Consider the following 72,089-nt stretch of genomic DNA (forward strand, 5'->3'; position numbering starts at 1 on the left):
CAGGTGTGTGCTAACTATGTCTAGAGAAAGTGAATGTAGGAAATGGTACTTTCTGAGGCTCCTTCCAATCCTCCGTCACCTAGGGTAGAAAGGAAGGGACACATGTACAGCTGTGCACTAGTAATGTCTAAAGATGGTGAATGTTGGAAATGGTGCTTTCCGCAGCTCCTTACAGTCCTCCTTCACCTAGGGTAGAAAAGAAGGGAGACGTGTGCAGCTGTGCACTAGTAATGTCTACAGATTGTGAATGTTGGATATGGTGCTTTCTGAGGTTCCTTACAGTTCTTCTTCATCAAGCGTAGAAGGTAAGGGAGGCAATGTCAGACGTGTGCTAACTATGCCTAGAGATGGTGAATGTTGGAAATGATGCTTTCCGCAGCTCTTTACAGTCCTCCTTCACCTAGGGTAGAAAGGAAGGGAGGCATTACAGCTGTGTGCTAGTAATGTCTACATATGGTAAATGTTGGAAATGGTGCTTTCTGAGGCTCCTTACAGTCCTCCTTCACCTAGGGTAGAAAGGAAGGGACACATGTACAGCTGTGCGCTAGTAATGTCTACAGATTGTGAATGTTGGAAATGTTGCTTTCTGAGGCTCCTTACAGTCCTCCTTCACCTAGGGTAGAAAGGAAAGGTGACATGTACAGCTGTGCGCTACTAGTGTCTACAGATGGTGAATGTTGGAAATTGTGCCTTCTGAGGCTCCTTACAGTTCTTCTTCATCAAGCGTAGAATTTACGGGAGGCAATGTCAGGTGTGTGCTAACTATGTCTAAAGATGGTGAATGTTGGAAATGGTGCTTTCCGCTGCTCCTTACAGTCCTCCTTCACCTAGAGTAGAAAGGAAGAAAGACATGTACAGCTGTGCGCTAGTATTGTCTACAGATGGTGAATGTTAGAAATGGTGCTTTCAGAGGCTCCTTACAGTTCTTCTCCATCAAGCGTAGAGAGTAAGGGAGGTAAAGTCAGGTGTGCACTAACTATGTCTAGAGAAGGTGAATGTAGGAAATGGTGCTTTCTGAGGCTCTTTACAGTCCTCCTTCACCTAGGGTAGAAAGGAAGGGAGACATGTGCAGCTGTGCGCTAGTAATGTCCACTGATGGTGAATGTTGCATATGGTGCTTTCTGAGGATCCTTACAGTTCTACTTCATCAAGCGTAGAAAGTAATGGAGGCAAGGTCAGGTGTGCGCTAACTGTCTCCAGATGGTGAATGTAGGAAATCGTGCTTTCTAAGGCTCCCTATAGTTCTTCTTCATCAAGCGTAGAAAGTGAGGGAGGCAAGGTCAGGAATGCGCTAACTATGTCTAGAGAAGGTGAATGTAGAAAATATTGCTTTCTGAGGCTCCTTACAGTCGTCCTTCACCTAGGGTAGAAAGGAAGGGAGACATGTGCAGCTGTGCGCTAGTAAGGTCTACTGATGGTGAATGTTGAAAATTGTGCTTTCTGAGGCTCCTTACAGTTGATCTTCATCAAGTGTAGAAAGTAAGGGAGGCAAGGTCAGGTGTGCGCTAACTATGCCTAGAGAAGGTGAATGAGGGAAATGGTGCTTTCTGAGGCTCCTTACAGTCCTCCTTCACCTAGCGTAGAAAGGAAGGGAGACATGTAGAACTGTGTGCTAGTAATGTCTACTGATAGTGAATGTTGGAAATAGTGCTTTCTGAGGCTTCTTACAGTTCTTCTTCATCAAGCGTAGAAAGTAAGGGAGGCAAGGTCAGGTGTACGCTAACTATGTCTAGAGAAGGTAAATGTAGAAAATCGTGCTTTATGAGGCTCCTTACAGTTCTCCTTCACCTAGGGTAGAAACGAAGGGAGACATGTACAGCTGTGCGCTAGTAATGTCTACAGATGGTGAATTTTGGAAATGGTGCTTTCTGAGGCTCCTTCCTGTTCTTCTTCATCAAGCGTAGAAAGTAAGGGAGGCAATGTCAGGTGTGTGCTAACTGTGTCTAGAGATGGTGAATGTTGTAAATGGTGCTTTCTGAGGCTCCTTACAGTTCTTCTTCATCAAGCGTAGAAAGTAAGGGAGGCAAGGTCAGGTGTGTGCTAAGTATGTTTAGAGAAGGTGAATGTAGGAAATGGTGCTTTCAGAGGCTCCTTACAGTCCTCCTTCACCTAGGGTAGAAAGGAAGGGAGACATGTGCAGCTGTGCGCTAGTAAGGTCTACTGGTGGTGAATGTTGAAAATTGTGCTTTCTGAGGCTCCTTACAGTTGATCTTCATCAAGTGTAGAAAGTAAGGGAGGCAAGGTCAAGTGTGCGCTAACTATGCCTAGAGAAGGTGAATGAGGGAAATGGTGCTTTCTGAGGCTCCTTACAGTCCTCCTTCACCTAGGGTAGAAAGGAAGGGAGACATGTACAGCTGTGCGCTAGTAATGTCCACAGATGGTGAATGTTGGATATGGTGCTTTCTGAGGCTCCTTACTGTTCTACTTCATCAAGCGTAGAAAGTAATCGAGGCAGGGTCAGGTGTGCGCTAACTGTCTCCAGATGGTGAATGTAGGAAATCGTGCTTTCTAAGGCTCCTTATAGTTCTTCTTCATCAAGCGTAGAAAGTGAGGGAGGCAAGGTCAGGTGTGCGCTAACTATGTCTAGAGAAGGTGAATGTAGGAAACGTTGCTTTCTGAGGCTCCTTACAGTCGTCCTTCACCTAGGGTAGAAAGGAAGGGAGACATGTACAGCTGTGCGCTAGAACTGTCTACAGATGGTGAATGTTGGAAATGGTGCTTTCTGAGGCTCCTTACAGCTCTTCTTCATCAAGCGAAGAAAGTAAGGGAGGCAAGGCCAGGTGTGCGCTAACTATGTGTAGAGAAAGTGAATGTAGGAAATGGTGCTTTCTGAGGCTGAGCAAGGGAGACATGCACACCTGTGCGCTAGTAATGTCTACAGAAGGTGAATATTGGAAATGGTGCTTTCTGAGGCTCCTTACAGTTCTTCATCAAGCATAGTAAGAAAGGGACGCATGGTCAGGTGTGCGCTAACTATGTCTACAGATGGTGAATGTTGTAAATGGTGCTTTCTGCAGCTCCTTACAGTCCTCCTTCACCTAGGGTAAAAATGGAATGGAGACATGTACACCTGTGCGCTAGTAATGACTACAGATGGTGAATGTTGGAAATGGTGCTTTCTAAGGCTCCTTACAGTTCTTCTTCATCAAGTGTAGAAAGTAAGGGAGGCAAGGTCAGGTGGGCGTTAACTATGGCTAGAGAAGGTGAATGTTGGAAATGGTGCTTTCTGAGGCTCCTTACAGTCCTCCTACACCTAGGGTAGAAAGGAAGGGAGACATCTACAGCTGTGCGCTAGTAATGTCTACAGATGGTGAATATTGGAAAAGGTGCTTTCTGAGGCTCCTCATACTTTTTCTTCATCAAGCATAGAAAGTAAGGGAGGAGAGGACAGGTGTGCGCGAACTATGTCTAGGGAAGGTGAATGTAGGAAATGGTGTTTTCTGAGGCTTCTTACAATCCTCTTTCACGTAGGGTAGAATGGAAGGGAGACATCTACAGCTGTGCGCTAGTATTGTGTACAGATGGTGAATATTGGAAATGGTGCTTTCTGGGGCAACTTACAGGTCTTCTCCATCAAGCGTAGAAAGTAAGGGAGGCAATGTCATGTGTGCGCTAACTATGTCTACAGATGGTGAATGTTGGAAATGGTGCTTTTTGAGGCTCCTTACAGATCTTCTTCATCAAGCGTAGAAAGTAAGGGAGGCAATGTCAGGTGTGCACTATCTATGACTAGAGAAGGTGAATGTAGGAAATGGTATTTTCTGAGGCTCCTTACAGTCCTCCTTCACCTAGGGTAGAAAGGAAGGGAGACATGCATAGCTGTGCGCTAGTAATGTCTAAAGATGGTGGATGTTAAAAATGGTGCTTTCTGAGGCTCCTTACAGTTCCTTTTCATCAAGCGTAGAAAGTAAGGGAGGCAAGGTCAGGTGTGCGCTAACTATGTCTAGAGAAGGTGAATGTAGGAAATGGTATTTTCTGAGGCTCCTTACAGTCCTCCTTCACCTAGGGTAGAAAGGAAGGGAGACATGTATAGCTGTGCGCTAGTAATGTCTAAAGATGGTGGATGTTGGAAATGGTGCTTCCTGAGGCTCCTTACAGTTCCTTTTCATCAAGCGTAGAAAGTAAGGGAGGCAAGGTCAGGTGTGCGCTAACTATGTCTAGAGAAGGTGAATGTAGGAAATGGTGCTTCTGAGGCTCCTTACAGACCTCCTTCACCTAGGGTAGAAAGGAAGGGAGACATGTACAGCTGTGCGCTAGTAATGTCTACAGATGGTGAATGTTGGAAATGGTGCTTTCTGAGGCTCCTTACAGTCTTCCATCACCTAGGGTAGATAGGAAGGGAGACACATACAGCTGTGCGCTAGTAATGTCAACAGATGGTGAATGTTGGAAATGGTGCTTTCTGAGGCTCCTTACAGTTCTTCACATCAAGCGTAGAAAGTAAGGGAGGCAAGGTCAGGTGTGCGCTAACTATGTCTACAGATGGTGAATGTTGGAAAATGTGCTTTCCGCAGCTCCTTACAGTCCTCCTGCACCTAGGGTAGAAAGGAACTGAAAAATGCACAGCTGTGCGCTAGTAATGTCTACAGATTGTGAACGTTGGAAATGGTGCTTTCCGCAGCTCCTTACAGTCCTTCTTCACCTAGGGTAGGAAGGAAGGGAGACATGTAGTGCCGTGCGCTAGTATTGTGTACAGATGGTGAATGTTGGAAATGGTGCTTTCTAAGGCTCCTTACAGTTCTTCTTCATCAAGCGTAGAAAGTAAGGGAGGCAAGGTCAGGTGTGCGCTAACTATGTCTACAGATGGTGAATGCTGGAAATGGTGCTTTCTAAGGCTCCTTACAGTTCTTCTTCATCAAGCGTAGAAAGTAAGGGAGGCAAGGTCAGGTGTGCGCTAACTATCTCTAAAGAAGGTGAATGTTGGAAATGGTGCTTTCTGAGGCTCCTTACAGTCCTCCTTCACCTAGGGTAGAAAGGAAGTGAGACATCTACAGCTGTGCGCTAGTAATGTCTACAGATGGTGAATATTGGAAATGGTGCTTTCTGAGGCTCCTTACAGTTCTTCTTCATCAAGCGTAGAAAGTAAGGGAGGCAAGGGCAGCTGTGCGCTAACTATGTCTAGAGAAGGTGAATGTAGGAAATGGTGTTTTCTGAGGTTTCTTACAGTCCTCGTTCACCTAGGGTAGAAAGGAAGGGAGACATCTACAGCTGTGCGCTAGTATTGTCTACAGATGGTGTATATTGGAGATGGTGCATTCTGAGGCTCCTTACACTTCTTCTTCATCAAGCGTAGAAAGTAAGGGAGGCAAGGTCAGGTGTGCGCTAACTATGTCTACAGATGGTGAATGTTGGAAATGGTGCTTTCCGCAGCTCCTTTCAGTCCTCCTTCACCTAGGGTAGAAAGGAAGGGAGACATGTACAGCTGTGCGCTAGTAATGTCTACAGATGGTGAATGTTGGAAATGGTGCTTTCTGAGGCTCCTTACAGTCCTCTATCACCTAGGGTAGATAGGAAGGGAGACACATACAGCTGTGCGCTAGTAATGTCAACAGATGGTGAATGTTGGTAATGGTGCTTTCTGAGGCTCCTTACAGTTCTTCACATCAAGCGTAGAAAGTAAGGGAGGCAAGGTCAGGTGTGCGCTAACTATGTCTACAGATGGTGAATGTTGGAAAATGTGCTTTCCGCAGCTCCTTACAGTCCTCCTGCACCTAGGGTAGAAAGGAACTGAAAAATGCACAGCTGTGCGCTAGTAATGTCTACAGATGGTGAACGTTGGAAATGGTGCTTTCCGCAGCTCCTTACAGTCCTTCTTCACCTAGGGTAGGAAGGAAGGGAGACATGTAGTGCTGTGCGCTAGTATTGTGTACAGATGGTGAATGTTGGAAATGGTGCTTTCTAAGGCTCCTTACAGTTCTTCTTCGTGAAGCTTGAAAGTAAGGGAGGCAAGGTCACTTGTGCGCTAACTATGTCTAGAGAAGGTGAATGTTGGAAATGGTGCTTCTGAGTCTCCTTACAGTTCTTTTTTGCCTAGGATAGAAAGTAAAGGAGACATACTCGGCAGTGCAATGTTTATGTCTACAGATGGTGAATGTTTGTAAGAAAGTTTTCTGCAGCTCCATACAGTTCTTCTTCACCTAGGGTAGAAAGTAAGACAGACATGTACAACAGTGCGCTAACTATGTCTAGAGATAGTGAATGTTGGAAATGGTGCTTTTTGCAGCTCCTTACAGTTCTTCTTCACCTAGGGTAGAAAGTAATGGAGATATTTATACCTGTGTGCTAACTATGTCTACGGATGGTGAATGTTGGACAATGGTGCTTTCTTAGGCTCCTTACAGTTCTTATTCGCCTAGGATTGAAAGTAAATTAGACATACTCAGCAGTGCACTATTTGTGTCCACAGATGGTGAATGTTGGTAAGAATGCTATCTGCAGACCTTTACAGTTCTCCTGCATCTAAGGTGGAAAGAAAGGAAGAGATGTACAGCTGTGCACTATGTATGTCTACACATGGCGAATGTTGGAAATGGTGCTTCCTGCAGCTAATTACAGTTCTTCTTCACCTAGGGTAGAAAGTAAGGGAGACATGTACAGCTGTGCGGTATGTATACCCACAGATGGTGAATGTTGGTAAGAAAGCTTTGTGCAGTTCCTTACAGTTCTCCTGCATCTGGCGTAGAATGAAAGGTAGACATGTACAGCTGTGCGCTATGTATGTCTACAGATGGTGAATGTTGGAAATGGTGCTTTCTGCATCTCCTTATGGTTCTTCTCCATCGAGGGTAGAATGTAAGGGAGATATGTATAGATGAAAGCTAATTATGTCTACAGATGGAGAATGTTGGAGAGGGTGCTTTCTGCAGCTCCTTACAGTTCTTTTTCATCCAGCTTAGATAGTGAGGGAGACATGTACAGGTGTGCACTTACTATGTCTAGAGATGATGAATGTTGGAAATGGTGCTTTCTGAGGATCCCTACAGTTCTTCTTCATCAAGGGTAGAAAGAAAGGGAGACATGTACAGGTGTGCGCTAACTATGTCTACAGATGGTGAATGTTAGAAGTGGTGCTTTCTGCAGCTCCTTACAGTTTTTCTTCATCAGGGGTAGATAGTAATGGAAATAGAGTACTATCCTCGCCTCTCCTCGGACTACCAGGGAGGTGGTAACCCAGACATGCGATCTGACCTTCAGCACAGCCACTTCATCAGCTTCTGCTAAGACGAAGACCCAGAAGTCAGATGCATGGACCTTCAAGAAGGAACCGTCCCGTGCAGACTTCATACGTACTTCGACCTCCCAGCCTTCGACCGGTACTTCCACCAAACGTCCTTCCAAGAAGGCTCATAGGAAGCACAGTTGTCCTTCTTCGCCACGGCGCATTTCTTCTCCTGCGCCACCCAGCGGTTGCCGCCCCAGGCCGTCATCCGTTTCGCCTGGCCGCACCGCTGGTAGCCGAACATCTGGCCGTTCACCGGCGGAGGAAGCTCCCCCTCCCGACCATCCTCCCAAGATGGCCGATGAACCTATAGACCCAATGGACGATGACTGTCCGCCTACTGAAGGCGGCGGCGGTGCTCGCTCGAAGCCAGGCCCTCAGCGGCCTTCGAGGTGACCCCTTCTTTCATTTTCCTTTTTTCTTACGATGGCACTTATTCACTGGAATATTCGCAGCATTCGCTCCAACCGAGAGGACCTGAAGTTGCTGCTCCGCTTGCACCGTTCGCTAGTCGTAGCCCTCCAGAAATTGAAGCTACGCCCATGCGATCACATTGCCTTGGCACACAACACCTCTGTGCGTTTTGACCTACCCCCTGTGGTAGGTATCCCAGCTCATGGAGGGGTTATGTTGCTGGTCCGGGATGATATTTACTATGATCCCATCACGTTGCACACTGGCCTGCAGGCAGTTGCCATCCGCATTACTCTTCCCACTTTTACATTTTCCATTTGTACCGTTTGCACTCCATCGTCATCTGCCGTTACCAGGGCAGACATGATGCAACTTATTGCTCAGCTACCTGCACCATTTTTGTTAACTGGAGACTTCAATGCCCACCATCCCCTTTGGGGCTCTCAAGCATCTTGCCCGAGGGGCTCCCTGTTAGCAGACCTTTTCAACCAGCTCACTCTTGTCTGCCTCAATACTGGCGCCCCTACTTTTCTTTCGGACACATCTCACACCTATTCCCATTTAGACCTCTCTATATGTACTCCCCAACTTGCACTCCGGTTTGAGTGGTATGCACTTTCTGATACATATTCGAGCGACCACTTCCAGTGTGTTATCCATCTCCTGCAGCATACCCCCTCTCCGTGCTCCTCTAGTTGGACCATCTCCAAGGCTGACTGGGGGCTCTTCTCTTCCAGGGCGACCTTTCAGGATCAGCCCCCAGGGGCTCAGCATTCGTTTTCTGGGTACGGGCTTGGCGACCCCGGGGTTCCTGAGCTGGGGACTGGTAAGCGCCGCCAGTCCCCTGTCACCATAACCTCTAAGCATACTTCAACGACCACCGTGCGGCGCGGCGGTGTAATGTTGTGTGTCTCAGGGAATGGGGATCTTGGCTTGACCGCCCGGATCGCGAGGATGGAATAAACCTCTATAAAAAAAACCTCAATCTCAAGGTGTGCTGCCTGCTGATGAGATGCATGGCTGTTGAGGTGGAACAGTCGATAGCGGGCAACCTCTGGGGAACCTGCCGCACCTCAGTTGTATAAGGCTTACCTAGGCACGCGGGGCTCTGTCTAGGTGGACTTCTAGTTCCCTAGCTGCTCGTGGGACCGAGATGGATCCTTCGAAATTCTCTTTTCTTCCTCCCAGCGGAAAGGGTGGGCTGCTGGAAGGTTCTAACACCCAGTCTCTTAAGAGGGCCCGTGCAGTCAGTCCCCCTGACTCCGGCGCTTCTTTGAAAAGTCCTGTCTTAGGTAACAGAATGCATTCTGGTAATCCGAATGTGTTTCTCATTGTGAAACGGAAGGAGGGTAGTTTCGAGAAGGTTTCGCCCTTCTATATACAAAAGGGATTGGAGGGAATCTGTGGCTCCTTAAAATCGGTGAAGCGCTTACGTAATGGGACCTTGCTAGTGAAAACTTCCACTTCCCAGCAAGCAACTAACCTCCAATCTGCTAAATGCCTTGGAGAGTATGCCATAGACACCGAACTGCACAGCACCTTGAACTATAGCAAAGGTGTTGTGACATGCCGGTATCTAGCTGATATTCCCAAGGAAGTACTGCAACGTGAGTGGGCTCCGGAAGGTATCGTTGATGTCCAACACATCATGAAGAGGGTTGATGGCACTCTTGTCAAATCCGACTCCTTTATTCTGACCTTCAATAGCACAACACTTCCTGAACATGTTAAAGCTGGCTTCCTTCGCCTTAGTGTGAGGCCTTATTTCCCGGCCCCAATGCGCTGTTTCAAATGCCAGCGTTTTGGGCATACCACCTTAGGCTGTAAAGGCGATGCGACTTGTGGAAACTGTGGTCAGGCTGCTCATGAAGGAGTTGGTTGCTCGTCTCCGGCTAAATGTCTTAATTGCTCTGGGAACCACCCTGTTTGGAGTAGGGACTGCCGCAAATTTTTAGAGGAACGCAAGGTCCAGGAAATAGAAACAACCAAGCGTATCCCCTATGGTGAGGCCAAGAAGATTTATAAGTCGATGCAACCTCCCACATTTGCTACATCTTTTGCATCCCTGGTACAGAAGCCTACTCCAAAAGTCGATGCCTCAACGCAGACTGAGGTGGTGAGTGTTGGCACTAACACCTGTAGCTGTCAGTGCACTTGCAACGCAGCCAGTGTTCCAGAGCCAGTAGCCCCTACTCGAACGGCAGACAAAAGTACAGTGGCGGACTTGGTCCAGCCCCTCGCACCTCCAACAGCTGAGGTTGTCCCCAAGCCCAGTGCGCCACTTACCACTCCCACATCCGCTCCCCCAAAGTCCTCCAAGCCACAGAAAGCTACTGTGCAGCAGCAACAGCGGGTCAAATCCCGTGGTAAACCATCTGACCATGCGGATGTTGTTTTACGCGAGGCTTCATCTGACTCTTCCCCAGAGTTGATGGAGTACGATGTATGTGTGGGGCAATCATCTCGTCCCACGCCTGCCCCTCCACCTGCTGCGGTCTCCCCACCCCGTCGGAGAGACAGGATGAAGGTGCTACCCCCAACATAGATGTCTCCCATACTCCAGTGGAACTTGCAAGGGTTCAGGACGCATGTGGAGGAACTTCGTCTACTTTCTCAGGGTAGACCACTGTGTCTCTGTCTCCAGGAGACGTATTTCCATCCATCATACTCCCCTGAGATACGAGGCTATACACTCCACAAAAAGGACGACCTGCGTGGAGAGAGAGCTAGAGGAGGCGTAGGTATTTTCGTCAGGACGGACTACCATTCCTCGCCTCTCTCACTTACGACGACTCTACAGGCCGTCGCTGTGTCCGTGCACGTGCGTCATACATTGACTGTATGTTCACTTTACTTGCCCCCACATGATGCTCTTGATGAAGCGGCCCTCACCGACCTTCTTACACAGCTCCCCCAGCCATTCATTATTTGTGGTGATTTTAATGCCCACAATGTGCTTTGGGGCTCTGCAATTACCTGTCCCAGGGGTAGAGCAATTGAGAGGCTTCTCCTGTCATCCTGCGCCTACTTGCTCAATGGAGGACAGAGTACTCATTTCTGCACGGCGACTGGGTCGTTCTCTGCCATTGATCTCTCGCTTTGCTCTCCAGCTCTTGCCGCTAATGCTCACTGGGAAGTGGTCGCTGACTTGCACGGCAGTGATCATTTCCCAATCTGGATTCACCTACCAGATGGCGTGGGCCCCGAAAGGAGACCACCACGATGGGTACTCAGTGGAGCTGACTGGACACTTTATAGCCAGTTGGCCCAATTCGAACACTGTGCGAATGTTGAGGTGTGGGTGGATCATATTACCAAAACGGTCCACCATGCCGCTGCGGCATCCATTCCACAGTCCACAGGCCACCGGAAAAGGCCACCTGTGCCTTGGTGGAGTGACGAATGCCGCTCTGCAATCAGGACCAGGCGTGTGGCTCTGCGGTGGTTCAAGTGTCGGCCGACTGCTGAGAATCTTGCAGCCTTTCGGGTGGTGAGGGCGAGATGTCGCCGCATTATTCGTGAGAGCAAGAAGAGGTCGTGGCAAAAGTTCCTGAACACCATTAATCGTTCCACCAAAAGTTCCATTGTGTGGGAGACCATTAGGAGAATTTCTGGCAGAGGAGGGAGGTGCCCCATAGCTGCTGTAATGAATAACGGCACTCTCCACACAGATCCGCGAGACATTGCCCAGACTATGGCAGCATATTTTGCGACAGTTACTGCCACAACCAGTCAGGATCCAGGTTTCCAGCGCCATAGAGCGGTTGCTGAGAGGTGTAGTCTGAACTTCCAGCCCACCTCTCGTGAAGTTTACAACTGCCCTATTTCTATGTGGGAGCTGGATTCTGCATTGTCTGGAGTTAGTGACACTTCTCCTGGTCACGACAGGATCCATTACAGTATGCTATGGCACCTCACAATGCGCAACAAAGAAATCCTTCTCGCACTTTTTAATGCCATTTGGGCGTCGGGTCACTTTCCTGACGCGTGGCGTGAGGCAGTTTTAATCCCTTTTTTAAAACCTGGGAAAGACCGCTCGAGCCCAAGTAGCTACCGTAGTATTGTCCTCACTAGTTGCATAGGGAAGACCTTGGAGCGGATGGTCAACCGCCGCCTTGTCTGGATGTTAGAATCCCGGCAACTACTTAGTCGCTATCAGTGTGGTTTCAGGAGGTTTCGTTCCACCTTCGATAACCTTGCCCTCCTGGAGGCGGCTATCCAACAAGCTTTCCTACGCCGTCATCACCTTATAGGTGTATTTTTCGACATCGAGAAGGCCTACGATACCACTTGGCGGCGTCTCATCCTGGAGCAGCTTCACGAATGGGGTTTTCGTGGTTGTCTTCCTCTTTTTATTCAGTCTTTCCTCTCGCCACGATATTTTAGATACCGAATTGGTGACGTCCTTTCTGATCGCTTTGAGCAGGAGAACGGTGTCCCTCAGGGTAGCGGTTTAAGTGTGACTCTGTTTGCCATCGCTATTAATCGCATTACGTCCATGGTGAAAAGTCCTGTCCAGTGTTCTTTATTTGTGGATGATTTCTCTTTGTTCTGCTCTTCTTCAAGCCTTGCAACGACAACTCGTCAGTTGCAACTTACGATTAGGCGTTTGGATGACTGGGCGCTGAAGAGTGGATTTACGTTTTCCACCGAGAAGTCTGTATGTGTTCTTTTTAACCGTTCTCGTTCGATTTTCACCTTTTCTGAGTTGCGCTTGAGGGACACTATTCTTTCTTTTAAAGACACGGTGAGATTTCTGGGGCACATTTTTGACTCGAGGCTCACGTGGTTACCTCATCTTAAAGACCTGAAACGGCGGTCGCTTCAGGCTTTAAGCATTTTAAAATGTCTTAGCCACAGTACATGGGGAGCTGACAGGACTTGTCTGCTCCATTTTTACAGGGCGTTTGTGCGATCTCGGCTCGATTATGGGTGCACGGTGTATGGGTCTGCGAGGCCTTCGTACTTGAAGATTTTGGACGTTGTCCACCATGAAGGGCTGTGGTTGGCCACTGGGGCATTCCGAACTAGCCCCATACCAAGCCTCTGTGTAGAGGCTGGTGAACCGCCACTTCATATGCGGCGACGGCTACTTACGGTACGCCAGGCGTATAAAACTTTGTCCACACCGTACACACCTGCATACCATACCGTTGCTCAGCCTCCTCTGGCACGGTTATTTCATAACCGGCAACGTTCGACGCAGCCCTATGGGATTCGCGCACAGGATTGCCTCGCTGCAATGTCTATGGCTGGTCTTCGTGTTTTACGTCGCGGTTGGAGCAGATCTCCACCTTGGCTCCTCCGGAGACCCAAACTTATTTTAGATTTGACTCGTTTTAAGAAGGATGGCACGCCAGATTTTACATTCCAGTCACTTTTTTTTAACATTTTAGATGTGCATCACGGTTTCACTGTCGTTTACACTGATGGCTCCAAACAGGAGAATTTCCTTGGCTGTTCTGTGGTGTTCCCTGACCATGTTACCCGGATTCGCCTCCCTGCTGAATATACCGTTTTCGCAGCGGAGCTCCACGCGATCCTGACGGCACTGGAGCAGATGCATCGTGTTCAGGGCGATCGATTTCTTCTCTGCTCCGATTCTCTTAGTGCCTTACAATCGCTGCAGAACCTGTACCCGACTGAAGAGATGGTCCAGCTGATACATAGCCAACTGTACTTGCTCCAACAGCGGGGTAAAGAGGTATCCTTCTGCTGGGTGCCTGGTCATGTCGGCATCTGGGGCAATGAACAGGCTGATCGGGCTGCCAAGGAGGCCTGCAGAGAGCAGGATGTGGTCCAGTGTCCTATCCTCTTGCAGTCAGTCATCGCTGCACTCCACAGGAAGTGCATGGACTTGTGGGAGGACGAATGGCTGGCGGTGACGGCCAATAAACTGCGGTCGGTAAAGTCAACCACTCGGCCGTGGCGTTCCTCCTGTCGGTTGCTCAGGCGGGAAGAGGTGGCCCTCACACGTCTTCGGATCGGGCACTGTCCTCTGACGCATAGCTATTTATTACGGCGGGAGGATCCTCCGTTTTGTGATGCTTGTGGCGTGCACATCTCTGTCCGCCACATTTTAACAGACTGCATTTTATACCGTGATGCAAGGGCAGAAGCACAAGTTGATGGTGATCTGCCCTGTGTTTTGGCTAATGATGAGACGTGTGTGTCTAGGGTTTTCAAGTTTTGTGATGTGTCTGGACTCTGGCCTAAACTTTTAGGCTGGAGGTTTTAGTGTATTGCAGAGTGGCTGACTCCTCCCTTTTATTCCTTGCGGTCAGCCAGCCACTCCCTTCTGCTACATTGTTTTAGCCCCCTCTCTCGTTTTCTTCCTGTGTTGTCCATGTTTTACTGCTGACGCCCTGCTTCATCCCACGCTTCGGTGTGGGTGAGCACATCTTTTCCGATGATTGTTTCCCGTGTTTTATGTTCCGTTTTATGTAAATATTCTGAGCTTTTTTTTTCCTTGACACCCGTCTCACTATGATGCTGAACGGGCGCTGAAGACCTTGCTGTCGTGCGCCCACAAAACCCCTCTACTACTTTCAGGATCAAACCTTCACAAGCTGCGATCGTCAGGTCGCAAACCTCACGGATGTCATTCTCACTGCTGCTGAATATTCCATCCCTCACCCTACTTCTTCTCCACGTCGCATACCGGTCCCCTGGTGGACCGCAGCATGTAGAGACGCTTTACGTGCTCGTCGACGTGCTTTACGCACCTTTAAACGCCACCCTACAGTGGCGAATTGTATCAATTATAAACGATTATGTGCTCAGTGTCGTCGTATTATTAAAGAAAGCAAGAAAGCCAGCTGGGCTGCTTTCACAAGCACCTTCAACAGTTTTACTCCTTCTTCTGTTGTCTGGGGTAGCCTGCTTCGGCTATCTGGCACTAAGGTCCACTCACCAGTTTCTGGCTGGACGGTCGCGAATGACGCCCTTGTGGCCCCTGAGGATGTCTCCAATGCCTTCGGCCGCTTTTTCGCAGAGGTTTCGAGCTCCGCTCATTACCACCCTGCCTTCCTCCCCCGCAAACAGGCAGAGGAGGCTAGGCCACCTAACTTCCGCTCCTCGAATCGTGAAAGTTATAATGCCCCATTCACCATGCGGGAACTCGAAACCGCACTTGGCCGATCACGGTCCTCTGCTCCAGGGCCTGATTCTATTCATATTCAGATGCTGTAGAACCTTTCTCCTGCGGGTAAAGGTTTTCTTCTTCGTACATACAATCGCATCTGGATTGAGGGACATGTTCCCGCATGCTGGCGCGAGTCTATTGTTGTCCCGATTCCTAAGCCGGGGAAGGACAAGCACTTGCCTTCCAGTTATCGACCCATCTCGCTTACCAGCTGTGTCTGTAAAGTTATGGAGCGAATGGTTAACTCTCGATTGGTTGGCTGCTCGAGTCTCGACGCCTACTTACCAATGTACAATGTGGATTTCGTAGGCGCCACTCTGCTGTTGACCATCTGGTTACCTTGTCGAACTTCATTATGAATAACTTCTTGCGGAAGCGCCCGACCGCGGCTGTGTGATTTGGAGAAGGCTTACGACACCTGTTGGAGGGCGGGCATTCTCCGCACCATGCATACATGGGGCCTTCGCGGTCGCCTCCCTCTTTTTATTCGTTCCTTTTTAATGGATCGACAGTTCAGGGTACGTGTGGGTTCTGTCCTGTCCTGTCCTGTCCTGTCGGACACCTTTCGCCAGGAGAATGGGGTGCCACAGGGCTCAGTTTTGAGCGTCGCTCTCTTCGCCATCGCGATCAATCCAATAATGAATTGCCTCCCAGCTGATGTATCAGGCTCCTTTTCGCGGACGATTTTACCATCTATTGCAGCGTGCAGTGTACACGTGTCCTGGAGCGCTGTCTTCAGCATTCTCTTGACCGTCTTTACTCCTGGAGTGTCGCCAGTGGCTTCCGTTTTTCTGCCGAGAAGACGGTCTGTATTAACTTCTGGCACTACAAAGAGTTTCTCCCACCGTCCTTACGACTCGGTCCCGTTGCTCTCCCAATCGTGGAGACAACCAAATTTTTAGGCCTTACATTTGACAGGAAACTTAGCTGGTCTCCACATGTGTCATATTTGGCTGCCCGTTGTACCCATTCTTTAAATGTCCTCCGTGTTCTCAGTGGTATGTCGTGGGGAGCGGATCGAACCATCCTACTTTGTCTATATCGGTCGATCGTCCGCTCCAAGCTGGATTATGGGAGCTTCGTATACTCCTCTGCACGGCCATCCATCTTACGCCGCCTCAACTCCATACAACATCGGGGTTTATGACTTGCGATCGGAGCGTTTTATACTAGACCCGTAGAGAGTCTTCATGCTGACGCTGGCGAATTGCCACTCACCTACCGGCGCGATATACTGCTTTGTCGGTATGCCTGTTGGCTACTGTCAATGTCCGACCACCCGTCTTATTGTTCCTTTTTTGACGACTCTCTCGACCGTCAATACGGGTTGTATGTCTCTGCCCTGCTACCCGCTGGAGTTCGCTTTCGTCGCCTCCTTCAACACCTTAATTTTTCACTCCCTGCAACCTTTCGAGTGGGCGAGAGCCACACGCCACCTTGGCTCCAGGCTCAGGTTCGCGTTCACCTTGACCTCAGCTCGCTCCCAAAAGAGGTTACCCCCGGTTCGGTCTACCTCTCCCGTTTTGTGGAACTTCGTTCGAAGTTCATCAACATGACTTTCATTTATACAGATGGCTCTAAGACCAATGACGGGGTCGGGTGTTCCTTTACTGTAGGGGCACAAAGTTTCAAATACCGGCTCCATGGACATTGTTCGGTCTTCACAGCTGAGCTCTTTGCCCTCTACCAGGCTGTTCTTTACATCTGCTACCACCGACATCCTGCTTATGTCATCTGCTCCGATTCCCTGAGCGCCATCCAGAGCCTCAGTGATCCGTATCCAGTTCACCCTTTCACGCACCGGATCCAACGCTCTCTTCGGCAGCTGGTGGACGTCGGTTCTCCGGTTAGCTTTATGTGGGTCCCTGGCCATGTCGGTATCCCTGGGAACGAAGCTGCAGATGCCGCGGCCAAGGCTGTGGTCCTCCAGCCTCGGACAGCTTCTTGTTGTGTCTCTTCATCCGATTTTAGCAGGGTTATTTGTCGGCGCATTTTATCGCTGTGGCATGCCGATTGGGCTGCACTTACAGACAACAAGCCTCAGGCCTTAAAACCTCTTCCCGTGGCTTGGACGTCATCCTCCCGCCCTTCTCGGTGGGAGGAGGTAGTTTTGGCCCAGTTAAGAATTGGACACTGCCGGTTCAGCCATCGCCATCTGCTGACGGCTGCACCGGCGCCGTTCTGCCCATGTGGACAATTGCTGACGGTCCGCCACATTTTAATGTCCTGTCCGGATTTTAACACACTGCATCTAGATCTTAACCTGCCATGTACTTTAGATGCCATTTTAGCGGATGACCCACGAGCAGCTGCTCGTGTTCTTCGTTTTATCAATTTGACAAACCTCTCTCAGGATATTTGATGATGCTGTTTTTTAATCCTATGCCAGTCAGTCTGTCTTTTATCGTGTTTTCCATTTTAGTTGTTGTTTTAAACTTGTGCCTCGCGGTGCATTCTTAACGTAGCCAGGGCGCTAATGACCATTAAAGTTGTGCGCCCTAAAACCACAAAAAAAAAAAAAGAAGCTGTGCGTTAACTATTTCTACAGGTGGTGAATGTTGGTAAGGAAACTTTCTCAGTTCCTTCGAGTACTTATTCACATTGGCTAGGAAATAGAGGGGATATATAAAGTTGTGCAGTAACTATATCTGCATATTGTGAATGTTGGTAAGGAAGCTTTCTGCAGCTCCTACCAGTACTTCTTCACTTAGTGCAGAGCTGTATATATCTGCTTCATTTTCTTCTCTGAGTGTACCTCCAGATGTTGAATGTTGGTAAAGAAACTTTCTGTAGCTCATTCCATTATTTCTTCACCTATGGTAGAACATAAAAGTGACATATACAGCTGTGTGGTAACTATATCTGTAGATCGTGAATGTTTTTAAGGTATCTATCTTCAGTTCCTCTTAGTACTTCATGACCTTGAGGAGACACCCCCCCCCCCCCCCCACGGGGTTCACAACTCTTTTGTAGATACGTGTGTACCGAGGGCAGCAGTGCTAGCTAGTGTAGTCTTCCTTTCTTTCTGGGCTCTATACCTTCTTATTCCACATCCTTCTCCATCCCCCATCTCCCCCATCCCCCCCCCTCACATCTCACCATTGCACGCGCTCTCTCTCTCTCTCTCTCTCTCTCTCTCTCTCTCTCTCTCTCTCTCTCTCTCTCTCTCTCTCTCTCTCTCTCTCTCCACTTGGAGTACGTTAATTCCTACATATGGAGACAGATGCTCGAAACTGTGAAACAGTCTCTCTTTTTCGATTGCTCTACTGGCAAGTCTTTGTCCTCCTTCTGTTTTCCTCTTTTGCTCACCTCTTTTCTTTACTATTTTCTCTGCTGCAGCATTTGAGACCTCTCCTCTTTCCTTTCCTTTTCTTTGTTCCTCTTTTATCTTTTTTCCTCCCTGTGCATGTCTGAAGGCTGTCCCATGCATTCCCATGCTTTATTCTCTGCCCCAAGTAGACAACTAGCATATGTCCGTACCCCCTGGTAACTGCCATGCAATGGGAGATGTGATTACCCGAGCTGATGCCTTACGAAAGTTTCCTCAGTCTGTTACATGGAAGGTGTGACCTGAGGTGTGAACAGTCACCTAAGGCATGAGTGCACTCAGAGAGAGCCCCCACAAGGAAGGAACGTGCCATCAAAGATGCCGGTAATCATGGGGGGATACTTCTGCAATGGTTTCCTCATTATCTACTATGTCTGCTCATAAGTGAAAGTTAAATGAGTCTCGGCCACCGCTAATTCTTCCATCAGTGCCACTGTTCCTTGTTGTTTCTTGGTCAGATGAAGGTCAAGACTTCCCCCCCCCCCCCCCCAGTCTACCCTTTCATTATTCAGAAAGGTCTTGATGCAATTGCAGATCCTGTTAAGTCTTGTTCCCTATTACAAAATGGCATCTTGTTAGAAACAGTCGGTGCCCTCCAGGCACAAAAATTTCTGCCTACTTCACTGCTACACACTTTCCCTGTCCAGTTGGAAGTGCACTACGCTTTTAATTCATCATGTGCGGTCGTTTATATGCGCTCCCTCGACAGATTGTCTGATGAGGAAATTCAAAACTAACTGTCTGACCAGGGCATAACGGCTGTTCATTGAGTCATGAAAAGGGTTGACATGGTCTTTGTTCCAACCCGTACTGTCTTCTTGACATTTGACAGAGTTCAACTTCCATTGAACATACAAGAGAGCTACAAGATAATTTCTGTTCACCCTCACTTCCCAAACCCTACGCGTTACTATCGGTGTCAGCGGTTTAGTCATACCAGTCAGTCATGTTCCAATCTGGCCAAATGCGTTATGTGTGGCAAGAATGCCCTTGAGGATGCTTGTCTACCTCCATCCCCTTGTTGCATCATCTGTGTGGGTGACCATGCTGCTTCCTCTTGAGATTGTCCCATTTTTAAAGACAAACGGCTCATTCAGTAAATCAGCGTGAAGGAAAAGGTGTCGACATTTGCTGTTCAAAAGTTATTTGCCAGTCGAAACCCACTGTGCCTCACACAGGTAAATACAGCATTGGCCTTGCCTCTCCTCAGCCTACAAAGGAGGCAGCCATGCAGACTTGTGATCTCAGGTTTAATGCCACAGTTATCAGATCAGCCAGCGCAGAGGTCGTACGTTGAACCTCCCCACTCTCAGCTGCTCACTCTGTGGTGCAGTCTTCATCGGGTTCTGCTAAATCCCAAGCCCCAAAATCAGATTCCTGGACTTCCAAAAAAGAGCCTACTTGTGAAGATTTTTTACGTACGCCGACTTCACAACCACCGATTCCTCCTTAATCTCAACGTCCTGTTTTCAAGAAGACTAATAAGAAACCGAGTTCCTCTCCTTCTCTGCCATGGCATGTCTCATCTACAGCACGATCTGGTGGTAACCGCCCTCAGCTGTCTTCTGTGTTGCTGAGGCACACTGCAGGTGGCCGATCAACAGGCCGATCGCTGGTCGTAGGAGCTGCTACCACAACATATGGATCAGGATCTTCTGCGTTCAGCAGAATGCCATTCCACGCTGTCAACCGCGGGCTCTGAACAGTCGTTGAGTTGAGGGCAACCTTGGTCACATTCTTGCCTTTTCTGTCCACTCTATGTCCATTATCCATTGGAATATCAGCGGCATTTGAGCCAATTGGTATCAATTGCCTATCCTCTTATGATCCTACTGGCTGGTCATCTTCTGTCTTCAGGAACAAAGCTGTGTCCCCACAATCGCTTTGTTTTCCCCCATTTTCAGTCAGTGCAATTTGATCTCCCCTCTGTTGAAGACATTCCAGCACATGGGGGACTCACAATTCTTCTCCATGATACTCTCCATTATCACCCAATCCCCTTAAAAAGTTCCTTCCAAGCTGTCATTGCCACTGTCCGTCTTTCCCTTTCTGGATACACCTTCTCTCTTCGTACTGTATACATTTCATCGTCCACACCAATGGCAAGAGCTGATTTCCTTCATCTTCTTGGTCAGCTTCCACCCCCCCCCCCCCCCCCCACCACCCTATTTGCTGGTTGGGGACTTCAGTGCCCACCATCCACTTTGGGGATCTCTGTGACCTTGTCCACATGGCTCACTATTGATAGGCGTCTTCCATCAAGCAGATCTTGTTTGCCTCAACACTGGGGACCCTACATTTTTGTCTGCCTCTACAACAAATTTCTCTGATTTGGACCTTCTGGTCGGTTTTGTTCTGCTATCTCGGTGCTTCGAATGATTTGCTCTTGCTGTTACACACTTGAGTGACCACTTTCCATGTGTCCTTATATTGCAGCCACAACTGCCATATATGCACGTGAGATGCTGGAAGTTTGCCCAAACCAATTGGACACATTTTTTGTCTCTAGCAGCATTCGATGACCGTCACTTTCCTAGCGTCGATGATGAGGTCACTCATATTACAGAAGTTATTCTTACAGCTGTGGATCATTCAATACCTTGCACCTGCGATTTGCCCTGGCAGCCCCCAGTTCCTTGGTGGAATGAGGCATGCCTTGCACAAAGCGTAAGTGGCGATGTGCTCTTCGGGTTTTCCGACACCATCCTACTTGGGCAACTGTATCCGCTATAAGCATTTCCGTGCACGATGCCGTCACATCATTCGCGATAGCAAGAAGGCAAGCTGGGACTTCACTAGCTCATTTAACACCTTCACTCGCTTCTCGGAAGTTTGGAGTCAGATTCGAGGGTTATCTGGCGCACCTAGTTTCTCCCCGGTCTCTGGGCTCACTGTCGCACATGGTACATTAGTAGACCCCATTGCAATTTCTAACTCATTGGATCAACACTTTGCTGAGATTTCGAGCTCTTCATATTACCCGCCTGCTTTTCTCCTGAAGAAATGTGCAGTGTAAGTGCGACCTCTTGCTTTCTCCTCTCAAAATAGCAAAAGCTGTAATACTGTTTTCTCCATGTGGGAACTACAACAAGCACTCTCTTCTTCTCTCTTCTTCTCTCTTCTTCTCTCTCTTCTGCCCCAGGACCCGATGGCATCCATGTCCTAATGTTGCTGCATTTATCATACCCTAGTCTGCGTTACCACCTTCGCCTTTATAATCGAATTTGGACCGACAGTACTTTTCCCAGAAGATGGCAGGAAGGTATCATAGTTTCTGTTCTGAAACCTAGGAAGGACAAACATCTCTCCCCTAGCTATCACCCCATTTCTCTCATGAGTAGTGTATGTAAGGTTTTGGAGCATATGGTGAATTGCTGTCTAGCCTGTTGGCTGGAGTCCTGAAATATTTTAACACCTGCCCAATGCAATTTCCAAAAGCATCGTTCTGCAGTTGACCATGTTGTTGCTCTCTCCACTTACATCATGAACAATTTTATCAGGAAACGCCAAACAGTAGAAATATTTTTTGATCTGGAGAGAGCATACGATACCTGTAGGAGGACAGGTATCCTCCACTTACTGTTCTTTTGGGGCTTTCGAGGTCGACTGCCCGTTTTTATTCATGAATTTATGGCAGATCACACACTTAAAGTGTGGGTGAACATTACATTCTCTCATACTTTCTCTCAAGAAAACGCGGTAGCCCAGGGCTCTGTGCTAAGTGTTGTACTGTTTGCCATTGCCATAAATCCAATTATGGAGTGTCTCCTTCCTAATGTCTCAGACTCCCTCTTTGTGGACGATTTCGTGACCTACCATAGAGGTTTTGCACCCTAAAACCATAACAATAAACCTAGGGTAGAAAATAAGAGATATATACAGCTGTGCAGTAACTATATTTGCAGATGGTGTATATTGGCAAGGGAGCTTTCTGTAGCTCCTTCCAGTACCACATCACCTAGGATAGAAAATAAAGGTGATAAGTACAGTTGTGCAGTAACAATATCTGCAGATGGTAGATGTTTTTAAGGAAGCTCTCTGCTGCTCCTTCCAGTACTTCTTCACATAGAGTAGAAAATCAAGGCGATATGTACAGCTGTGCAGTAGCTATACCTGCAGATGGTGAATATTGGTAAGGCAGCTGTCTGCAGACTCTTCCATAACTTCTTCACCTAGGGTAGAAGATAAAGGTGATACATACAGCTGTGGAGTAACTGTATCTGCAGATTGTGAATGTCGGTAAGGAAGCTTTCCGCTCCTTCTTCCATAACTTCGTCATTTAGAGGTGAAAATCTAGGCGATATGTACAGTTAAGCAGTACATATATATTCATCTTGCAAATGCTGGTTGGAAGCTTTCTTCAGCTATTTCTATAAGTCTTTTGCGTAGGGTAGAGTTTCAAGGCGATGTGTACATCTGTGCATTAACTCTATCTACAGATAATGACTGGTGGTAAGAAAGCTTTCTGCAGCTTTTTTCATAAATATTTTCCTCTGGTTAAGAATCATTGGTGACACTACAGCTGTGTCACATCTATATCTTCAGATAGTGACTTATGGTAGAGAAGCATTCTCCAGTTTTTTTGTTTCATAAGTTTTTCAGCTAGGGTTAAGAATACAGGGCGATGTGTACAAGTAAACAGTTACTATATCTACAGGGAGTTGCAAGTCGGTAAGAAGCTTTTGCCAGCTTCTTTCATAAATTTTCACACAGGATTAAGAACCAAGTTCAATGTGTAGAACTGTGTGGTAATTATATCTACAGATTGTGAATGGTTGTGTGGAATGTTTCTGTACCTTCTTTCATAAATTTTTTACTCTGGTTAAGAATCATATTCAACATGTACAGCTCTGCCATAACTATACTTTCAGATAATGAACGATCATAAGGAACACTTCTGCGCCTTTTTCCAAAAATTTTTCGTCTGTTTAAGAATCAGTTGTGATGTGTTCAGCTGTGCTGTAACTCTATCTACATATAGTTACTGGTGGTAGATAAGCTTCCTGCAGCTTGTTTCATAAATTTTTTGCCTGGGGTAAGAATGTAGAGTGATGTTTACTGCTACACAGTAATTATATCTATAGATAGTGTCTGGTGGTAAGGAATCTGTCTGCAGCTTCTTTTATAATTTTTTTCCTCTCGTTAAGAAGCAAGTGTGACGTGTTGAGCTGTACTGTAACCATATGTACAGATAGTAACTGGTGGTAGAGGAGCTTCCTGCAGCCTCTTTCATAAATTTTGCACTTAAGGGAAAGAATCAAGGGAGATGTGTACGGCTGTGCAATAACTATATCTACAGGGAGTTGCAAATGGATATGAAGCATTCTGGAGCTCATTTCATAAATTTTTCATCTAGAGTGATGAACCAAGTTCAACATGTACAGGTGTTCAGTAACTATATCTACAGACAGTGAATGTTGGTAGAGAAGCTTTTTGCAGCTTCTTCCATAAATTTCTCACCTAGGGTTACAAATCTAGGATGATCTGTACTGTTGCGCAGTAACATCATCTACAGATAGTGACTGATGGCAAGGAAGATTCCTGCAGATTCATTCATAAATATTTTACTTACAAATATTGGCTAGGGGAATTAGTAAAGTAGTGCTGTAACTATATTTACGAAGAGTGGATAGTGTGTGGTTAGCTTCTTACAACTTCATTAATAATTTTTTTACTTATTTTTAAGGTGCAAGGGAGATGATTGAATTGGTCAATGAAGTATATCTACAATGACAGGCTAGTGTGTGAGAAACTTTCTGAAGCTTCTTTCATAAATTTTCCAGTTAGTAATAAGAGGTAAGGTATTGTAGTAACTACAGCTACAAAAAGCATCTACAGGGTGTGATGTTTTCTGCTACTGCTTTCACGTTGTGTTAAGAGGTAATGGAAGCAAGTGAGAGGTTGTAGTAACTGTATGAACCAAGTGTGTCTAGTGGGTGAGCACCTTTCTGAGACTTGTTTCATAAATTTTTCATTAGTTTCTAGATGCAAGGGAGATGAGTTGTGCATTATAGTAGCCAGTATCTACCAACAGTGGCTAGTCTGTGTGAAGCCTTCTGCAGCTTGTCTCATAGGTTCCCCCTTGTTCCACAGGGTGCTTGCCCATCTTTGGAAGGTTCGTGCTTGGCTACCACAGGGCCCTAGCCTTTGCAGAACCCTTTTCCCTTCTGTACTACATGTCTACCCTCTTAAAATATATATATATATATATATAAATCCCCCCCCCCCCCATCTATTGGGGATCGTGGGTGGCATGTCTGTAGCTGACATAAGAACAGTTTCACCACTGTTTCTCATTCCTTTTTCCTTTCTTTGTTCAACTTCTCACAGCCTTCCTCCACTTCAATGTTTGATGCACCTCTTACTTCTTCTTCTTCCTCAGTTTCCACCCGTCTACCATCATGTGGGCCAATCTGTGACGGCTCTCTGGGACCAAGATCCATTCCCTAATTACTGGCCTGGATCCATTCCCCACTTTCTGGCTGAACTGTGGCAGACCATGTCAGTGTGGACCCTATTGCTATCACCACCACTTTCTGTGAAAATTTCGAGCTCCTCTCACTATCACCCTGACTTCCTCCACCAGAAGCAAACAGAGGCGGCTCAGATGATATTCTTCCCTTCTCAGAATGGTGAGTGTTACTATGCTGCCTTTACTGTGATGGAGCTGGATCATGCTCGCTCTTCATCCTGATCCTCCACCCAGGGCCAGATGCTTGAGTAACTCTATCTACCAAGAGTGGCTATTGGTGAGAAGCAGTCGGCAGTTTCTTTCATAAATTTTACCCTTAGTTTTTTGATGCAAGGGAAACAAAGCATTGTAGTAAGTGTTTTTACTGAAAGTGGCTATCTGGTGAGAAGCTTTCTGCAGCTCATTCATAAATATTTCACTTAGTGTTAACCCTTGGACTGCTGTTGATGAGTTTACTCGACATGCTGCCTGCCGCTCCATGGGTGCTACAGAGTATAGTTGCGGGTGCTGGTTTACCCCTTAGTGCTGTTGATGAGTTCAGTCGCACCAGTTTGCTGGCCCCTGAGCACTTATGATGAGTACAGATGCACCGCTACCTGAGTGCTGATGATGAGGTAACTTGTACAGTCGACTTCCCGCCCCCTGCCTCAGTAGCCTCTCACAGTTCTGGCTAATAGCTTGTCATCAGAACCTCTGTCTGTTGTGGGCCTAGGCTTCAAACTACAGGTTTGTGTTCATCAGAATTTTCTTTAGTCCTTTTTTCCTATCATGTTTTACAAAGAAAGTGGCAGACGTGGTTGGTGCACTGAGGAAGAAATCATGGAGATTCTTACAAGGAGCAACAGTGAGGATGAACTGTATGATTTTGACGAAAGTTTCAGCTCTTCCACAGAATTGGAAAGCTGTAGTGATAAACCTTCCACGTCAACAAGTGTTTCAATGCAGTCTGGTGTTTCAACAAGACATGTTAGTATTTCTGAATCTGAAGACTCAGAAAGTGATGGTGAAATACCTATGAAGAAATCATGTCTTAATGATGAATTTGACTTCAATGAAAATGATGTCATGGGACAGTTTTTTGTTACTTACGAGAATGTTAAATTTCAGTGACAACTCTGCCAATACTGGAGGAGATTAATTATTTAAAATGAGGAACACTGATGACAGAGTTTGTACAGCTTTCCATTGTGCAATTAATCCACATAAGAAACTCTGCAATGATGAAAGTTTGTTATTATTTAAAGGACGCTTATCTTTCACACAATTCATTCCATTGAAACAAGAGTATATTCAGACGAAAAACATTTGTGTTATGTGATTGTAAGACTGTCTGTCTTAGATTTCATTTTTCTACAGGGACATCAACAGAAACTAAGTTCCACAATTTGAGGAAAAGTAGTGATGTAGTGGCGACACTAATAAAACTGTTTTTAGAACGTGGACAATACCCACTACCTCGATAATTGGTACTTAAGCGCAGAAATTTTCCTGGCTTCACACTCATGGGACAAACGCATGTGGCGCTATCCATAAGAACAGATGCAACATGCTGAAAGTTCTGCAGAAACTGAAATGGAAAGACATTAAATTTATTTGCGCTAACAAATAAAGTGGTGTGACAAAAGGGAAGTGTGGACATTGACCACATGTAACACCACAGAAATTGTTGACAGGAATATTAGAGAGAAAATTAAGAAACCACAAATCATTGTAGAATATCACTTGAATTTGGTATCAGTTGACCATTCTGATAGGCTGCTTAGCTCTGACAGATGTATACGAAAAACAATGAACTGGTATAAGGAGTTCGTTTTGCACATTCTTGATCTGTGTGTTTTAAATGCTCATGTTGTTCACAGGTCACTAACAGGTAGTATGCTTCTGATAGAGTTCATCGGTCGCTGGTAAGGGAACTTCCAGAAATGTATGCATCAGAGTGCAGAAAAGCTGGCAGGGGAAGGTATTCTGATGATAATCCTCAAAGGTTTTTGGGAAGGGATTTTCCAAACAGTATAACAAGTGAGCATTCTTAGTAAAGTAGGCTACTGTCTAGATGCATTGTTTGCTGGAAACAGAAAGTGCATTAAAAAAGCAAGTACGAATGTAAAACTTGCAAGGTGTGTGTCATTCCCAGTTTTGAAAATTACCACACAGAAACAAATTGCCAATTGCAGCACAGAACGAATACAACAATGCTATCAGACAAAAACTTAGAAATTGAAAAAAATATAAAAAAGCAAAAGACAACATAAAGATGTATTTTTAACTTTGCCAGTGCTGGTCCAAAGCCCAGATCAAAAAGAAGGATGGAAAATATATTCACAAAGTATAAAAGAAACTGGTAAATTTACTGTTTATGATTCTGAACCTGCTATATAAGTGAATTTTATGTGCCAACGAAAAGACAGAGGTTTCACACCTTTAAAATGTTGGAAAATCTATTGAGTACTTACGTGCAACAATTAAAAGTGCAGCACAAAAAAAAATTGTTAGGCAGACAGTCATATCCAGCGATTCCTTGTTACACTACCACTGATTACCATCTGCAAAGGACAGCTGCATGTGTGCCTGGATAGAACCATTCACACAGTGTACCTATTACAGGTAAAGAATCTGATGGCAGATGACAAAGAACTCAGATTTTTGTATTCTCAGAAACAAATAGTAGACCATGTGAAATTTCCACACACACCACAAAACAAACTTACCAAAGTGAAGTATAAATGTTCTCACCACTGCTTACGGTACATTCCAATGTCTATGTCATTTTCTGCTATTAACAACATAATGTGGCATTTTGAACAACGAAATCAGCGTACGGTTATCTGTAATATATGGCTTATTTTTATTCAGTCTTGAGTTAGTACAGTTAGGAACCAATAGAGAAATGCAGATCCTAGTGTTGGGTGAAAACACGATGATCCATGGATCCACCTACTGTGCTGAGAGACCACTCCAGTCGCAGAAACTGAAAGCAACCCTGTTGCTTCCGGACAGTATAGCTAATGGTTGCAACAGCTAGTGCTGGATGGCAGTGAGGGAATTTGATATTCAGGTGCAGGATTACTTTGAAAGTGAGAGGTATAATGAAGGACCTATTCTCCCTGTGTCAAATGTAGTGCAACGAACAGCCAATGAGCTTGTTATTGGAACTGCTATAGTGAAACGTGTGACTCAGAGAAAATGCATAGGCCTTGATAGTGGTGAGAAAGACTTCATGCTTAGCAAGCCAGGTAAATGCAGGAAGGGTATGAAGCGAGTGAAAGCCATTGACAATTTTAATCAGTGTGCTATTTGTGCCCATATTTACAATTATTACTGTAAAGGTGAATTACCAACTAGGAAAAAACTTTTTGTTTCACTTCATGATGCAGGTCTGTTTTCCGGGGGTATGACGTCACCTTCTTAGGTTCTGATTTCCTTAGACTTCAGGTATAAAACATTCAACAATCATAAATTTGCACTGCAGTTTCCTCAGAAAAAATGTGCAATATTGACTTTGACAAAGTCATATTTACAGATCGACTTGAATATTACAAAGTTGTATCATTTATTAAAATCTTACCCTAAAAGAACTTAACAAATACTCGTGTTTCACACATTTGGACTGATGACACAATTTCTTCAGTTCTACGAAAAACAACTGGGAAAGGTGGCAGATTAATTGTTTGCCATGCTGGAACAAGTTCAGCAGTCATAAACAATGCTTTGTGGGCTTTTGCTTCAAAGTAGTCAGGAGATTTCCACGAAGAAATGAATGCTGCGATCTACATCTCACGGTTTAAGGATAAACTTCTTTGGAACATTCCTCCAGAGTCTATTATAATGATAGATAAAGCACCTTATTTTTCTAACCAGGTGAACAAAGTGCCGACCATGTCAAACAGAAAAGGTGATTTGTTAAGTTGGTTGCAGTGACATAATGTTAATTGCACTGATGAACCAAAAAAGGCAGAGCTGCTTCAGCTTGTTAAGCCCGTAACTGCCATGTGGAGTGGTCCCGCTGTTAGGGGCACCATGTCGTGGATTGTGCGGCCCTTCCTGCTGGAGGTTCGAGTCTTCACTTGTGCATCGGTGTGTGTGTGTTGTCCTTAGCATAAGTTAGTTTAAGTTGTGTGTAAGCCTAGGAGCCAATGACATCAGCAGTTTGCTCCCTTAGGAATTCAAAAAGCCACAAACTCTTGTATACACGATTGATGATGAAATCAGCTAGAACTGCTGGTCACAAGGTTATTTGTTTGCCACCGTACCATTGCATGTACAATGCGATTGAGTGTCTTTGGGCTCAAGCAAAAGGAAATGTAGCAAGAAATAATAAGTGTGCACCTTTTTCACAAAGCAAGGAGTTAAAATTGCTTCATCGAGCTTTGAGCTGCACAGGGGAGCTGTGCGGCCTGAGACTCCTTGCCATGGTTTGCAAGGTGTTTTGTCCTTAGTGTAAGTTAGTTTAAGTTAGATTAAGTTAGATTAAATAGTGTATAACCCTAGGGACCAATGACCTAAGAAGATTGGTAACATAGGTACTTACCACAAATTTCGAAACTTTCGTCAGGCTTTGACTGAAGTTCAGTAGATATGTGGTGATTCTACATGTGAAAAAAAAATATTGAAGGTGCTTGCGAGAGAGGGTGAATTATGGAGACCCACATGAAAAACATTGTTAATCTTGGTGAAGCAGATGGTGGTAAGAGTGCCAGCAGCAGCTCTGAGGACAAGATTTCAGATGATCATGAAATTCCCAGTGCCTGGTCCAACTACAAGAATATTGGCTGTCTCATTTATGGGATTAATGCAGTGCATGGTGAGTACACAATTCAGTTGTTCTTTCTTAACATTCACATGCAGAAACATGAACTGCCTTCTTATGTCAATTAAGAATTTCAGGAAACTTATTTCGGCATAAAACACGAGTATTTGTTAAGTTCTTTTAGGGTAAGATTTTAATAAATGATACAACTTTGTAATATTCTTTGACACTTAACTACCACAGTTTGAAATTGATTCCATGGTGTAATATGTGTTACAAGAGTGATCAGTGATAATTTTAGCAAAAGGTTATTAATATGTTTCCCTAACTATTTTCTCTCTGCTATTGCTTTATTTAAAACACACATAAACATGTATGTTGTTGTACTTGTTTATAAGGTTTATTAAACCTATCAAAATGCAGCAGTTTTAACAACTTAAGTTGAACTGATGAACGGAACTGTGCAATTGCACAAGTATCATTAATTAACATTGAAACTATTAAGAATAAATAATATCCCTCGAATCTTGAATTCTATCAAGGTAGTAACTCACTTTATAGATAAATATCCTGCAGTAATGACACTTCTTGCACATGATATATATAAAAGAGACAAAATAATTTGAAAACTGTCAATAATATTTCCCACCTGCACTACCTTATGTGTCTCATGGAATCAAATTCCATGGCGTTAAAATAAAACCAAGTAAATTATTGAGTATCAACTTGGTGACTGCTGTTTTGTCCAGGTGGACAAGCACAGCTATTCAGGCATGTGTTCCAACAAAGCTGAGTACCTGGCACAGGCGCTGACTCCATGGGCCTGAGGGGGCCTGAGCCCCCTCAAGAATCATTTGGGTGGGGAGGAACGGGAGCAGGGAGCTCTCCCAATAATTTTAGAAAATTATTAGTTACATTATGCTTTTTAAAATCCCAAAATTATGTTGGAATTTATTATTTTCCTTATTTGCAATAGATCCCTTTTAAGATACATTCAGTAATGAGTTAAAACAAGTAATTATTATGGTAGTGAGCAGGTTAACTGAAAACGAGGGGTGTGAATCATGATAGTGTTACGGTGCTGCAGCCACACTTAGTATTTGACCCAGTGTGTGAAATTTTGGGGAAAGGCCGGTGCCGGTAGGCCAGCACTGAGGCTGTGGTGACATCAAAAGGACTGGAGCATAAGTGCCTGGAACTCTCCGCCTTGCATCACCTTGACGCTTTGAGACATTATGACACTGCGGTGATATATAGCCCACCTTGCTGTCACAGTCATTCAGTGTGGGTAGTTTGATTCAGTGCATGGTGCAGACATGTTTAGTATTCTGACTTTAGTGTTTAGTGGTCTAATTTGTATGACTATATTTTATTCATTTACTTTAATCTCTTAGTGTATTGTGAATTAAATTTGCAATGGATAAATGTGATACCAAAAAGGCACGCTTAGAAGTTGTTGATACTGCAAGTCAACCTCCAACAATTATTGCGTCATCAATTGCTTCATTGTCTTCGGGTAAGAACTATTCACACCCACAACCTGGACAATCTGGTAAGGGAAGGTCATATCAGAAGTCTTAGTTGATCAATTATACATGGCTAGAATATGAAGTATCTACCAAAAAAGTCTTTTGCAAAACCTTCAAATAGGCAGATGCTAAAAATTTATTACAATTTTCTTAAAAAAAGAATGCATTTACTTCAATAGGATTTTCTAGCTGGAAAAAGGCTTTGGAAAAATCCCATCTTCATGAAAATACATTTTATGGACAAATAAGGTGTTCTGAAACTAAATTCTATCACTAACCAAAGTATGACCTCCCAATTCAGTGAACAGTTAGACAATAATATGAAGAAAGCTCTTGAGACAAATTTTTAGTACTGTGCAATTCCTATACCAATAAGGACTAGCAATTAGATCGCACGAAGACATCATCTCAAATGTTTTCAGTTGTTGGAACTCCGGAAGAATGATGTACCTGAGTTTAAAGATTGCTTAGGGCGTTCGGGGTGTAAATGGATGTTCCATGATACTCAAAAAGAGATTATTGATCTACTAGGAAAGTATGTGTTGAGAAAGTTTATTGGCTTCAATCAAGAAGACTGAACATTTTTATGTTATGGTTAATGAAACAAGTGATTCTTCAGTTCATGAACAAGTGTCATTTTGTGTTCATACTGTCAATGATTCCTTAATCATCAATGAAGTCTATTGGCTTGTATGAGACTCTCTTTAGTGCACTCTGTTTAGTATTTTAAAAGATGTTTTTGCTCATCTTGATTTGTCAGTGGATAACTTCGGAGGACAGTACTATGATGGTGCCTCGAATATGAGAGGTAAGTTCAAAGGACTAAAAAAGTTATTTTTGGATATACAACCAAAAGCATGATATATGCACTGCACTGCTCACAGGTTAGACCTGGCAGTTGTAGACAGTCTCCAACATCTTTCATCTATGAGGGATATTATGGCTTTAGCCAAGGACGTAATAAATACCATAGCGAATCCAACAAAATGATGTTACTTTTCAGAAGCATATGATGTGAGAGCGCCATCAACCAAGCTAGTCTGTGACCCCTTTGGCCAACTCAATGGACTATGCGAGCTTCTAGTGTCTTGAATATTGAAAAACTTTGAAGAACTTTTAGAGTTTTTTGAAACATTTTCTGCAGAGGACAAAACAGAGGCAGGTTGAAAATGTGCAGTCTACCTTGAGTCAACGTTACAAATAAAGACTTACTTCTTTTTACGTCTTTATTGCCATGCAATGAACCCAGTAGAGGATGTCAATGAAAAAATTCAATGCCTTCATCTAAGTGTTGCTGATCTGGAAAAAATATGAGGGCTTGATTTGTATACTGAATGGAAGGTGTGATAGTTCTGAACACTTTTGGGAATTGTGTTTAAAAGAAAAACCTTCACAAGTTGATGATCCTTCGCTTCCTAGGAATCAAAGTATACCCAAGAAGTATGAAAACAACAAAGCCAGCGCACCATACACTTTCAAAACCCAAAAGGAATATTGCAAAGCTGTTACAATGAAGTATGTGAAATGGTGCAATCTTGCATTACAGAGCGGTTTGCTTCAACTGGACTCTCACAGGTCATTGCAGATGGGTTGGAAAAGTGTGCTTGCTTTTAGTAAACAGAGGTGAAACAAATTTGGAAAAATCAACTGAGTTTTTCAAAAATGACCTAGACATTCAGAGGCAGCACTTACTCTTGAATATGTTATTTGATATCACTAATTAAAAACAACTGGTCTTAAAAAATATGCTTGATGTAAGAAAGTACATTACACAAGAGCCTGCAGTTGTAGAAATGTTATGTGAAGTGGTGAAGTGAATTAAGATTCTCCAAGTAGTTCCAATCACGACAGCAAAATCAGAATGGTCATTTAACACTCTTAAATGTCTGAAGTCATATCTCTAATCAACAAAGGGACAGAATCGATTGGACAATTTGGCTATTCTTCATGCCCACCAAGATGTTATGGATGAATTGGGTATTTCACCAGTCACCAACAACTTTGTATTTAGTAATCCAGTCAGATGGTTGACATTTACACCTTTATAAAGACACTCTAGCCCTAATAATGGCATTTAGAGCAATATTAAAAATCTTTATAAAATAGAGAATTAAGTACATACACAATGTTAAATTTTTAGTATCTAAATATTAGTACTAGTTTAGTACTGTATTACTATATAACTACAATACTGTATTGATTATTTTCAAATACCTTAATATTTTTTGGGTTGTAACACTCAATTAAAGACCACTTTTTACATACTTTTTTAATGAAAGTATTATGCATACTTTATTAAAGCATTAACTTTGAAATATTGTTTTTATGTAATGAACGCTGAACCTTATTCAAAGTAAGCTTACATTAGCTATTTCACTTATTAATAAAAGTGCTACTACTGTGTGACAGCAATATTTTATGTTTTATTCTCTTAATGATAGTTTAGGATTCATTTAATATAATTTCAGTCTTTTCAGGGCTATATATTCACTGCTCTGTAATAGTCTGTTAGCATGATTATCACTGTAAATTAAATTAGCTTTTTATGGAAATACCGCTGGCACTCATTGCCAATTAGCACAAGCACCAGGGATCATTGTATTTTGGCTCAACTTTAAAAACGGGTATGCAAGAAAGAACTATTGAGGTAAATCTAATTAATCAAATCACTTTCACCATAAGCTAAATACAAGATTAAATCCTTAGTGATGGAAAATAGTTTTAACGATTCAGTTTGATTCTGCAGTAATACATCTGCAGAGAAACTATGTAGAGACAGCATTTGTTCTGTATCAGCTGTGAGAGGGCACAGTGCTTTGCCTGCAGTCGTAGTTACTCCAGAAATATTCAGCACCGAGCAGGTGCAGGCACTGAGAGTGGCTAGTGGGTGAGAAGCTTTCTGCAGCTCCTTTCATAAATTTTTCACTTTTTTTTTAAACCTGCAGGGAGCTCACAGCTCTTTAGTGGGTTCGTGCTTGGCTTCCACAGGGCCCCAGCCTTTGCAGCATATTTTCCCTTCTGTGCTGCATATCTATCCCCTTGCTCTTATTTTTACCCTCCCTTGGGGAACGTGTTTGGGGTATATTTTGGAATATGTTCCACATTTTCGGTGGCTCACATTGGATCAGTTTCACCACTGTGTTTTCATTCCTCTTTCTTTCTTCATTCACCTTCACCTGTCCTCCTTCCACTTCAGCATTTGAGGTTCCTCTTTTCCTTCTTCCTCCCTGTGTACTCCTGTAGGCTGGCCCATGCATCTGATGCATAGCAGGTAACAGGGTAACGTGTATTTCCCAGACTTGGGTCTACAGGTTGGGTTCACACATACCCCTCCATTGTGTAGGCAAGGCCCAGGGAGGGGTGATTGCCTGAGCAGCTACCTTCCCAAATTGCCGACTGGTCCCTCCATCAGGTGTTCAGTAGGTGTGACCTGAGGCATAAACAGTCACCTAAGGCAGGTGCACTGCCTTGAGAAGGGGGGCCCCCAGTTGGAAGCAGTACATCATCAGAGATGCTGGCAATCATGGAGGATTTTATTGCAATAAGACAATCATCTTCCCAATCATCTACAAAGCCTAAGTGGAATGATCTAACGATTCAAAGACCATCCCAGTTGCACCACAGTTCCTCATGGTTTCACTTACTGTAGACGGTGAGTCCTTTGCATTGGTAAATCCATTTATATTTAGAAAGGTGTTAATGCAAATGCTTGCTCTGTGAAGGCCTGCTCTCTTTTATGGAGTGGCACTTTCCTCTTGGAGACTATTTCTGATTCTCAAGCACAAAAACTGCTTGCCTCTTCACTTCTCCTCAGCCATCCTGTTAGTTTCAAGCTGCTCTGAATTCTGAATTCTTTCCGTGGTGTTATTTACACTAGGCTGCTTGACAGTGTGTCGGAGGCTGAAATCCAAACATACCTGCCTGATCAGGGTGTCACTGCCATCCAATGGATGATGAAAAGGATAAAAGGATAGATGCCTCCGTAGTGCTCCCCCCCCCCCCCCCCCCCCACACACACACTTTTTCTCACTTTTATCACAGTCCAACCATACATTCCGAACTCTATACGCTGCTACCAGTGTCATAGTTTCAACCACACTAGCAGTTCTTATTGGCATCCGGCCAAATGTTCAACTTGTCATACTAATGTGCACAAGGGTGATTGTCCACCTCCTTCAGCCTGCTGCATTATCTGCAATGGCGTATGTGCTGCCTCCTTGCAGAATTGTCCCATCCTCCCAGAATTGTCCCATGTACCTCAATAAGGAGGCGATTCAGGAGGTCTGGGTGAAGGAAAAGTGTCTTACGTGGTTGCTCGCAAGTTGTTGGCAAGTCAGAAACCCTGTATGCTACCATATGGCACCTACAGTACTGTTCTAGCTACAGCTCACTCCACAGAAGAAGTGGCCAAGCAGACATGCAAATTCAAATTTAGCACCATGGTTGTGAAATCGCCCAGTGGTATGGTAGGGTATCCATCTAATCCTTCAAATGTGCAATGCATCATCAAATGTTCACCTCATGGGACAAATACCGCAGCTATACAACCGGCAGCATGGAAAGGACAGAAGGAGTACTCTTGATGTGTTCCTATGTTGCTACAGCTACCCAACATCCACGTCTTTGTCTGGTAACCAGAAAGATTCAAAGAAGTTAAACAAAGGCAAGCAGTCTTTCCTTCACTGACTCGAAGATCGTCTTTGACAGTGTTGCCACATGATATCCTCGTCAGTCTGATATCTGTGTCACTGGTGCACAACACCAGCCATTTTGTTGCACTGTACTCTACAGGCCAAGAGCAGAAAAATGCCGATGCTCCTGCAGACCTAGTGGATTGGGATCCTCCTGCCTTTATGCCCTGAAGCAGAGTGTCTCTGAAGGCTGGCACTTGGCAACTGCCGAGGTGATACCCCATCATATTTTTCTCATCATGAGTATCCTCCAAGGCGTTTCTTCACAGACTGTTTTGACTTTCCCCCCCAAGGTCGGCATTCCATCTCATGGGGGAGCCATGCTGCTCATACCTATCTCCCTGACTTTCTGCCTACAAGCTGCTGCAGTTCGCCTTTTCCTTCCTTACTTCAAGTTCTCCCTTTGTACAGTTCACATCCCTCCACCATTTGATATCAACAGGGCAGACTTCCTCTAGCTTATTAGGCAGCTACCTCTCTCCTTTCTGCTGCTCAGTGACTTTAATGCACACCGTCTCCTTTTGGGTTCTGCCAGAACTTGTCTGAGAGATGGCTGACCTTCTCAATCACCGTAATCTCTTCTGACTTAATACAGGAGCACCCATCTTTCTTTCAAAATCCACACACTCCTATTTCCATTTCAATACACTCTTCTGCGCTGCCCAGCTTGCCCATCTTCTCGAGTGATCCATTCTCTCTTACGCATACTTGAGTGACCATTTCCCATGTGCTACATGTTTACTGACTCCTCCCCATCTATATGAACACCCAAATGATAGCTTACTAAGACTGACTGGAGGCTTTACTCCTTCATGGCAACCTTCGACAAACATCATTTCCCCTATTTATGATGACCAGGTGCAATATCTTAAAGATGTTATCCCAACCTGCAGAATGTTACATACATCGCACTTTCTCTTTACCGCGGCATGTCCCAATCTCTTGATGAACTGAGTCATGCTCAGATGCAATTTGCGCATGGGGACATGCTCTCCACATTTTTAACCATCATCCTATGATAGTAAACTGCATCTATTTTAAAAAGATGCATGGTCAGTGTCCTTGCATTCCTCAGGATAGCAAAGAAGCTAGCTGGATTCATTCACTAAGTCTTTTAATAGTTCCACTCCATCTTCTGTAATGTGAGACAACCTCCAATGGCTCTCTGGGATCAACATCCATTCACCAATTCCTGGTCTGACAGTAGCAGACGATGTTATCATGGATCCTACTGCTATCTCCAACACCTTGGGCTGCCATTTTGTGAAGATTTTGAGCTCCTCTCAATATCAGCCTGCATTCCTCCATCAGAAAGGATTTGGAGGTGGCTCAAGCGATACCCTTCTCTTCTCAGCATCGTGAGTGATACAACGCTGCCTATGCGGGAGCTAAATCATGCTCTCAGTTCAAAACATGTTATGTTGAATTTTTACTTTTTTGCATTTTAAAAATCTACATAGTTTCCACTTTCAATTCATACATAGTTTCTTCAGTTCAGAAGACTAAAATGATTTTTAAAATATTTTTGAATTTTCTTTTGCATGGGTGTGACCCACTGTGATGCTGTTAAACTGCTGTCAAATCTTGTACTAATGAATGTAAAAGGATATGAGAGAGGAAATGTGTTCTGGCCAACCTGTAATAGTTCAGTGTATATCACTCGCACGATCATCATGTTTTTTTTATGTTTATTTACTCTTTTGTAACCCTGAAAATATTCATAGTGAATTCTGTTCATTGAAGTCTCTATTTTATTGAAGGATAATCATGGGTGAACCTAAAGTGGCTAGAAATCCTCTGAAGGCTTTTAAGAAAATAAGAAATGTAGGAAAGCCAATGGTAGATGTTATTACCATAAACAATAAATATGATAACGAAGTGTGTGAACCTAACTATCTTGCTTCAACTGCCCATTGCAGTGAAAGTGGAAAAGTAAGTACTTGGAAGAGGAAGCTAGGTTCAGTTAGTGAAAAGTATGAATATTTTATGGGAAAATCAGATGTGACTGAAAGATTTGATATGTCAGTTCTCAACTTAATTTTTGCAAACTGTGTAAGATGTACTCGGTGTAGTGAAGTTGGTCTGGAACACATTGTAAAAAAATCATGTAGGACCTGCCAGTGAAATGGAATTGAAGTGTGGTAAGTGATCATACATGACAACTTTCTGGAACAGTGTTTCAATAGCTCAAAATTACGAAAATGGTAGCAAAATCTATGAATGCAACATTAATGTGTCTATGCCTTGCATACAATCCATAGGGTGCTACAGTCGGTGCAGTTTCCTGAGGCACAATGAGTCTTCCAAATAGCACTTAGCAGTAATATCTAAAAATTGTAGATGTCCTCAAAAAACAAAGGTACACTTGAAATAATTTTGCAGCTAACTATAGTGGCAATAGTGGAGGAATGGAAGTGGCATGTGTTGCTAGCATATTTCAATGTTTTGTTGCGTGTGGTAAAGTGTGATATGTGAATTAATTTGGTGGCAGTGATTCTAAAAGTTTCAGACATCTTCAAGGACTGAACTGGTACACCAATGATGTAGTGTGGAAATTTGTGTGTATTTGACACATACAGAAACGAATGGGATCAAGACTTTGGTGACTGAAAGCTTCATACAAAAAAACAAAACCTCAGTGATGGCAAAGGATCAGATGGGAAGGGAAGGTTAACTGGCAGTGTAACTGACAAAATACAAAACTATTATGTATTTGCTATTAGGCAAAGTACACACAATGCTGAAGTGGAGATGGCTGTTTGGGTTTTTTTCAACCAATGAAAGTCCCCATCAAAGGAGAAAACAGCTGGTGCAACTACAACCAGGGATTGCTAACTGGTGATGTGCACACCTATAAACATAGTCTGCCTGATATTGTAAAGGGGTGATATAACCTGTTTTCAGAGACTTAGCGGCACCATAACTGTGGAAAAAGTATGCTCACAGAAAAACTCAAAACCCCAATAAAAGTATAAATTAAACTGTGTTTTGGTGCCACATGGTGATCACAAACTCGTAACAGACTCAGCATCAAAATATGAAATAATTAAAGTGTTGCAAGAGGATAGAAACGTTCTGTTAGCGAGAATCAGTGAGCTAGAACAAGAACTAATCAAATATGTAAGCAGTGAAAAGTGGTGTACCGTAAAAAGCGCGTCGAACACACACAATTAAAAATCACAACTAAAAATGCACTCATGTTATAATGTATCTACAATGCCAATGGTATCCAGAAAAAAGTGCGTCTAAACAAGAGCAGCTTCAGATAAAGAAACTGTTCTGATGTCAGCTGGTAAAGAGCCAATGCAATGTGTAAGTGTAACTGAAGTCAGTGTTTACACGGCAATCAGCGAAAACGAAACTGTAATGAACGATTCCAATAGTGTTCCAGAAGATAAAGCACCTGAACATATGAAACAAAGTTAAGAGTTAAGGAATGCATTACGGAATCTGAAAGTTTTATTAGTGAGTGACGGCCAAGACAGGTACTGCAGAAACATTCTGGAGACAAAACTACACACAAAATACGACATTCAAAGTTTTATTGAACCAAATGCTCCTATCCGTGAAGTTTTCAATCGAATTGACAAATTAGCAGAAGACTTGAACGCAAGTGATACTCTTACATTAATGGCAGGGTTGTACGATACTGGAGACTCCTACAACAACATGTGTTATCAAGTGTTCTCCAACTCAGTAACAAGACAAACATCATTTTGCATCCAGTTCCCAAAAGATTTGACAAAGAACATATAACCGAAAAAATTGACATGTTTAATCATCATTTAGTTCAAACAGTGAACTGCTCAAAATTTTGCAACAAAAGTAGAATATCCATAAACTTTGAAATGGAATGACTGTCTCGTGATAAATTCACACGTCACAGATTCCACTTGAACAGACAGGGGAAGGAGCAAGTATGCAATAGACTGTCTATCTTAATTAAAATTAACAATCGTACAAACCAGATGCATGTATCCCTGAATCAACCAGTCTACCCGAAGAAATCAATGTTTCACCAAAATAAATACAATGTGAAAACCAGTGCAGTAGAAGTGCCTAAAATGAAACAAATGCTACTTGACAAGTGGATTACCATTACAAGCACCACAGTACATGAAAGGCAGGGCCCAGAATCCAGGGAACTAGCTAGCAAGAAGACACCACCCACACCTCAAATCGAGGAGGATTTTTTACAGCTAACAATAGTAGATGTAAAAAAGAGGTAAGTGGTCTAGCAAGACACAATATAGTCCCTGTTTCATACTTTAAATTGTTCCATCAGAATGTTCAGTCTCTTTCCAATAAAATGAATGAAATACATATCTTGTTAAATGATATGAGTGATATTTCTGTTTTATGCTTTACTGAGCACTGACTAAATAAAGACATGATAGAACTAGCACACCTACCTCAGTTTAAATTAGCTGCCACATTTTGTAGAGAAGTACGCAGGCATGGTGGTAGCTGCATATATGTTCGAGAAGATATAGACTTCACTAACGCAACCAAATTTGACAACTTATCTAAAGAAAGAGACATAGAACTCTCTATAGTAGAACTGCCAACTAGCAATTCTGTAATCATCTGTGTATATAGGTCACCAGATGGTGATAAAAAAGTTTTTTATAATAATATGGAAGAGCTGTTAGAGGACTTCAACACTGTTAAAAAATATTATCATTTTTGGAGATTTCAATGTTGTAAATTTAAAGAAGAAATCAATGACATACTGAAGTCCTTTAACCTAAAACCAACTATAACCAACCCAACTCGTATTACCACTACTTCTGCAACAACCATAGATCAGGTGTTTGTAAATACAGATAAATATTTCTGCAACACACAGACTGCAAACACTGGTTTTAGTGATCACAATGCCCAAATACTAACAATCTCTATTCCAGGAAACATGAAAGCCAAGAAAACTAGAGCTATTGTGAGGAAGTTTAATAATGAAAACATAGATTACTTTTGTTCTCTCTTGAGAAGAGAAATATGGACTGATGTTTACAGTTCAAACAACACAAATGACAAGTTGGATAAGTCTATGGCCACATACAAATATTTTTTTGAAATAGCCTTTCCTAAACAAACGTCACTTATAAATTCTGTGTACAAACCAAATAAAGGGTTCACAACAGGAATAAAAATATCATACCAGAACAAAAGGAACTTATATCAATACTCATACCAAACCACAAATCCTGTATTTATCAATTACTTTGAGCAATATAAACAAATACTTAGACAGGTTATGACAAAAACAAAGAAAATTGAAAACAACAAACAAATAAAAAATTCCAGGAATAAGACTAAAGACACCTGGAGTATCATAAAAAGAGAAACAGGTACTACATCATCAGCACCCAAAAATATAGAATGTCATGAAAACAACAATAAAATAATCAACCCCACAGTAGTGGCTAATAAATTTAACAACTACTTTTATAATGTAGCACACCACCTGATTACCAAACAATACAACTCACAATCAGACAGCAATACACTCCAGTTAGATACAAAAATTCTTACAAGAACCCTATTCATGTCTCCAACAACACGTGAGGAATTATCTGTCATCATAAAAAGGTTACCCAATAAGTATTCAGCAGGTACTGATGAAACATCAGGTAATATCATCAAAGCAAGTGTAACATCTATCATAAAACCATTAACGGATATTTTCAATTCATCATTTGTGAGTGGTGTATTCCCGAAAAATCTGAAAATGGCAAAAGTGACACCACTGAACAAGAAAGGGGACAAACATGAAGCTGCAAACTATAGACCTGTATCAGTATTGTCAGGCTTTGGTAAAATTCTTGAAAAGCTATTTCTTAGAAGTCTGACAGCCTTTCTAAATAAAGAAAACATAATAAGTGATGCACAACACGGATTCTGAACTGGAAGATCAACACAGTCAGCTATTTATACCTTCTTAAATGAAATTCTAATTGCAGTAGATAATAAGCAACATGTGTCTGGCATATTTCTTGACCTTAGTAAAGCCTTCAATGTAATTGATCATAAAACTCTGTTGCAGAAGCTAGGTAACTATGGAATACGAGGCCTGCCAAACAAGTTGATACATTACTACCTTCATGACCGTCAACAGATCACTCAGATAAAATACAAAGACATAAAAACACAAAAAAATTGTAATTTTTACAGTAATGCACAAAACTATACATATGGAGTTCCTTAAGGATCAGTCCTTGGGCCAATTCTTTTCATTCTTTATGTTAATGATTTGTCAGAAATATAACTAAAGGGACAACAGTACTTTTTGCAGATGACACAAATATCCTAATCAAATAATGTGATGAGGAAAGCCTACAAAAAACAGCTACAGGTATAATACAAAATTTGACACAATGGTTCAGAACAAACAAGCTAATAATAAATAATGAAAAAACAGTGACAGTCAATTTCCGCAATTCTCAGAAACTACATCCTGCAAGACCAATTTTTAAAATCGATGGAAAAATTGTATCATCGGTGAGTGATACAAAATTTTTAGGTATACATATTCAGCAAAACCTAAAATGGGAGACACATCTTAACCATGTAAATAAAAAGCAAAACACACTTGCGTACGCAGTAAGAATCCTTACACAAAATACAAGCTGTGCATCTGTGATCACAATGTACCATGGCAGTATTCAGTCACTGCTGATGTACAGCATTATCTTTTGGGGGAACTCCGTGGGTACAAACAAAACATTTAGGCTACAGAAAAAGATCGTTAGAATAATAAGCCATGCTAAGTACAGAGGCTCCTGTAGACCAATATTTAAAAATCTCAATATATTGCCTCTTCCTTGCTTATATATGTATGAAATATTAAATTTCACAAAAGGAACTATTTTAAAAGATGGAAATATCTTCAAGTATAACAGTGATTACCACCCTCGTGATACTAGGTGGAAGCATTACTTTCATGTCAATACAGTAAGTACAAACATTTGTGAGAGAGGAATGTATCATACTGGCATACTGTTGTACAATCACATGCCATCCTATTTGCAACAGATGCAAAATTTACAAAAGTTTAAAGTGAAACAGAAAGAGTACTTGCTTGACCACTACTTGACCACTGCTTCTATTCTGCTTCCGAGTTTTTAGAGTATCAGAAAAGTGTAGTCTAACTGCTCAAATAGGCTATCATTTTATTTAATTGTATTGAATTTGTCATCAATATTCAACATGTATTGAATAATTTTAAATTATTTTTCCTTTCAAAATAACAATGTGTATGATGTTGTATATACTGTACCAACCTGACTTGTCCTACATTGTTCGTGCAAAATATGTACCTAAACATGATTTACAGGACCAATAAAGAAATACAAATACAAATGCATAGCCAAGAATTCACAAGACTGTATTTGTGAGAAAAGGAAACAGTTCACTTTGGTGTGTGTGATGATGTTGCTACTTTCAATGATGGCAACATTGTAAGGTGCAAAGTATTTCAAAACATAGGAATGAAGGTAGGTTTCAACATGGTATGAATGATGCTTGCCTTAGGTATGTTACATCTTCAGGCTACTGACAGGAAATAGCCTAAAAAAAACAAGCAAGAGAACAGAGAGAAAGCTGCTAGAGGAGTTTGTAGAAGAAAAGGTAATCCATCTTATGAATCTGGAATGCACTAAAAAGGTGATCCAAACTTTGTTGCTCAATTCCTAAAAGTTTTATTTTTTCATATACGTTCCATGTTTTCTCAAGATCTGCCAAGCCATTTTGCTTCAGATCTTCAGGAAATGTAATACAGTCCCTTCCACATAACTTAACACAGTCTCTTCCCAGAAACCTTTATATTTCTTTATAAACAAAAAATGGCAAAAAAGTAGAGAAATTTCATTCAAATGGAAGAAATTAATCTCTAACAACTGAACTGAAACTTTTAAAAATTACTCTGTTAAGCCGTAGCCAATACTCCAATAGATAACCTACCAAAATTTCAACTTGCTAGGTCAAATACTTTCTGATTAACCATGTTAAATAAGTGCTGTTTTAACGTTGTAAAGATAGCGCTTTCCAGAGACCCTTAACCTTGTTAAGACATTGATAACTCAGCTGACTCCCGTATTCATTAGTGGTAGCAAAACCTGCAAACATTGAAATGAAAATGTACAGTGGTATCCGAAATAGAAAAGTATGAGGGTTACTCCAAAAGAAATGCACAACATTTTCATAAAAATACAATTTTCATTCTGCATGTGTGAAAGTTTTACAGTGTGTAGATACATCCTTCCCACTTGATTCCAAACTTAGTTCAACCTGTTCCCGTGAGTGGTGCCGTCACAGCATGTCTTCTAGATGGCTGCTACACTTGATGTTCGTCAGAAGCAACATACTGTCATAGAATTCTTGTGCTGTGAAAACGAGACAGTGGGAAACATCCACAAGAGGTTGAAAAAGGTGTATGGAGATGCTGCTGTCGATCGCAGTACAGTTAGTCAATGGGCAAGCAGGTTACATGATGAAAGCAGGCACGGCAGTATTTAGGATTGTCCCTGCAGTGGCAGGCCTCATACTGCACACTCTCAAGACAATGTGCAGAGAGTTAACGAAATGGTGACTGCTGACAGATGCATCACAGTGAACGAATTGTCACACTACCTTGGGATAGAGGAAGGAAGTGTTTGCAGAATACTGAAAGTGTTGGCGTTAAAAAAGGTTTGAGCTAGGTGGGTTCCCAGGATGTTGACAGTGGCTCACAAAGAAACAATAAAAAGGTATGCAGAGAACTTTTGGAACAGTACAAGAATGGTGGAGATGAATTTTTTGGAAGTATTGTGATTGGTGATGAAACATGGCCCTGTCATTTTTCATCAGAGATGAAGAGGCAATCAATGGAGGGGCATCATGCAAATTCAACAAAGGAATGGGGAGGGGGGGGGGGGGGAATTCAAAACCTCACCTTCTGCTGGAAAAGTTATGGCTACGGTGTTTTTCGATTCTGAAAGACTCTTGCCTGTGGGCATCATCCCAAGTGGAACCACCATAAATTCTGATGCATATGTAATGACACTGAAGAAACTTCAAGCTCGACAGAGTCGTGTTTGACCACATTGGCAAAAGCAGGCTGTTTTGCTGTTGCATGACAATGCACGGCCACATGTTAGTCAAAGAACCATGGAAGATCACAAAACTCGGATGGATAACACTGAACACCCTCCTTACAGTCTGACCTGGCTCCATGTGACTGTCATCTCTTTGAGAAACTGAAAGACTCTCTTCATGGAACAATGTTTGATGATGATGATGATGATGATGATGATGATGATGATGATGATTTCCTTGTGCCTTGTGCACACCGCCAAACAGCGGAGCCAACAGGTTGGTCCAGAATTTTACCATGTGGGTATACAGGCGCTGATTCCAAGATGGCATAAGGCAGTTGAGAGGAGTGGAAATTATGTGGAGAAATGAAAATATTGTTCCTAAAGGATGTATCTACATACTGTAAAACTTTCAAACATGTAGAATATAAGATGGGTTTAAAAAAAAAATAGTGTGCCTTTCTTTTGGAGTGACCCTCATACATAGTTCAAGCATTTAACACTGTGATTAGGAAGAACCAGAATTTCATACAAAAATGAATTTAAATTCAGTCTGCTATTAAATTGCTGTGGTTGGCAGCAGTCAAAATCATGAACCTTTACCAATATCTATCCAGTTTTATTAAAAATGAAACTCCTCCAGCTGTGTTTAAGATTTTATATTTATTGGGCTACTAGTTTCGACATTGCACCAACGCTATCTTCAGGCACTATATAACAGCAGCATGCATAAAACTAACAATGTCAGACATCAGTAGTGTGAGCTAGTGTACAAAATAAATATATTATAAACATATTATAAATATGATGAATTCATTAAAAGTAGTTACATTTTGTTCATAAATAAGTGAATAGTCAATATATTTAAACTAGTAATTTTATACAAGAACGGGTTTATGTGGATAGGTGAAATAATTGAGTATTATGGTGTAGTGATGTCATCCAAGTAAGTGGGTGACAAGGCATTTCAATGATTGTTGTTAACTTATGTCAACTCTTGACTGGATTACGTATAACAATATGAGAGTTATACTTTGCGTACCTTACGCTGTACTCTTCTTCAGTAATTAGTTATTAGAGGAACTAAAAGTATTTTAGATATGTGACGAGCTGCTTTGATTGACAACACCCTGTTTACTTCTATTTGGAGCATTGTTATGTACTTCATTGTTCTTTTACATTAGATTACCTTAGACCTGGGTCATGGCCTTAGTGAGGCACCGACATTGAAACGGTACGTTTTGGTGGCATGTTAGCTTATGTTTCTCTTGTCGGAATGAGTAGATTAATTAATTGACTCATATGCATTTATTTTACACCACTGAATACCTTTTAATATATTAACTGGGTTCCAAACCATTCTTCCACTTCCTCCTCACTTGTGTTTCATATTGTTATGAATGATGATGTTTCAGTAACCTGTTCCACTTTGTTACTTTATAGTGATGATGATACAGTGTTATGCAAACTTAAATCCTTTCCACCTTTCCCACTATTCACTATTTATAAACAGTGGAATCAAACCCAGAATGAGATTTTCACTCTGCAGTGGAGTGTGCGCTGATATGAAATTTCCTGGCAGATTAAAGCTGTGTGCCGGACCAAGACTCGAACTCGGGACGTTTGCCTTCTGCAGACAAGTGCAAGAGCACTTGCCTGCAAAAGGCAAAGGTCCCGATTTCAAGTCTCGGTCTGGCACACAGCTTTAATCTGTCAAGAAGTTTCAATGGAATCGTACCTTACATATGTCAGATTGGCAATGCGTATTTTCCTTCCTGTTAGTTAAACTATGCACACAAAGAAGAGTTTTAGGGTATTCTTATTTGCTTTTAACACAATTTTAGTACTGTTTTATGCCTATATTATTCTCTCTAAGAGTAATGGCACGTCACCCAGACTTACATACACCCCCATTTTTATTCTAATGTCTGGTATTGATCTGTAACAGAAATAACTGTGCATATTTAACATCATTTGTACCATAAAAATTGTTAATGTCAAGGTAAATTGCATCTTAGTGAAAATGAAGTAAATGTAACTACTTTTAATGAATTCATCCTGTATATAATCCATTTATAATATATTATTATTTTGTACACTAGCTCAGAGACTACATGTATGGTGTTGTTACATAGGGCCTTAAGATGATGTTGATGCAACACTGAAGCTAGTAGCCAATATAAAGTCTTACGTACAGCTGGAGGAATTTCATTTTTAATAAAAATTATACCAGCTGTGCCCCACCTTCATCCAGTTTAAATGTGGATGTACGAAGAATATCTGAACTACTGGGCTGAGCAACAAGCCAATGTGACAAACCACTGCCACCTATGTTAGAGGCAGCCACAGGTGGAGTATACAGCCTTGATTACTGATTAGCTCCATGTGAGCAAATATGTACCCATCTGATGATCAGTAATAGCCAGGAACCTCTCTCTCCACTCCCCGTGCCCTCCCCCCCTTCTCCCTCCCTCACTCTCTCTCTCTCTCTCTCTCTCTCTCTCTCTCTCTCTCTCTCTCTCTCTCTCTGTGGTTTTCTTTTTTTTCCGGGTTGCGGTGGGGGGGGGGGGGGGGGGGCGAGGAGGGAGGGAATGTCTCTGGACAGGTGCCTGCATCTCAGCAGAGTGCTGCCCCCTCCCCCAGAAATGCCATTGACTCAGTTATCTGCTAATTAAAATTCCACTAATTGAGCCTCTGTAGACAGGAAACTATTGACTGTATGGGTACCCAACATTATAGGAATAACGTTGAGACTGAGCACTGCAGGGTTTGTGTTGCTGGTTGTGTATCGTGACGTGCGTTATTTCTCTTACACAAAATTTTTGTTGTACAATCAACCATTTTTCATGGGGATCCCCTCAGGTAGCGGAAGTTTAATTATAACCACCATATACAATGTAAAAATGTAGAGTCTCAACCTACTTCCAGGGTGCAAGCACGAAATTGCTCCTACATATGTCGATGGCTGTCCATGAGTGGTAATTCCCTGCATCATCCTTACTGAGAAGTACTCAATGTAGTAACAATTTTGTTCTTAACTCAACCAGCCATGATTTTGGTAAAATTCATTGGTGTTGTATAGAGTAGAGTGTCTTGCTGGAGTCAAGGAATACTGTATCCACGTCAGTGCCTCAAACTCTGGCTTTTTGTGTGAAAAAAGCAAAGTTTTATTTTTGTGTGATTGCTGTTTTTGCAGTCCATACCAGTTAGAACCTAGGACATAATTCTGGTTGATACACTTCATTGTGTTTGATTTCAGAATACAGGGTATTTCAAGAAGTACCAACTGAGTAAAAAAAAAAAAAAAAAAAAAAAAAAATCACAGCTATTATGTTATTTGAGATGTGTCCATGAATAACACACTGTAGGAAAAATAAAACTCTTGAGTTTTGCATGGCTCCCACTAGGTAGCAGCACTGTGCATCCACTTAAGTTCTAGTAAAAATGGTGTGCAGTGGCAGTATGTAATAACTGTTTAGCATGGCTTTCATACTAGGTATGGTGTGGATCCTCCTACAGCACAGAGCATTAGATGATGGCATGAACAATTCTGAGAAACAGGTTGTTTGTGCAAAGGCAAATCCCTGGGCCAGCCCCAAGTGTCTGACATGGCCATTGAATGCATCTGCCACAGTTTCACAAAGAGTCGGCAAAAATGTGTTCACCATGTAGCTCGACAGTTCAACATGCCCTCAATGTCCCTCTGGCTTGTGTTGCGAGGACGCTTACACATGAAACAGTACAAAATTCAGCTACTGCAAGCTCTTTGTGAAGGCGAAAACAAAAACATTCTGTAATTTCATTCTTGGCAAGATGGAGGATGATAGTTTCCTTCCATGTCTAGTGTTCAGTGACGGGGCAACATTTAATGTAAATGGGAAGGTTAACCATCGTTATGGGAGAATATCAGGTATGGAATGAAAAGGTGTCTGGTCCAGTTTTCTTTGCTGAGAACACTGTTACAGGTAGCACATATCTCGATATGCTTCAGATATTTTTTTTTCTTTTTTTCCCACAGTTGGAGACTGGTTTACATGGCTTCGTTTACCTACAGGATGGGGCTTCGCCATGCTGGCAACTGGAACTGAGGGAATTTTTCAATCAAAGGATTATTCAATGATGGATTGGTTGCACTGGACCAAATGATTCGGCCTTATATTACTGGCCTCCAAGTTCACTGGACCTGACCAAATGTGATTATTTGTTGGGGGGGGGGGGGGGGGGGGGCTATACAGACTCTGTTTATGTTCCTCCCTTACCAACAACAATGAGTGAACTGAGATGTCCCATAATAGCAGCTGTTGAAGCTGTAACCCAAGACATGCTCACTGCAGTGTGGGAATGGTTTGAATACCGCATTGACATATGACATGAATCTCAAGGGGGGCATATTGAAGACCTATAAAAAGATATGAGAAAACATTTTAAGTTTTCTGTTCATCAAAAAACAACTCATTGTATTTGTTTATTAGTTTCAGAAATATAGGCATGCCAAAGCAGATGAATCTTTTTGATACACCCTATATATTCTAGTATTCTGTAATGGATGGGAATCAGTGACATGAAATTAGGTTTGCGGTTCACTTTTGGTAGCCTCCTCCTAGGTGGGTAAACTTCTTTCCAGCCACTGGCCACATTTTTTTCCTTGAGAGATCAACAATATACCATATTAGAATTAACATGGGAGCAATCTCTGCTGTATGTTGTGTATAGAATAATGGAGATTCATTTGGGGCCCAAATCACTTCTCAGGTTTAGGGATTTTTAACTGTTTCTAAATGCCACTGACACAAATAACTGAATCACTCATTTTTGCAGTGGTGTGAGAAGTTTGGCAGTTCATCACCTTCCTTCGAAAAGGAACACTGGGAAATGCACCAATGCATTTCTGCTTTCCTTTTCTACCCATTTAACAAAGACCAAAAACAGGGGAAAAATCAGGTAGTCACAAATATTTGTACAGTGACAGGAAGAAGTGTCATGGACAACATACTAAGAATCCCCACTGCTGCTGTGTGCTGTGTTGTGTTGTGCTGTGCTGTGCAGTGGTGGTGGTGGTGGTGGTGGGAGTTTAAAGGTAACTTTATATGTTTTTTCTCAAACACATCAAAAACCACAATTTCTGGCAGATACAATTCCCAGTACACAATTAAATTACATTAAATATTCTACAATAAGGTACTCCCTAGGATTACTACTGCCTGCATTGCAGGCATTGCAGGCATTGTAAAAATGGCAAATTATTAAAAATAGCATTTCAGGGGTATAAAAGATGTAACTATTAAATGAAGTGGTTTAGGAACAAATATTAAATGTGTGTACCAGTGCAGTGAAGTCATATTCAGAGAAAAATTGTGTTCAGTGGGTGTAACAGGATGTATCAGTGCAAGGGGAGGCAGGTGTCCATATTGGGATTGTGCAGTTCCCTGTTCCGTAGGCCTGCATATAGGCAAAATCTATATAAATCTCTGCACACTGCTCTGTCCTGTCAAAGGGTAATTGATTATCAGTCATCCTGTATGGCAGATGCAATATTCTTCCAGGAAATGCGACTTCCCACATTAAAAGTGTTGCTCTTGTATGTTTACAGACAGACTATACCCCCCAGAATTTCCTCTCCATTCCCCTTTGTGCATAGGCGAAATAACTTGACAGAGGTTACGCTTGTATACTGGGGCTATTTTCAGTTTATCAAGTAAGTACTTGTTTGCAATTGCTAAGTGAGTTGTCGTGTATAAATGCCCGACAGCTGTAGCTGTCAACTGTCTACCACACTAAAGAACCTGCACAAAGTGTAATGTGCCATCTATACTTATTAGACAGTGTCAATTTTGTGGCTCCTTTCACTGCCTGGAATACTTTCTGCAGTGTGAGGGGTGTCGAATGCATCACACTGGCCTTAACTTTCTGACCAAATGACGAGGTCCAGAAGTTGAAATTCTTGCCTGCATCAGGTCACCCAGGTGATGTAGAACTTAATGTATGTTGACATAATTCCAACAACACATTACAGCAGATTACTGTTTTCAGCTCATTCTGTGAGTACCAGCAATTATGCTTAAGAGAACAGGACAGGAAATGCTGGGAAAGTATGTAAACTTAAAAGAGCAGCACGTGCTGCACAGGATGAAGGAGAATCAACAGAACAGTGTGGAGCAATTTACGTGGATCCTGAGAGTAGCATTTTTTGTGCTGCTATTGACAAACTCATTCGTGTGTACTGTGTAGTGCCAATGCACTTTGTGGAAATTAAATAATCCTGGACACCTCTGCACAGTGTCACTGGTGATTTGTAGGGATAGCTGTGGAGTGTAGATACAGCTCAGTGAGACGACCTGTACTTGCTTCTTGTGATGTAGTTGGGTACCTAGACTAGGGAATCATGTGCTTGACCTTAAATCTGAAGTCCTGCAAATGTGTGAACTGCATGCTCACAGTCCGGCAGCATACTTCTTCTCACACTACCGCCTTCCCACTTCTCTGCCTCCACCCTGTTACACCCCCGGAACACGATATATTTCCCTTAACCTTTTCGCTGCTGTCGGCACATATACACATCCTGCAATGTCATTTCCTAGTTCCGATGGATGTGTGTACGTACACCACTCAGGTTCTCCTACAGTGCTGTGGATCTCTGAATGTCTCCTACACTGCTCTTGCCTCACTGTTGTGGTTGAGCTACTTCTGTATCTCAGAAAATAAGAGTGTTAAAATTATTTATTGTACAACAATGTGCCTCATTGTGCGATATCATTTGCAAAAACCTTGTTTCAATAATATCTGAAATCATTTGAGACAAGATGTCTATTAGGACCACACGATTCACGATGTACGAGGACACGAGTGGGCCCATCGTGTGCGACAGTCTTCTGGGTATAAAACTTGATAACTAGGTAACAAAAAGATATACAGCTCTCCACTGAGTTTTAAATAAGATCTCAGTATCTTATCTGCATTTCATTCACTACAATGTATGAGCTAAAACCAGTTGTGCAAGAAAGCTTATGCCATGTATTTTTACATCTGTGAATGCTTTAAAATTCTGTGAATTTGTTGCAGCACAGTAAGTATGATAGAAAATGAAAAGGAACACACGTCTTCATGGGGTGAAGATGTCAGACTGTGAGATGTACAAAAGTCTGTGTGTTTTTTTTTTTTTTGAAAGATGGCATAAGAATTTCATATCAGCCAGAATGCCGTCTCTCAGCACGGGCATCAGGCATCAGCAACTGGTGAGCAGTACAGCCAAAACAAATGTTGTCTTTGCACAGAATGCAGAGGGCACATATCTAGCAGTGAAGGGGTTAATATGCTCCACTGCACTTTGATGGCACATTGTAAATATTTGTTCCAACATCCACTTCATTTAGAGATAAACATTAATTTTTTACCATCAGAACATTGTACTGAGTTCACAAGTAAATCAACTGAAGATAATTGCACCTGTTTCAGGTCTTAGTTTAAGATTTTTTTGTCATCCTTTGCGGCATCTGAAGATGGCCTTTCAAGTCTGAAAACAGTTACGGTTGTTTCATAAAGTGATTCTGCTGAAAATAAATAAAATACCTTACTAACATCAATTATCTGGAACTTTTCCATCCCCCACTATGTGGAAACTGTTAATCCTAGACAAAAATGAAAAGGACATTTGTTTTTAGCAAATTTAATGTAGGTTTTTTTTTTTTTTTGGAATGTATGTTCACTAGAAGTAGAGTTATGTAAGAAGAATATAGGAAAGTAAACTTTTCAGTACCCCCCACCATCACTGGTGGGAATTTTTAGTATAGATGCTGTTTATAAACACGCTCTTCTAGCATTGTAGGAAATTTTGTGAGTGCACAAATTTTCCCCTATTTTTCCTTTGGTGACTGGACTATACCCTCAAATATCATTTCTGTGTAATCCATTAATGTATGTGTGCTAACTATGTTGCCACTGTTGTCATTACCATATGACCAGAATTTGTCTCTTCATGAGAAATCATTAATTATGTTCTGCTACAGTGGTCACTGAAGGTCCCCCATGCCACTAACCATGGTCCTTGCCTAGGCTGTGTGACTTAGGTGGGTTGCTGAATGAGGACAGTGTCATCAAGTAGTTGCAGGAACAGCAGTCAGCATGATTGAATGATGTGGTCTTGTAAAATCAGCCTGCATTCCCTTGGCATTCTGATACTGCAAGTTTCTGAAAGCAAGGGGAAATTAGAGCCAACACTTTTCCAGTGAGCATTCAGGTCTACTGCATGACTTAATGATAGGGCAGCCTGTTGATAAAATATTCTGTAGGTAAAATAGTCGTGTCCTCTTCAGGTATTCCACTGCACTTTCCATCATTTCAACCCCGTGTCCGTCTCGGTTGCAGTTACAACAAAAATTACAGATCTTAGGTCAGTAGGTTGGACAAAAGTCTCATCATCGCTTGACATTTTGTCAGGCTTTTGTAGATTTCCATCAAAGTCAAATGGCTTCTCCAGCTCATGACATCTTATCTCTTGTCACTAAGGATAAATATTTACTTATTTTTCCATCAATAAAGTCATTATTCCTTTGTTGTTGGTGTTGTTGTTGTTACAGCTAATTCACATATTAACAGTCAAAAATATCAAAATGTTCCAAAACTGATAAAGAATTACTGCAGAATGTTTGCAGTTGAATAAACATTTCTACAAGATACAAATCCAGTGTAATGTATAGCACACATGTGAAACTTGTGCAACAAAGCAGTGGAAAGAGTATTTTTGTGCTACATGGCGCTAATATTCTGTTGACAATAAAATAGCATCTGCTGAATGTAATTAGCATGAGAATAAATGAACTAAAATGCACACTTGAAGCATCTTGATGTTGCTTTGCTGTCCTTCCACTGCAGACATTAGGCAAACTGTACCTGCCCACTCCCAGTGCTGCAGTTTACTCTTGTGGATCATGAACCCTCACAGAAAGTGAGTAAGCTGTTAGCAAATGTACCTTTGGTGTTACAGGGATTATGTAAGCAGACAAAAGGTACTAGTTTCATGTGTCTCATGTGGGGGAAAGTACGAAATTCAGTAGGTGGGACTTGGATACATTGTATAAACCAGAGATCTTTGAGAGTTTGAAGGAGTGTTAGGCAACATTGAACTAAACCAGGGAAATTAATACAGTAAATGATGAAGAGTTAGGTTTGAGAGATAAAATAGGGAAAGCAGCAGAATGTCACACATGTAAAAAAAAGAGAGATTTGATTAACGAAAGGAGAAAATATAAAATATGAAGCAAATGAGGCAGTCAGAAGTGAATACAGATATCTAGAAAATAAAATTGACAAATTGTGAAATGGGTAAGCACAAATGGCTGCAAGACAATGGCTAGGCCTAGGCCTTAGAGCCATGCATAATTTGGATAAAGATGAGTTGCTTCTATGGGGAAAATTAGAGACCATTGGAGAAAAGAGAAGCAGCTGAAGGAATATCTAGAGCTCTGATGGCTGGCCAGTACCAAACAAAGAAGGGGAAGCTGAAAGGTGGAAAGAAAATATAGAGAATTTGTATAAAGGGAAACATACTTGAGGACAATATTACAGCAATAGAAATAGTAGGTGAAGATGAGATGAGAGATATGATAATGCAAAGGGAGTATGATGGAGCACTGAAAAACCTAAGAGGAAATAATGTCCATTGAGTAGGTGACACTACATCTGAAGTATGGACATCAGTGGGAGATTCAGCAACGAAAGAATTATTGATCCTCAAGTGCCGGATATGAGATGGGCAAAATATCCTTGTACGTCAGGAAGCATGTAAAAATTCCAGTTTCAAAGTAGGTAGGTGCTGACACGTGAATAATACTGAACTGTGAGCCTGATAAGCTATGGCTACAAAATAAAGAATGAATTTCTTACATGGAAAAAGCATTACAACTATATCTTGGAGAGCAATAGTGTCAGTTCTGGAACAACAATACCAAACTAACCACTTACCCTAGAAGGGCTTGAAGAAAGGCAAACATGTGTTCCAAACATTTGTAGATTCAGAGAAAGCTTTTAATAATATTGTCTTTACAACCCTTATTGAAATTTCCAAGGTAGTGGGTGTGACATGCAGTGAGTGAAAAGTTATTTATGACTTCAGAAATCAGACTGCAGTTACAAGAGCTTAATGACATAAAAGACGGTTGTGGTCAAGAAGAGAGTGGGACAGGAAGGTAGTTGATCTACAGTTTTATTCATTCTACAGTTACTTTTATGGTGTGCAAACCACTGTGCAGTGGATGGCAGAAGATATTTTCCACTGCACGTTGTTGCAGTTTTCGTGCATTCCATTCATATATGTATAGTGGGAAGAATGATTGTTTAAATCCTGTTTACACACTGAATTAGTCTAACCTCATCTTTGTGACTGCTGTGGAAATGGTACGTAGTGGGTTGTAGTATATTCCTAGATTTATCACTTGAAGCTCATTCTACCAACATAATAAGTAGGTTTTCACAGGGGAGTTTTTGTCAATATTAAAGCATTTATCAGGTAAGTACTTTCTGAATATTCATGGCACTCTCCCAGAGGTCAAACAAATCTGTGACCATTCATGCTTCCCTTTTCTGTATATGTCAATTATTTGTCACAGTTCCCACACAATGTATGCAGCGTCATTCATAGACTGACTGCATTTCCCTCATTATCTGCCAATGAACCTCATTCTGTCAACCTACTTTACATATGATTGAGACTCTGTCATTGTTCTAAGAGGGTGATTCAAATTAAAATCTTAAAAGTGTAGTAATATTTTTAATTGGAACAGTGGACAAAACACTTGCATGTCATTTTTCAATGTAGTCTCCCTGATGCTGAATGCATGTATTCCACAAATTTGGATGTGCATAGATACCAAGATGAAAGAATTATTTTGGTCATGTGTGTAGCCAGTCGTGCACTGTGGTTTTCACCTCTTTATCACTTCTGAAATGCTTATGTACCGTTGCTTGTGAGTGTGCATTTAACAGGTGATTCTCTAGGAGTGTGGTCTGGTGAATGAAGAAGATGTATCAGACATTCAAATTTAATTTCCTGAATAATCTCAATCTCTTAAGGACTGTGTGCAATTTGGCATTGTCTTGCTGTAGCAGTATTCTTAAAGTCAAGAGTCCTCATCATTTACTACTGATTTCTCAGCATTTCTGAATAAGTAGTTCTAGTTACCATCACTCCACAACCTACATAATGCTCCAGAATTATTCCATTTGCATTCCAGTAGAGAATGAGCATGACTTTTCCAGCAAACACCTGAGTGTTGATATTTTTGGTTTCGGAAATGAGGTGTGTTGCCATTCGTCGCTTGAATTTTTCATTTCTCATTGGTGAAAGTGGACCCAAGTCTCATTGATTGTAACAATTTTTCTCAGAAATGCACCTTCACAGCCACTGACGTGATGCTCTTTCGATTCGACAGTCAGCTGACATGGTATCCAACTCAAAAACATCTTATCGAACTGCAGTACATTGTGAACAATATTCTGTGCTGAACCAATATTAATCTTCAAACTTGTAGCTATTTTGTTCAGAGTCAGGCGTCTATTATCTTTTGCAAGCTGCTCCTCTAACTCAGTGTTCTCATCCGTTACTACACAGTGAGCCTGCACTGGTCTTGGGGCATCCTTAACAGAAATTAGACCACTTTCAAACGTCCTACACCACTCATACCCTTGGTGCAATGACAAACGCAAACCATCATACTGCACTGTCTTTCTGTTATGAATTTTGATACCACACTACAGAAACAATGCATCGCAGTCTTGCTCATTTGCAGTGCATGTTGACAGGGAAGCAGCCATATTGTTGTGGATGGTGCTGTCTTCTGTCTGTCGTTCTGAACCCCAAGGAACACTACTGCCACCTACCAACCCCAGAGCACAACTTTCCGAAATTTTGTTGAACTTCTAAGTCTTCACTTTCAATCACCCTCATATTTTGTATCGGTACATCCATTCATCTCCACAGATTCTGATTGTCACTCATGGTACTACAGTTATATAGTAGTACATATTTTTGTTTTGTGAAGTGCACAATTTCACATTGCAAACATTTAAAAACAAGTAGCCAAGCTATATACCACTTTTAAATATTCTAAAGGTCTGACTGAATGTTTGGGCAGCTTCTCTTGGACAATACTTCATTACAGATAACTGTATCATCCACAAGAAGCCAGAGGTTAATAATGTAGATGAGGCCACAAATGTACAATAAAAACGACAACAGTCCTGACACATTTTCCTAGTACACACCAGATTTCACTTCTACATCTGTCAATAACTCTATGCCAGAGTTAGCACACTAGCTGTGTGCTTCCTATCAAAGAATCCTCAGCCCAGTCATAAATTTTTCCTTACTCTCCAATGGTCCTACTTTTGATAATAACCATAAGTGTACAGAGTCTTATGTATTTCAGAAATAGAGAAGTACTGAATCTACATGACGTCATTGACCCAAGGCTTTCACTTGAGTGCAGTGGACAGTATGTTGAGAAGATGAATATCAACAAAGCAAAACAATGTAATGGTATAGAGGCAAATTAAATCAGGGAATTATGTTAGGAAATGAGACGCTACAAGTATTGTGAATTTTGCTATTTGGGCAGTGAAATGGTTTTCAAAGCAGAAGGGCAATTAAATGCAGACTGGCAATAGCAGTTTATGAAAAAGAGGGCAGGTTAACATCCAATTTCAGTTTAAATGAGAGGAACGTTTCTAAAATTATTTTCCTGTAGTAAATGATGTGTGTGATCAGCATTTTAGACGACAAGAGAATAAAAGCTTTTGATGTGTATGTAAGAATGGTGTTGACCAAATAACAAATTAGCAGATAATGAAATGAACTGGGTAAAAAGAAAATTTATTGAATAACTTCGTTGAAAGATGGGTTCAGTTGAAAGGACCCAATGAAAGCTATCAAGGAATTGTCAGTTTGGTAATGCAGGGCAATGTGAGGTGTAAATATGACAGAGGGAGATTAAGGCTTCGGTAAAGAAAAGGGTTCAGATGCAAGTATGTGGTAGTTTCGCAGATATGAAGAGGCTTGCACAGATTGGACTTACAAGGAGAGCTGCATCAAACTAGTCTTGAAGACAGGAACAACAACAACAACAACAACAACAACAATGGAAACAGTCATTTCAAGGTTTCATGTTCCAAACTTTTGAGAGTGAAACGTGATTCCTTCAGTAGCTCTCTATCTACAACCCTATACTTTATTTTGTACCTGCTATGGAGTAGTTCCTGCTTCCATCAAAGCTGCTGCACAGTGATTATGTATGGCAGAGCATCCATCCCATCACAAGCTGTTCTTCTAGGATTTGAAGAACAAATATCTTGAGCTGGAAAGATAATATACAAAGAAAAAATGAAATATTGGTGGCAGGCAATGAAAACCTCATAAATACATTTTGTTAAATTTTGCAGTTGAAGCAAAAATAGTTTCTGAAAAGAATACTATAATGTAATACAGGAAGTTGCTAAATGTGTAAATATATAAGAGAAGCCTAGTTATTGACAGATTAGAGAAATCTATGCTGTTTCAAAACACTCTTTGATTATGGAGTTACTGGTTACTGGAAGTTAGTTTTCACAGACAGATGGAGTTAAGAGGCCTAACATCGATTTGTGAAATGTTAGTTTGACTTTTATGACATGAAAAATTGCCAAATACAGGTCTTGTTGCCTTGGGAACACTGAAGATGGCAGATGGGACAGTTTGAATTCATGGAAGCTGTTTGTGCAACACTGAATCTGTTGAATCCTTCACTTGTTGGGTGTCCATAAAAGGGCAGTTGTAATAGTAGAAGAAGAAGAAGAAGAAGAAGAAGAAGAAGATGACAGCGCACCAGAGATTTTGTGCGAGAGACACCCCAGTGCCCTTGGTGAAGGAGACGCAATACCGAAACATGCAAAGATGCAGGTACCACAACACGCAGTGAAGCATTTTTTGTGGAAAGGAGGATAACACCATCCCTATGTGTGAGGTGGTAACACAAAGCGTAGTAGTTCCGCAATCGATCAGAAGTCTTAGCGGACATATGATCTGGCCAACCCTTCTGAATACAGCGTAAAACCTGGGAGAGGGTAGGGTCAGAACCCGTAGCAGCCACCAGCCACCAGCCGGTCCCCAGTGAAGGGGAACCCGTCCACAACCCGCTGCTTGGGCACATCCAGGTGGAAACACAAGAGTTCATCCCTATCGAATGCCAGATCAGGACCCATGGGAAGGCGAGACAGTGCATCAGCATTCGCATGTTGAGCTGTCAGCCGGAAATGAATCTCATAATTGAAATGAGACAAGTAGAGAGCCCAACGCTGGAGGCGGTGTGCAGCCTTGTCAGGAAGTGACGTTGATGGATGAAACAAGGAAACAAGTGGTTTGTGGTCCGTAACATGATGAAATTAGGATCCATTGAGGAAAACACCAAACTTATGAAGAGCATAAATAATGGCCAAAGCTTCTTTTTCAATTTGAGAATACTTTTGTTGGCCATCTGTGAGCGTTTTGGAGGCATAAGCAATGGGTTGTTCAGAACCGTCAGAAAAATGGTGGGCAAGGACTGCACCAATTCTGTATTGAGAGGCATCCATGGCAAGAACAAGATGTTGGCCAGGTTGATAAGTAGCCAGGCACGGGTCCTGTTTCAGCATAGTCTCCAATTTCTGGAACGCCACATCGCATGACACGGACCAGTGAAAAGGCATGTTTTTATGCAACAGACAATGCAACAGCTGAGCCACCGAAGCAGTAGACGGTAGAAACCTGTGATAGTATGCTATTTTCCCCAAGAAGGCCTGCAGTTCCTTAACAGATGTAGGGGGGGGAAGGGCATCGATTGCAGCGACAGTTTGCTGAAGTGGACAAATACCATACCAAGAGAGTTGAAACCCCAAGTACGTGATAGAGGCTGGAAAAAAATTTTGATTTCTGCAAATTACACTTAATGCCAGCAGTCTCTAAGACATGTAAAAATGTCGTGTTGGCAGAAGAGCCAACACCTTGTTACTAGAGGAGCCCGAAATGCACGCATCTTAGCTCATGCAGGCTGCCGTGAGGAGGGAAGAACTATACTGACATGAGGTCTGGAACATGACAAGGAATTAGAATTCAGAAAGCGGATGTAATTAGTTTCACACTTAACTTTAATCCATTAATGATGAACATCGCTCTTGACAGTACATGAGTCACAATATTATCTGTTCAGAAGACATAGTAACTGAATATGGCGCCTTCTTAGGTCGTAGCGAATGATGCAGCTGAAGGCTATGCTAAACTGTCGTCTCTGAAAATGCTAGCAAAGTTGGCTGTACAACTGCGGCGTGTGCTAGGGCATCTCTCTAGACTAGACCTGCTGTGTGGCGGCGCTCTGTCTGCAATTACTGATAGTGGCAACATGCCGGTCCAACATATACTAACGGACCGCGGCCGATTTAAAGCCTACCACCCAGCAAGTGTGGTGTCTGGTGGTGACACCACAAAAAGTGTGCAGAGATTCTGAAGATGTTCTTCAGTGGTGGAGACATTGACAACAATGTAGTCCATGTAATTTATACACCCAGGGACAGTGAGCAATAATTGTTCCAAGAATCGCTGAGAGAGAGCAGAGGTGCTGGCAATCCCGAATGGCAATCGTTCGTATTGATAGAGGCCAAAAGGCATGTTAAAGACCAGAAACTGCCGGGAAGCAGCATTGTGGGGAAGCTGATGATAGGCTTCTAACAGGTCAAGTTTAGAAAAATACTGGCCTCCAGCAAGTTTAGTGAACAGTTCTTCAGGTTGAGGCTTAGGGTAAGTGTCGATGAGGCATTTAGTATTTACAGTGGCTTTGAAATCGCCACAGAGATTAATATCACCATTGGGCTTAGCAACGACAATGACAGGAGAGGACCACTTACTGGAAGTGACAGGAAGCAGGACCCCTGAAGCAGTGAGACGATCCAGCTCCCGTTTGACCCGATCACGAAGGGCCACAGGAATGGGCCAAGCCTGAAAAAACTTAGGCTGAGCAGTGGATTTGAGCGTGATATGAGCTTCAAAGTCATTTGCACAGCCTAACCTAGGACAAAAAAGGACAAAAAATGTCATTGACAAGGAATCCATCTATGGAGAACCCAAAAACACGACTGGCATCGAAAACAAAAAGATTCTCCGCATTACTATGGTCGACCACAAATATGGGAACAATGCAAACTACAGATGTAAGATACCTCAGCATCAAGTTGTCCCAAGAGAAAAATCTTCTGTTTATTGTAAGTCCATAATTGCCTAGTGACAGGTAGCAGGATTGGAGAACCCAACTGAAGATACGTCTGAGAACTGATGATAGTGGCAGCAGAACCAATATCCACCTGGATGCGAATATCCCGACCCAGTATTTGGACAGTGAGGAATAACTTCCCTGAAAGGGAAGAAGTACTATTGACAGACAACAAAGAAGCAGAATCAGCGTCATATTCATGAACATCATGTATGCGGTCAGATTTGCAAACAGATGACACATGACTCTTCTTTGTGCATTTGTGACACACGGACCAACGCTGTGGACAATCCTCTCGTGAATGTTTTGTAAAACACTGCGTACATGAAGGAAGTTGCCATGGGGTTTGCTGCAGTTTCTTAGAGGTTTGTTTACGGCTAGGCTGAAGCTGCACTTGGGAGCATACTGCGGCCATGTCGGCTGGTGGGGACACACCGCATGCTTTGTCAACAGCTCACAGAGATTGTACATCCCCGATGTCACCCTATGCCTCTATTTGTGCTCATGCAGCGCGAAAAATTTCAAAAGACTGAGCAATGGATAGGACTTCATCTAGAGTCGGATTTGCCAACTGAAGGGCACGTTGCCTGACTTCTTGTCGGGCGCCGACCAGCTAATAGCATCCCGTACCATGGAATCGGCGTAGGATTCTTTGTGAACGTCAGTAAAATATCAACACTTTCAACTAAGGCCATGAAGTTCAGCAGCCCAAGCATGATAGGATTGATTCGGTTGTTTTTGACAACGATAAAAGGCAACACGATAGGCTACCATATGCATATGCTTTTGAAAATATACAGACGGAAGTGAGCACATTTCAGCAAAGGACATAAACGCAAGATCTTTCAAAGGAGACAATTGCGACAACAACCGATACATTTGAGGTGAAATTCATGAAAGGAAAAGAGTCTTATATGTTTGGTTGTCCAAGACATGAAATGCCAAGAAGTGCTGTCGAAGACGTTTTTCGTAATCAGACCAGTCTTCTGCCGTCTTATCGTAAGGAGGAAAAGGAGGGAGAGACCATGACAAGAGACACCCCGCATTGGATGCCATGACAAAATTACGAATCGCATTTGTGAGAAGTGTTTGCTGTTCAATGAGACCTTGCAATAGTTGACTTAATTAGCCATGGAAACCTGTGGGTCAACCATGAAAAAGAAAAATTCACTACCTCGTCGCCAATTGTCCGAGTCTAGCGGCCACTGGCTGGCTGGCCGCTTAGGTGGCACTGGTGCTGCATGGCTGGCAGACAGCGCCGCATGTGGAGGACGCGCGTAACTGCGCAGCGGCACTTTGAAAGATTAGTGAATCACAACAGAAGGGTTGTGGAAATCTCTGTGCCACTCCTCACTTTGCTGCTTTGTCTCAGGATCATACTCCAAAATCTAGGATCCATCACCTGTGATCACATAACTGTATCATTTGTGGTCATTGGTAGGCCTCTAAAAATCAGTGCACATATTTCTTCTGCTGAATTGGAGTTTTTAGCACCATTTTGGTGCAAACCTTTCACATGTACAAAACTTCAGTCAAAATTTGATGTATGGTGAAAGTGTTCAACAAGTTGTCCACCATCCTTATTGTTAAACGTCAATTTGATTTCTGACGAGTGTACAAATATTAGACTTTTCGTTAGTCTTTGAAGCTGAAAGTCTCACTGAGTGAAGTTTATCTTCAAGTTGTTCTCAGCTTTCCAGAAATGATTTGTGCCAGTGAAAAAGGGGTGCTCTTGATAAGAAATGTTCCCCTTAGGCCTGTTTCAACTTTTCAAATGTCACATTTCTGCATTCCACACATTAAACTGTGCTGTTCCATATTCATAGCACACAACAAAAACCCAACTTTGCTGATAGCACTCTCAAAGATAATGTGACAGCTATACAGATCTGTAATTTGGACTGACCATCTGGAAGGTATGATTACACCAATCCACACAAGAACAACAACACAGCATTCCTAGATCACTTGCAGTGTTGTCAGTCTTATTGCTTTTCCCACACACCTTCCATCTTCAATGAAATGTTGCTAAGTTTTAATAGTGCTAACATTGTGTAACATACTGTCAAGATTTATGATATTAGTGATACTACTCAAAGTTGTTAAAGACTTGGACGCTATGCATGCACAATTTAAAAAATCTTTGTCACCCTTCTGATTTGCATGGTGCATTGTGATAATTATATGGAAGTACACAGCCATTTTCTGTATCAGTTTGCTGTCATTCATTAGAAGATGAACAACCTTAAGTACAAGTATTCTCTTATGATGAACTAAAATTATTATAATCTGCTTCAGAAATACTTTCTGTTCATCCAAACAAACTTATACAATTAAACTGAATTTGTATTTGTACTTCTATGAATTGTGAAGCAGTTCGGTGATTTCTTTCGAGAATCAGTTTCTCTCACCACGTAAAACTAAAGTGACACACCTCATTGCTGTACATTGTCGTATAAGAAGTGAGCAAATATTAAATCCTTTCTTCAACTTTTTAAACATGTCACATTTGTGTATTGCTTTAAATGTCTAGAAATTTAAAACTGAGCACTTCACATTATGGAGAAATGTAGTGTCCTGTGATTATGCTGTCAGTGAGTTGTGATCTGAATTGGTCAACATGTACAGATACTTGTGTAGCAGTTTGTGGAATGATTACATAAGCATATTCATCAGTGAATCAAGTGGCAGACTTTTTCACAAAATACTAGAGAACTGAGTAAGTCTATATAAGAGACTGCTTGCAGAACTCACATCAGGCATGTGGAAGCTGTATCAGAGATGAGTAACAGGAATATTGATTATATAAAGGGAAGGGTAGCAGAGATAGTGACAGGTAGGTGGACACATGGAAGGATATGATGGATATACTAACTGGGGTGTTCAGTAGTTCTGGCAGTTGTGCCAGTGGAGAAGAGATGTACAAAACAATTCTTATCAGGGATACAATCAGAACCGCTCACTCACTGAAACTGACAATCTCTTTTAGGTGATTTACCACTCAGCATTCGCTTGACAAATTAAATGAAGGAAAGGTGCTTTGCCTTCTTCATTAAACATCATTATACCTGTATTTTCAGGTTATTTCAACATTTACTGTAAAATTTTTAATGATTTTGTCTTTACTTTTTTTGCAGTTTTAATATTTTGGGGTCCTACATTACAACTTGTGTATTTCTATACCATCAGTGTTTAATTTCTTGAAAGTGCTGAGTATGCAAGGATAATTGATCATTTCCTTTCACATAATTTGCTGTCAAATGTACAGTTCGATTTCAGAACTGTGCTAACAACTGAAAACGCTACAATGCTATATTACGCTGAAGTGCCAAAGAACCTGGTACAGGCATATGTATTCAAATGCAGTTATATGTAAACAGGCAGACTGTGACACTTTGGTTGGTGCCACCTATATAAAAGAAGTGTCTGGAGCAATTGTTAGATCGGTTACTGCTGCTATGGCAGGTTATTGAGATCTGTGTTTGAACGTGATGTTATAGTCGGTGCACGAGCGATGGGACGCAGCGTCTCCTATGTACTGATGAAGTGGGGATTTTCCTATATGATCATTCCACAGGTGTATCGTGATTATCAGGAATCCAGTAAAACATCAACTCTGACAGCTGCACCCGGAAAAATATCCTGCAAGAAAAGGACCAACAACAACTGAAGAGAATCATTCAACATGACAGAAGTGCAACCCTTCCACAAATTGCTGCAGTTTTCAATGGTGTACCATCAACAAGTGTCAGCATGTGAAACATTAAATGAAACGTCATCAATATGGACTTTCGGAGCTGAAGGCTCACTCTTGTATCCTTCATTGCATGACACAAATATTTATGCCTTGCATGGGCCTGTCATAACTGACATTGGACTGTTGATACTGGATACATGTTCCCTTGTCAGATGAGTATTGTTTCAAATTGTACCGAGCAGATGGGCCTGTCATAACTGACATTGGACTGTTGATACTGGATATATGTTCCCTTGTCAGATGAGTATTGTTTCAAATTGTACCGAGCAGATGGACGTGTATGGGTATGGAGACACTCATGAACCTATGGACCCTCCTCATCAGCAGGGGACTGTTGAAGCTGGTGGACACTCTTTAATGGTTTGGGAAATTTTCTATTGGAGTGATATGTGACCCCTGACGTGTCTAGATATGACTCTGTCTGACCACCTGCACTCATTCATGCCCATTGTGCATTATGACAGACTTGGGCAATTCCAGCAGGACAATGCGACACACCACGTTTCCAGAATTGCTACAGAGTGATCCCAGGAACACTCTTCTGGGCTTAAATACTTCCGCTGGCCACCAAACTCCCCAGATATGAGGATATCTGGGATGCCTTGCAACGTGCTGTTAAGAAAAGATCTCCATCCCATCGTACTCTTACAGATTCTTGGTATCAGTTCCCTCCAGCAATACTTCAGATATTTGTTGAGTTCTTGCCACATCCTGTTGCAGCACTTCTGTGTGCATGCAAGGGCCCTGCAGGATATTAGGCAGGTGTACCTCTTTCTTTGGCTCTTTGGTGTATTTCCTCTTTGGGGTACTGGATGGATAAAACAAAAGGTTTCAAACACTAGTCACCTTACTTAATTAAGGCATTTGATTGTGTCAATCACAAAATTTTGCTCCAGAAGTTGGACCATTGTGGAATGTGGGGAGTGGCTCACAATTTGTTGATCACCTTAAGAACAGAACAGAAGGTCGTTCTTCATAGCACTGAGAATTGCTACGATGTGGAATCAGAGTGAGGCACAGTTAAATGGGGGGCGACATAGGGTCAGTTCTGAGGCCACTCATGCTCCTTATTTATATAAATGATGTGCCTTGTAGCACTAGAGATCAGAGGCAATTCTAGGTCAGTCAAGCGGTGGACAAATGATGTGGTGGGAAGGGAGTAAGGGGTTTGGGGGAATGGAATATCGCTTAACAAAAGAAGAGTTGGGGGTCCTCCACAAACAAAATGTTAAAATTTGGTGTTGCCTAATGTAGTTTTTGGTAACTGTTTTGGAGTTCAGGGTAAAATCATGTCTACAGAATGTGTGTGCCTAGGAAAATAATATGATTTGACACAGATGTCTGGCGATTTTGAAGGTTTTGTCCGGGGTCAGCAGTTTGTTTTGGAAGGCATACCCAGCATATTTAGCTTTCTTGATTATTGTAAGTGGTACTCAAATGTGGGTCACTCCAAAAGAAATGAACACTATTTTCTTAAAATCCATCTTTTATTCTACATGTTTGAAAGTTTTACAGTGTGTAGATATATCCATTAGGAACAATATTTTCATTTCTCCACATAATTTCCACCCCTCTCAACTGCCTTACGCCATCATGGAACCAGCGCCTGTATACTCACATGGTAAAATTCTGGACCAACCTGTTGGAGCCACTGTTTGGCAGCATGTGCAAGGGAGTCATCATCTTCAAACCTTGTTCCACAAACAGAGTCTTTCAGTTTCCCAAGGAGATAATAATCACATGGAGCCAGGTCAGGACTCTAAGGCAGGTATTTCAGTGTTGTCCATCTGAGTTTTGTGATCGCTTTCATGGTTTTTTGACTGACATGTGACCATGCATTGTCATGCAATAGGAAAACATCCTGCTTTTGCTGATGTGGTCAAACATGAATCTGTCGAGCTTGAAGTTTCTTCAGTGTCATCACATATACATCAGAATTTATGGTGGTTCCACTTGGCATTATGTCCACAAGCAAGAGACCTTCAGAATTGAAAAACACCGTAGCCATAACTTTTTGAGCAGAAGGTGTGTGTTTGAATTTTTTTTTCTTGGGTGAATTTCCATGATGCCACTCCATCGATTGCCTCTTCATCTCTGGTAAAAGATGATGGAGCCATGTTTCATCACCAATCACAATTCTTCCAAAAAATTCATCTCCACCATTGTCGTACTGTTCCAAAAGTTCACTTCATACCATTTTTCTTGTTTCTTTGTGAGCCACTGTTGACATCCTGGGAACCCACATAGCACAAACCTTTTTCAACGCCAACACTTTCAATATTCTGCAAACACTTCCTTCCCCTATCCCAATGTAGCGTGACAATTAGTTCACTGTGATGTGTCTGTCAGCAGTCTGTCTGTCTGTCAGAAGGGGTATACACTTCTTTCCCCCTAAGGTAAGTCTTTCCGCTCCCAGGATTGGAATGACTCCTTACCCTCTCCCTTAAAACCCACATCCTTTCGTCTTTCCGTCTCCTTCCCTCTTTCCTGATGAGGCAACAGTTTGTTGCAAAAGCTTGAATTTCATGTGTATGTTTGTGTTTGTTTGTGTGTCTATCGACCTGCCAGCACTTTTGTTCGGTAAGTCACATCATCTGTGTTTTTAGATATATTTTTCCCACGTGGAATATTTCCCTCTATTATATTCATATCATTAATGAGAAATTAACATTGATGAGTGGTAAATGTGTAGAAGAGAGAAACTAACTTTGTGATGACTATAGATTGGATTAACTTACATTTACTTTCATTCCAAGTGATCCATAGCTAGGAGATACTCCAGGATGTAGAACATGTCAGAAAAACAATAATACATGACAAATATTTACAACTCAAATAAATAAGCTAATGTCCATTCCACAGGTCCCAAGTGGAATGATCGTCATTCTTTAATGAACATTATATGAAAGAATCATTTTACAAATACTAATGCACTGAATTTAAAATAAAAAAGTTTTTTTTTTAATTTATTTATTAGGTAATAAACGTGTAATACAACTACTAAAATATTTACAATGAACATATTACTGCACTTAAATGGCGAAGTTAGATGATACTCACACACACACACACACACACACACACACACACACACACACACACACACACACACTTACAATGAACACACAAATCAATTGGGTCTACTGAGAAATTCAGCAATGGAATAGGAGGAGTTGGCCACAGATAAATTCTTTAGGCTTCTCTTAAACTGAATTTCATTGGTTGTTAAGCTTTTCATGGCTGCTGGCAAGTTATTGAAAATGTGTGTTCCTGAATAATGCACACCTTTTTGCACAAGACTAAGTGACTTTAAATCCTTGTGAAGATTATTCTTATTTCTAGTATTGATTCCATGAATTGATCTGTTGGTTTGAAAAAGTGATACATTTTTAATGACAAATTTCATTAAAGAATCAATATATTGGGAAGCAGTAGTTAGTATCCCTAGTTCCCTAAACACATTTCTGCAGGATGTTCTTGAGTTCACACCACATATAACTCTGACTGCACGTTTTTGTGCCCAGATAACTTTAGCTTGGCCTGATGAATTACCCCAAAAAATAATTCCATATGACATTATGGAATGAAAGTAAGCATAATATGCCAGCTTTTTCACTTTTATATCCCATATGTCTGACACAATTCACATTGCAAATAGAGATTTATTAAGACGCTTCAGCAGTTCTGTGGTATGCTTTTCCCACTTGAATTTATTATCAAGCTGTAATCCCAAAAATTTAACACTGTCCATTTCTTCTATTTGCTTCTCGTCATATGTTAGGCATATACTTGTGGGACACCCCTTACAAGTTCTGAACTGCATATAATGTGTTTTTTCAAAATTTAGTGACAAAGAATTGGCTAGGAACCAGTGATTCATGTCCACAAATATTTTATTACCTGATCTTTCTAAGACTACATGTGATTTGCTATTTATTGCAATGTTTGTATCATCGGCAAACAAAATAAACTTGGCATCTGGTAATGTTACAGATGAATGGTCATTGATATACACAAGAAAAAGTAAGGGCCCAAAAATGGAACCTTGTGGGACCCCTAATGTAATTAGTGTCCAGTTGGATGATGCCTGATAGTTTGATACATGTCTCTTTCCTAATATCACCCTTTGTTTCCTGCCAGAGATATAAGATCCGAACCATTTTGCAACATTTCCCGTTACACTATAATATTCTAATTTACTTAAAAGGATATTGTGATTTACGCAGTCAAATGCCTTTGACAGATCACAAAATATACCAGTTGCCTGAAATCTTTGCCTAATGAATTAAGCACATTTTCACTGTAAGTGTAGATAGCCTTCTCAATATCAGAACCATTTAGAAATCCGAACTGTGACTTTGACAGTATGATACTTGAGATAAGATGGTTATGAATTGGATTGCGCATTACATTTTCTAAAATTTTTGAGAATGCAGGCAAAAGTGAAATTGGATGGAAATTTGATGCTATTTCTTTATCTCCCTTCTTAAACAGTGGCTTAACATCAGCATATTTTAACCATTCAGCAAATATTTCACTGTTAAACAACTGGTTACACAGATAGCTTAATATTTTACTTAACTCAGAATCACATTCTTTAATTAGCTTTGTTGATATTTCATCATACCCCCTAGATGTTTTTGATTTTAAAGATTTTATGATGGACATTATTTCTGCTGGGGTAGTGAGGGTCAAATTCATATTATGGAAGTTACTTGAAATGTCTGGTCTGAGGTATTCCATAGCAGCATCTACAGAACCTGAAAACTCCATCTTTTCAGTAACAGTTATGAAATGTTTGTTAAATAGGTCGGCAACACTAGACACATCTGTCACCGATGTTTCATTTACTCTTAATGCTATTTGTCCCTCTACATGTCTGGTTCTACTGGTCTCCTCCTTCACTATATCCCATATTGTCTTTATTTTGTTATCTGATATGACTTTCTTTTCCTTGTAATATATTTGCTTTGATGTCCATATTAAAGTCTTTAATATTTGCAATATTTCTGGTAATGTGCTATAGCATCAACATCAGAACTGTTTTGGATTGACAGATACAGTTTTCGTTTTGTTTTACAAGATACCGCTATTCCTTGAGTAATCCATGGCTTCTTTGTAGACATTGCTCCAACCTTGGTACGTTTTTGAGGAAAACAGTGTTCAAATAAGGTAAGCACTTTATTAGCAAAAGTGCTATATTTTTCATTCATGCCATGAGCACTCTAAACACCAGTGCAGTGAATGTCTCTGAGGAGTGTCCTAAAATAACCAATTTTTGGCTTATTGATTACCCTCTTGAGCTCAGATTTAACAGATTTTATATCCTGTTCAGATGCTTGATATACACTTAATATTATGGAGGATTTTTTGTGAAATTCTACTTCTGTTTGCACAGCTTCCATCTGCTGTTCTAGGCAAAATTTATGAATGTCTATGTTCTTAAATTTATGACAGTTCATGATAATTTTGGCAATTCCTCCTTTCTCCATTTCTGATCTACAAAAGTGAGATGCTAACCTAAACCATGTAACACTTAAAAGTTCTATAACAGTAGTCACATGATGTTCAGAGAGGCAGATTATGTCAGCTGTGTTTGAAGACTAATTCATCTATGCAGACAATTAATTCATTAATTTTATTTCTCAGTCCTCAAATATTTTGATGCAATAAAGATAGCTGACATTTCACATTGACTGAGTTAACAGTGGGTAAAGTTAGAATATCTGCTGAGTGTTGAAAATTCTTAACCGATGGCTGTTTATGCTGATGCAATAAGCTAGAATTATGTTTCTTGGTTTCTTTCTCAAACTGAAGGTTTGTCTCAGTCCTAACCTCTCTTAAAATTTGCTTTCTTTCTGTCCTCCCTACCCTAAAAAAGGGTCTTTTCTGAACCCTATAACCAGTGGTATTTTATCACTCATGACAATGCCTCCCGCCCTTTAACTTTCTTGCTATTTTCCCAGCAAGTTTACCCATCCCCTTCCTGTTGAGGTGAAGGCCATGTCTAGTATAATCCCACCTACTGAGAGAATCAACAGGAACCACACCAGTGTGTGATCCTGCACCCGACATAAGCAACCGTTCCAACTCCAAATTAACTCTCTTGATAGAAGAGTTCAAATAAGGTCGGTCATGGCACCCAAGAACAGATACAAACTCAACACTAGTATGCTTCAATAGTGATGCAATCTTTGGCAGTTCACACTCTATACTGTACCCAGGATCTCTGTCAATACTATTACCTGCCTTTCCTTAGTGAAATCTTTGCAAAGTGATCCTAAATTCTAAATCCTCTGTCGCCTGCTCCAGACCAGCACTAGGTTGAAAAAAAAAATGGCAACCTGGTATTCTGATCCTAGTTCATCCTGAAAAAGTTGGCCAACACCTCTTCCATGGGAATTAGGTAGTAGTACGTGGAGGCTTCTGAAAAACGATGCAAAGATGAAGTCAGAGGTGCCAAGAAATTTTGTGTGGAAAACTGGGTTAAATAATAAATAAAAAAAGTAAATAAAAATATAGTTTCCAAATTGGCTGAAACGGAGAAACAAAGGGAAGAGATACAAAATCAAAAACATAGATTATATAGTATACCAAACAGTCTTTCATTTGTTAGTTTTAAGAAATTTAATAATTTTGAACCCTATGAGATAGGGCATCCACTGGATTTCAATATGGAATTTAATGATTTGCCTGAAATGTGAAATGGTAAAAAGAAAATGTAATTTGTGAGGGGCTTTTTGAAAGGGGATGCTTATGGATGGGCAGCTCACATAGCTGATAGTTGTACTTCATGGCAAAGTTTTGAGAAAGCGTTTTTAGATGAATATTGGTCGAAAGAGAAGCAGCAGAGAATTTTTAGTAAATTTTGGGGGAGGAGAGAGATTTGACTCTAGGAATGATACTGTGAAGGCTTCTGTCAGCTTTGGACATACAAACTGAAATATTTGGACAAAGAGCTAGGTAGTGAATTAATAATTATGGGTTTAGAAACTTCAGAAACTTAGATAATTGCTTGTACCTGCCCCTATGGGTAATATCAGTGATTTCTTGAATTATGTTGATAAAGTGTAGAGGGTGAAGCCATCAATGGAAGATGGTAGGAAGAATTTTGATGACTATAATCAATCAAGGAGAGAATTTCAGGTAAATAGGATGAACAGAACTAATTACAATAGAAATTCAAGGAATGGTTGGGTGGAGGATAGCCAGAATGGGCACAGAATTGGTAGGAGAAATTCAAGTAAAAGAAATTGAGGAGATGGCTTTAATTCTGAATCAAACCATTTAAACTAGAGAATGCTCCAGTTTTGGATTGCACTAGAGAAGGTAGTGATGTAGAGCCAGTTGTGTATAATTGTGCTGTGATCACACATAAGGGTAATGTAAATGATAGAAGTAAGACAAGTGTAATTTATAATTCTAATGAGATGTTGAATGATGGTGTGGGTA

The sequence above is a fragment of the Schistocerca americana genome, unplaced genomic scaffold, assembly GCF_021461395.2.
Source record: "Schistocerca americana isolate TAMUIC-IGC-003095 unplaced genomic scaffold, iqSchAmer2.1 HiC_scaffold_14, whole genome shotgun sequence".
NCBI lineage: Eukaryota > Metazoa > Arthropoda > Insecta > Orthoptera > Acrididae > Schistocerca > Schistocerca americana.